This window comes from Bradysia coprophila, unplaced genomic scaffold (genome assembly GCF_014529535.1).
Source record: "Bradysia coprophila strain Holo2 unplaced genomic scaffold, BU_Bcop_v1 contig_297, whole genome shotgun sequence".
NCBI classification, from domain to species: domain Eukaryota; kingdom Metazoa; phylum Arthropoda; class Insecta; order Diptera; family Sciaridae; genus Bradysia; species Bradysia coprophila.
The window spans coordinates 3,800,573-3,872,661 of record NW_023503555.1 but is presented as its reverse complement, the minus strand read 5'-3'; the positions used below and the strand labels follow the sequence as shown (position 1 = coordinate 3,872,661).

At 33.9% G+C, this 72,089-nt stretch overlaps 1 protein-coding gene and 2 long non-coding RNA genes across 5 annotated transcripts; 2 read left to right on the top strand and 1 right to left on the bottom strand.

Annotated features, from left to right (window-relative positions):
• The first annotated feature begins 18,014 nt into the window (after positions 1 to 18,014).
• Positions 18,015 to 20,008, top strand: LOC119078523 (E3 ubiquitin-protein ligase RNF31-like). 3 transcript variants are annotated; one of them, XM_037186087.1, is made up of 8 exons: positions 18,015 to 18,053; positions 18,105 to 18,334; positions 18,394 to 18,504; positions 18,563 to 18,766; positions 18,879 to 19,121; positions 19,192 to 19,359; positions 19,477 to 19,616; positions 19,697 to 20,008. In XM_037186087.1, the coding sequence occupies exons 1-8, from the start codon at positions 18,044 to 18,046 to the stop codon at positions 19,908 to 19,910; spliced, it is 1,320 nt and encodes a 439-aa protein (XP_037041982.1). In that variant the 5' UTR covers positions 18,015 to 18,043; the 3' UTR covers positions 19,911 to 20,008. The 3 variants fall into 3 exon arrangements, with proteins under 3 accessions (XP_037041982.1, XP_037041981.1, XP_037041983.1); XM_037186086.1 differs by having other exon boundaries at positions 18,105 to 18,337; XM_037186088.1 differs by having other exon boundaries at positions 18,036 to 18,053; positions 18,111 to 18,337.
• Positions 20,009 to 30,946: 10,938 nt separating this feature from the next.
• Positions 30,947 to 48,070, top strand: LOC119078553. Its single transcript, XR_005088024.1, has 3 exons — positions 30,947 to 31,058; positions 31,233 to 31,239; positions 48,060 to 48,070. It is a non-coding gene; the product is annotated as an uncharacterized LOC119078553 (long non-coding RNA).
• Positions 48,071 to 57,188: 9,118 nt separating this feature from the next.
• LOC119078554 lies at positions 57,189 to 57,836 on the bottom strand. Its single transcript, XR_005088025.1, has 3 exons — positions 57,700 to 57,836; positions 57,503 to 57,592; positions 57,189 to 57,449 (listed from the first exon to the last, which is right to left on the bottom strand). It is a non-coding gene; the product is annotated as an uncharacterized LOC119078554 (long non-coding RNA).
• Between the last annotated feature and the right edge of the window lie 14,253 nt (positions 57,837 to 72,089).

Here is a 72,089-nt window from a genome sequence, read left to right as displayed (position 1 = left end):
AGCTAAGTAGCTCTTTTCACGGTTCGTTAGCGGAAGCTTTTGCTTACAGCTGCCTCTAGCAGACAAAAAAAAGAAAATTGTTGACTTATTTGTGGGCTCCTGAAGAAAACAACAATTTTACATAGATCGACGAATAATCAAAAAACAACTTTCAATACTCGAATCTAGTACTTCTAGTACTTTTGTTATACAAAACATTTTGAATACGAAATCTTTCAATTTATTAGTTCTAACATACTTTTGGTTATAAAGGGCTGAATTAACCAGAGAGAACCTGATTATATTCGTCATTGCTATCGATGACAGATGATACAGGGTAGGTAGCCCGAGTACGGAATTCATCTTGATGACTTCACATATTGTTAAAACATTATTGTCGAAAGATAAATGATAAATTATGGAAAGACGTACTTAAATTTTACCTCATCTGTCTTGTCCAATTTAAGAACAATTATGTTGACCAGACATGCAAATAATAGATAATAAGCGAGATAATAAGCCACGCTAAATGAAATAAGAAGAGACGCAAGAGTTTCAGGGCCGGATTTACATTTACAGCGTCCTGCAGAATAAGTTTACGGCGACTCAACATAAAATTTTACGAGATTTTTATAGATTACCCTTACTCCAAACGCAGATTATGAAGGGAGCGTTCTCAAATGACGCAGAGTCAATCGCTTAATTTGAAATGCAAAGATACGATAAAGATAAAAAAACCTTGACCCAAAGGGAAAACAAAAACGAAAATTTGCTTTCGAAAAAAGTCCTGGTAGGTACAACATTATGAGTCACTTGTATGTTGTCACTTGGAAGAATTATTTCGTACGCTAAAATCTGTAACAAAATCTACCTAAAATCGAACAGACAAGAACCGAAACTGGTTCTATTAGCCTCGCAATCAATATTCAACACATTGCAAATTGAATCAAAAATTATTATGTTATCAATTACCAATTCAATATACATAGATCTACCCAGCCACAGGCCCTGGTCATATCTATGTGTGTGTACACGACATAAATAGTAAGTGTTGAATCGAAATTATTGCACAACCATCCACCAAATGAACCTAATATCAAAGCAATAAAATCGATTCTAATTGCTTCGTACAAGATTAAACTTTCTTGGAAACATAGTCTGGCATATAAAGTCCAGTCAAAAAAGCACCAAAACCATTACAACATGCAAAAACATGAAATTCACCCAATCCATTTGCAAATCATTTATCTGGTTTATATAATCGCCCAAGCAATCGAAACGACGACCGACCGTTTCAATAACGAACAGAAATCAAATAAATTTTAACATGGAAAATAATAGAAAAAAGTTTTGATTTTTAGAAGAAAAAAAGAAAATTGAACAGCTAGACCAAAAAAAAAACTGTTGCGGGAAAAGAAGTAGATCTTGGAAATCAATGGGACATAATAAATTAATTTACTTTACAGCTGTGTGTTGTACCGGTTGCCAAATGGATAGAAAACCCCTCGATCAATTTTGATTCGACTCATAATGTCTGTATATATACGTTTATGTTGAGTCCATTGAGACCGATAGAAAAATATTGTTTTGAAAATTTATATTTGTGCGGATATTTAAGAGCACTTAACATTCAACGTAAGAAATACACACCGTAATGTGAGATTTTGATTTATATAGTGTTTAGCTTGAAATAACAAACTATTTCACGTTTAACATGACTCTTAAAGTGGAACTATTTTTCTTTCCGATTTTTTTTTCTTTCTTTTACTTTTTTGTTTATACAATTTTTTCCTTCGTCTCTGATTGGAAATGGTAATAAAATCGCCAAATGAAGTAAGAGTACGTTTAACGATAGGTTATACAGAAATGTCGACAAACATGTTTCAAGTTAATCTGTTTTTGTTTACTAATCGCAGGGAGTTGCGGGAAGAAGAACAACTACATGAGTAGTAAGACTTAAATTATTTGCCGCAGCATTTACGTGTACCGATTGTTCAATATTCAATTATAACCAAATCCATACAATAGTATACCGAATTGGCAATATACTCACCGAAATTCGTCATTTTACTATATTTCAGCCAAAATAAGAAACCTTTTTTCACGATCCTGAATACAGCGCGTAACTCGATTTTAAACACATTTTGCTTAAAACGTAAGCACTATGAGTGCCATTCAAGAATGTTAAGAACTTCCTGAATTCATTGTTTTCCCAGCAATTTGTTACTGATCGATCGATCGATCCGAAAGAAGACAAATTTTGTTGGGATAAAACATGGAAAACGTGGAAATAATGATTATAAAAAACACACTCCACTACAATGAATGTCGGATAATTTCTTTTAAAAACGCCTTTTTTTTATTAAGTATGACCCGACCTGACAGTATCAATTCAAATTTGTTGAATCAGAAATTTGCATCTGAGAATGTAAAATATTACAGAACAGAAAAACAAAATCAAATTCATCGTATGCGAAATCCGAAAAAAAATATAAAATATAAAACATGAAAACTAGTAATTGATGTATCGTAACATCACAACAATAATTCATCACATTGGAATTTATAACATTGAGCACCACCCGATAATTATTTTCAAAAGAAAACAAAAATTCTTTAACATTAATTTCGCACAGTCAATAATCAAATATTCGAATCCAGCCCGCCGCGCCGTACTGACAAAAATACGCAAATTTAGTACACAATGACATCAAAGTTGCCAACGTAAACCGTCAAATGCGTGTATAAATCATGTCGAAGTTGTTTTTATTTATCAAGTTGAAAACAAATTATTTGTTTCAAAGATTTGCTTTGAAAATTTTAAAAACGCAAATTTGCGAACTTATCAGTGTTTTTCTTTATAAAAGTGTTCAAATCTGTGAAGTGTGTGTGGAAAATTGCCGAGATTTGCAAAGAAAGTGATCAAGTTAATTCAGAAATTACGCAAATTTGCCGATCAAATATTGCAAATTTGTACTGAAAAAGACAAATTTGCCAACCTTTGCTCGGCAAATTTGCGGACTTCCCACAATGATTTGCTTAATCTGATGGTGGATTTGTATTCTCGCATCCTTGAAATATGGAGATTTGCCCAGAAAATATTGAATCATTTCCTATTTTCCTTAAATTTGCCACTTAACCATTCGGTGGCAAAGCCATTTGTTCTACGACATTATAAGTAAATAAAAGCAAATTTGTTTCAAATCTTTTCGCTCAAATGTCTCGTTTTTTCGGCATTTTTCCTTAAGTTCAGTTAAGTGTAAATCAAAAACTTGTGGTAATTGATGGTATTGAATGAGCATGAGCGAATGGTTTTTGTGCGAAATTAAAATCAAAGAATTTTCTTTTCTTCTGAAAGTAATTATCGGGTGGTGCTCAATGTTTTCCTAAGTCCTAATTCCTAAGTGATGAATTTTATTGTTGTAATGTTCGGATAACACCAGTTACTAGTTTTCATATTTTATTTCGGATTTTGCATACGATGAATTTGATTTTGTTTTGCTGTTCTGTAAATTTGTACATGCTTTTGTCAGATGCAAATTTCTGATTCAACAAATTTGAATTGATACTGTCAGGTCGGGTCATACTTAATAAAAAAAAGGCGTTTTTAAAAGAAATTATCCGACATTCATTGTAATGGAGTGTGTTTTTTATAATCATTATTTCCGCGTTTTCCATGTTTTATCCCAACAAAATTTGTCTTCTTTCGGATCGATCGATCGATCAGTAACAAATTGCTGGGAAAACAATGAATTCAGGAAGTTCTTAACATTCTTGAATGGCACTCATAGTGCTTACGTTTTAAGCAAAATGTGTTTAAAATCGAGTTACGCGTTGTATTCAGGATCGTGAAAAAAAGGTTTCTTATTTTGGCTGAAATATAGTAAAATGACGAATTTCGGTGAGTATATTGCCAATTCGGTACTATTGTATGGATTTGGTTATAATTGAATATTGAACAATCGGTACACGTAAATGCTGCGGCAAATAATTTAAGTCTTACTATTCGTGCAGTTGTTCTTCTTCCCGCAACTCCCAGGAATATATATGTTTGTGATTTGAAAAAAAAGAGTCGTTACATGTCTCTATATTATGTGCTATCTATTTCGTATACAAATAAAATGAAAAGTGTAGCAGGGGCAATCAGTAATAAATTTCATTGATGCCACTTTACTGAGGTTTTTTATTTTAATATAACCATAGCACTGCTCCTAGCATTACCATAGAAAGTACTTGGAAGCTCATGGTATCAGAATAGGTTTTTCATTTCTTTGGTTAAGAGTTAAAACAAGAGTCACACTTTGCTGGTATGAGTTAAAAAACACAACATATGCAAGTGTAGATACCTACTTTTATTAAAATTTGGAGGTTTTTGACGTTTATTATACGAGTGTTGATGCTAGGAGCAACCCTAAGGTGTTGTCCAATGGTTATTGGTTTACCAAACGGACCAAATAGGAAAATTCAACAGAATCGAAAGTTTTTATCCATGCGTGAGTTGTTTTTATCCATGAAACGACACATCAGTTTGTGCCAGTTGCACTCTTGTTCCAGCCCCATCGCAAGAGAAAAACTAGAGTTGAGAAAATAAAAAAGTTTGTCCCTGAACTGTCATCAAATGGAGCGTCAACAAAACGCAATCACCGCATTTGAGTTGAGGTTATTCATGCCGCACGGATGAAAAAACTCTTGCGGTATTAAAGGTAACATCAGTACATGTAAACTTACTTTTATTTTCAGACAACGGAAGGCAGTGAAAACTTTTAGTGTGCTACTACTAGTCACTATTACTACCCGAAAGTTCATGCGAGGTGAACACTACTAGTTTAGTTTTTGAGTTCATACGACTTGAAAAACAACAAACTATAAACAACACTAAGGCTTACCTACAGAGCGAGGCTATTAGACTAACAAGAGAGTGCAATCATTCAACAAACAAAGCAATTGCTTTTACCTTTCACGTTTGGTGTGATGGCGGATGGAGATTTTGTTGGATGTAATTCCATCTGCTGTCGACAGCAACCACAATAATAAGCGATGAGCTTAAAATAATTAGCTTTTATATAGCAAAATTGATTTTTTAGACTAATAGAAGTAACAGATTCGATACTGTCTATTACCACCTGATAACGCAGCTTATTTAAAAGTAAAAGTCGTTTCAGTCAGTGTCGTAGTAGTCAGAGCACTAGACCGACAATAAAATACTGGGAATTCTTCATGTACAGAAGGCAATGAACATTTCGTTTTGAGTTTCGAATTATTTTACCTAGGCGGTTATAGCAGCTCTTAAGCACCGGTATAACACAAAAACTATGTCAAATACGTAAGAGAAGTTCTATTGTTTTTCGGGCCCGAAGTGCTATTTCATATGAATGATGGGCTATATGAAAAGTTTCTAATTACACCAGCTACGAAAATTGTAATTTTCATGCTTCGGGCCGAAAATGAGTGCAATTTTTGCATAACTATCCAAAATTACAAAATTGTTCCTGGATATATTGTTCAATCCAGGGATGGTGGACTCTAACATACTTATGGCAATTCTTCAGTAATTCTTAACAGAGCTGGTGCTCTTCCCTTTCCCACCTTTCTTATTGTAGAGATCATTTTGATAGTTAAACTATCGAGCAAAGAGGGAGCTGTTTCGGCCTCGGAAATTTCTTTGTACTGGCGGCCCAGGTTGGAAAGCCCTAACGCTCATCAGTTGTTCCAATACTTTTCCTTTAGAAGAAAGCAGTTGTGCTAGTGCTAGCTCGATTTGAACTAGTGACGAGCAACACGTTAAAATAAATCTATTGGTCATGCGATGCTCGAGCTTTCGGCCCTTCGCATGAAAATGCACATGTGTACCTGCTTTGGACGATTGATTTTAGGCACTTTCGCTACTCGCGAAATTCGAAAATTGTGGAAGTTAAAATCGAGATTGCCTGGGATGTAACAAGGATCTTATCATTCAACTCTTCTTAGCCCAACAATATAAATCATTTACAAAATTAACATCTGCTGATGGCACAGAACATTAAATTTTCAATGACTTTCGTTGACCTATTAATTAGCGATGAGCTTTACCGATGGCATCGAAGCTTATTGTTTAAATTCAAATTTGGGATTACAATCTAAAAAGACTCTCATTCAAGTCCACATATCTGTATGAACTTTACAACCGTTTTATTGTCATTCAATGATTTTGTAACGTGAAAGTAATCCAAGACGTCAATGCAATGGATCGATACAATAAATTTAAAAATCAAATTGAAACTTTAATTATTTGATTATATCAATCAATTTTCAAAGGCTAACATACAATGTTGCGGTAGGTCTTCCGCCTATACACAAATGTGTGTTATTATTTCGATGGAAACGAATTATAAAAATTGGATTTGGAAAAGAAAAAGAAATATTTTTAAGTCAAAACAATTATCGCTTTAATGTGAGTCGAATTGATCGAGTTGAAGCGAAAATCAGATTGGAATAAATTGATTTGATAATTAATTGAAAATGGATTACCATTTTAGGAGTAGCTTCTGTTTTTATTGAGCTTGTTAAATGGATCTTATTACGTTCGATCAATATAATCACGGCACAGAGATTTTCATATACATTTTGTGAGAGCGTCGTAATATTAAGGCATATTGGATCTGATTATTGGTTAACTGGATGAACGTAACTTAATAACAATTTCGTTTTAATTAACTATACACGAAAAAAAAACGTATGCGTCATTTTGACTGGCTGGTATTACAGTGTAGTGTGTTACGTTGAAGCCAATAATTTTTGTAATTTAGAACAATGAGTACACTTTGAATTAATTAATTGATTCTCCACAGTTTATCTTTTAATCGATCAACGTGCGATTGCTCAATACAATTATTCGTTGAGTTGAGACTGTATAATGAGATAATACAAATGAAATATCAAACGTTCCATAGTCGCTGAGATTATTCTCATCTCCGTACGATTAATTTCAAAACAAGAAGTCTAAACATCAAATCATCTAGACAATATTTGATAGGAAACCTCCCTCAGCTTGTAGTGACGCCACATTTTATTCAGTATTTCATTCTTTGTTCTCTATTTACTGGTGAAATAATTTCACTCTGGTAAATATCGATGATATGTCTTTACAGTGAAGTTGGTTCGACGACATTGGTAATTTTATGACGTAATGTACTAGATTTTTCTTCGCTGATTTGGTTCGCTGAAGAAGAATTCACTAGAAATTTATGTTCCAATGTTCTGCGGCCTTGAAATTTAGAATGTAGCCAGGCTCAGATAATTGGGTCGGTTTTAAAGACGCACATGCTTGGAGGCATCCATTGATTCTGCGTCGATAGTTTGTCTTTGACATTTTGTTTCATACTTTTCGTATATCTGCAAATTCCACGTCCAATTGCTCGGAACAGCCACTCGCTGACCACATACCTATCATTTGTCAACGGCCCAAAAACTAAAACCTTCGATTCAAAAATCCGAATGGCTCTTCGGGTATCGCTGGGCCGGACATTATGATCTACTATGGAGCAAAAGTTTTGGTTTCAACAGAGTGAAGAATTTGTTCCGTTCGTGGTTCTGAAAGAACAGGACAAGACAATAACGAAGGCGTGCATATTTCCCTTAAAAAATGTTTGGTACAGTTCCCTATAAAGATTAACGGTGGAGCCACTAGAAAATTTTGATGCCACTTCTTTCGTCAGTAGATGGAAGGAAGAAGATACCCCTAGTGGTAGGTATCGACTCATTTGTATAATGATGTATTAATACCTAAAAAAACATCTAAGAAGTTATGAAAGTTATCAATGCAAAACACCGTTCCAACTGTTATAAACAGTTTGAAAAAAACTGAAAGACGACATTTTTATAACAGTTGAGACGGTGTTGTTCCTTGATAACTTTTTAACTTCCAAGGTTTACCACTTTTTACTTCAGAAAATGTATTTTTAGGCATAAATACATCATTGTAGAAATAAGTTGGTACACTGAGAAAAAAGATTACGTCTGACACGTATAAAGTGTGGTAAGGAAGTTATACTACAGACACGTATGCGTGCTAACGTACGACACGTATTGTTATACATACGTCTCGTATAAAATATTGGAGTGGCATGTTTCTTACCTTAGTCATCGTATATTATACAGTGACTATGTATGGAAATACTTGTCGTGTGTAAGTACGCATACGTGACTGGTGTATAACTACTTCACCACACTTTATACGTGTCAGACGTAATCTTTTTTCTCAGTGTACCCAGAGGTCAATATAGTCTAGCTATGACCCTTGCTTTTGTGATTGACTCAGATTCGGGATCTCTTTTATATACGCTATCAGTCAGAGTTCCGAAGGATAATTCCGGATGGGATTAGTGAGTAGAATGAAGGAAAATTTTAAGAAAAACTTTTAATTTATTTAAGGTACAAACAAAGTGATGGGACCAAATAGTTGTAGCTAAATAGAGAAAAATTGGTCAGACAAAGTTTTAGTTTTGTCAAGGAATCACAGATTGTCTTTATAAGTATTTCTTATGGAAAGAAATTCAATGGACATTTTTCAATTTGTAACATGTTAACGCGGTTCACTAAGGTCAAAACATATAAACAAAAAATATTGTCAATATTAGAACACTGTTAGTTCGATGACAATGGTTTGGATATTAGTCAATGCATATCACGTCATTATAAAACTAAAATATAATTTGCTTAACATCCCATCATCACGAACTTTTGGTATAAATAAATTTCTAGCAGCAGCAGCAGCAGCAAAAAAAAAGTTTGTTAAACTGCTCTAAATAAAATCATTCATATCATTGCTTATGCCATCGTTTAAACGAATAAATACGAGAGAAAAAAAAACCTAAGTATATAATTTGCATAAAATTTGAACTTATTCTTCTCACGATTCATTCCACACTGGCTCAAAAACCGTTATTCATATTGCACGAAGTATTCATCAACGAAGAAAATCCATGAATATTCTTGCACACCTGCTTTGCGCTTTATCTGCGCTTTTTTTGTATTACATATACAATGAGTTTAAATACGCTTCGTAGTAAAAATGTCTTGTGTATAGGTCTTGGCGTTGTGTTCCGCCTTTTTCGCTGATTCATTTTAATAGAAATTAGGTAGGGGATTCATTACTCGTCTATGTATTTGATTGGTTTTGATATGTGCCTTAATATAGCACGTGTTTTTTTTTTAAACATTACCTTACATTCAGATATCTTTTGTTATAGCGATCTGTGTGTGTGAGTACTGTACGTACAATATTTTTGAACTTGTTTCTATTTCATTTTATTAAATTAAATTTTAATTTATTCTAACAAAATCTTTAATTTATGCTATGTGCTTCGGCAAGAAGACGTCGTAGCAGGGCCCATTTTGAGTATTTCGTTTTCAAGAATTTTGCAATTTTTCAAGCACTTCGGGAATTTTAAAGAATTTTCAAGAATTTCAAGAACTTTCAAGATTTTTGAATATTTTCAGAACTTTCAAGAATGTCGAGAACTTTTAAGAATTTAGACAATTTTCAAGAGTTTAAATTCTTCAAAATTCTCGAATTCGAGAATTTTCATGAATTTCTAGATCTAGATCTTTCAAGAATTTCATGATATGCAAGAATTTCGAAAATTTTCAAGAATCATTTTAACGAAAAAAAAATATGCCCTGAGTCGTAGCATAGCTTTTATATTGGTACTGGATGGTGTATATGGTTGTTCGGTCTCATTAACGACAAAACGAAAAAGAAAAACGAGATGTAAAAAGAAAATTTTCTTGATGAAACCTGAATCACCTCGATTATCGTTTAGATATCAAAATGTTGCATTCGGTTGTTGGCAATATTTTATTAATTAATGCGCAAGATGTGCGCATTTTATACAATATATACTTTCTTCATGATGACCTTTTACATCACAATCTTATCGTAAATCAAAAATCTTATGGAAATTGAAACGATATATTTTTTCGTTTAGAGGTGGCGGTGTGTAAATTTTGTATTTATATGTGGGCTACACATTTTAATTAACTCTCTGTTCAACGTTCAACCATCATTATTATAAACATTGAGTATACGTCCAAGTTAATGCAGGCTTATGATTCTTAACTAACAATAAAACGGCTGGGATTGAGTATGAGAGCGGTATATTTAACACTCTGGTTGAAATGGTAAACGATTTTATTTATTCCTTCACCGTTGTTTATTACGTTGGATGTAATAGCAGCGTCTCAGGGTATGCCTTAGGGGTCAATTTAACGCCAACACAACACGGTTGAAGTAACAGTTAATATGTCTGAAGATGAAATGTGGTGAAAGGACTATTTTAACTAGAAATGGTACATTGTTGGTATGTGCTCTGCGGCATTTTAAATAGAATTAGTTCAGAATTGGAGCGTTCCTCTTTTGATTTGGCCTACCACAGCACTGACAATAATGTTTAAGGTATAGGAAAGATTTGGACGCAGACAAGGCGGTATATGAAAGATAAGGACGTGGAAGAAGGGACCAATAACTACCGAAAACTGTTAAAGGTTTAAGATGATTCAAATGGGAATTGAAACAAAGGATCAACATATCTGTGTTTCGTGATCTTTATTGATCGGCCTAACCTGACTGGGACTGGGACAAATTCTAAAAGTGAAAAAATGTCTCAACTGACAGCATGGAAACAATTCAGTTGCATGTCAGTTGTGAGTTAGAGCATAGTTTAAGTGTATATTTGCTGCAAATCATTCATTATGAACAAGATATTACAACTATACGTCTCCTACATTCTACGAGGTAACCACTAGCAAAAAATCGGCTCAACAATTCCAATTCCACTATTCAATTTCAAAAATTCCGTGGTTACAGAACTGATAATATCAACAAAAAAAAGCAAAAATACATTGAAGGTTAGCCAAATACTAGTCAAAGCAACAATCATAAATATTCAGCTGATTTTCCACCGGAAATTTACATATTTCCACAAAATCCACTATTCCATTTTCCACAATATTCCGCCTGCTCGAAAAATGCTATTTCTTATTCCTATAATTGAGTTCCAAACAACGATTTTGTTTCGATTTAGACAACGCACTTCAAGCAAAAGTGGTACTCTAAATAGGGTACTGAAACTTGACAGTGCTCCATACAAAATTTTACACTGTAAAAAGAGTGGGGATAAAATTTCATACAAAATAGTAATCTATTTGGCAGCTGTCATTAATAGCACTTTTGCTTGAAGTGCGTTGATTTAGAGCATTATTATGAGCAAAAAATCATTCTAGAGTATAACAAAAATGTTTTTAATTTTTTTTTTATAAAGTTGATTTTGTGTTCATAGTATGTACAACCCGATGGAGAAGGGTCATTTGCCAAATGAAGAAGGACATTTTGTTTACATCTTTGCTAAATATCCCGATTCTTTCACATGTAAATTTTCGCAATTTCGACTGAATAAAAAGATGGCGCGCTATGCACGCATGTTGAAGAAGGTTTCTGACTTCGCTTATTTTCTTAATTTTTCAGGATACTTTACTGAATTAAAAATTAATTCTGAAAAATTTCGACGCATGATATAATGCAGAAATACTTCAAATAACGGTCGGAATCGAAATAAAATATAAAAATGTTTTGTTTGGAACTTAATTTAATCGGCCTGTCCCAAAAATTCCACAGTGGTTACCTCGTCGTCCATATTATTAACAATCCACCAAAATTTTCCAACCATGACCAATTTTAATCAACAACACTTCAAATAATTTCGAATTCAATTGTAATAAAACGATTCACACTCTGAGAAACCGTAATCAAGAACACTTAGCTGCCATCAAACCGCTGGCGCTGAGTTGAATATTCAGAAATATTCTCCTGTCGTCTCTTCGTTTCATATTTTCCTAATAGTTCACAGAAACAATTTTTTTTATCATTTCTGTACTGAAAGCAATTAAAGTCATTTTATGTTCCGCCAATATGCTGTAAGTTAATCTGACCGTTTATGCATACGTATATGGAAGCACGGTCTTTCGCTATATATAAAGTGCCGGAAGCTGTTTGTTACAATATGAAATTGTTATAAAAGCAAAAACCCATGCACTTTAAGATCAACGTTCAAAACAATCAACCGTAAAAACATTTCCAAACTTTATATCCAACCATCACGTGACTGACCACATGCATTAATTGCCCGGCGCATGCGCGAACGCATTAACTATATTATGTACACAATTTTTATGGTATTTAACACTTTTCAGCTATAAATTATTCGAATGGCATATAACAAACATGAAGATATTACAACTAGATAAACAATAATATAAATAGCCCCGACAATTAATTTATTGATTAAAAATGAATAAATAAAATGTTAAATAGTAGTGCGACTAGTTTTTCGGAATCAAACAACATTTTCATTTAAAATTTATTGACAGAATTATATTGCGGTTAAATTTTGCGATATGCAATCGAACACGAAATTAATTTCTATATTTATGATAATTACATGTGTAATTCAATATTTTATTTTAATGAAGATTTTTTTATGTTTAGCGCTAACATATCCATTCGATCTATCTCGTGGCATATATACTTATACCACCACAGGGCCTATTTTTGTGAATTACTTGAAAATGTTTGAAATTAGAAATTTCGGGAATTTATAAAAAGTTCAAAAATTTTCTTAAAAATATAATGAAGTTCTTAAATAAAGAATGGTCTGATGATCAAAAGTTGTTAGTTCAAGAATTTTTTCACGAATTTCTCGAATTTTAAGAATAATAAAGCACTTTCAAGAAATTTCTAAAAGTTATATTTCTTGGAAATTCTATAAGATTCATGGAATTGTTAAAATAACGTATTTGTAAGAATTATCTTCAAAATTTCTGATTTCAAGAGAATTTCAAGAATTTCTATAATTATAAAGAAATGTAATTCTACAATATACTTGAAAACTTGACTTTTTAGAAACGGCTGACGTATCGCGACAGAATCATTAAATCTGCTACTTCTTTTGTTAATGTTCGATACAAAAATCTTTTAATTCATTTGTTTTAACATTTATTTTGCTATATAAACCCACATTTTGTGGAGGTTACCGCTCATTTTTATCACTGCCGTCGACAACAGATGTGCCGTTCCTAAAAGGTTAAATTGAGTTTTTCGCCTATTCAAGAATTTCTCGAGTTTGTCTTGAAAAGTCCACAAAATTCTTGAAATTCTGAAGAAATAAAGAGTAATTCTTGACATCAGGAATTTTGAAATTTTTAAGAATTTCAAGAACTTTGAGTTTTTAGGAATTTTCAAGAAATTTCAGTTGTTAAAATTCTCGAAACCTTTTGAAAGTTTTGAGGGTTCTTATATTGCGAATATTTTCGAGAATTTTAATAATCTTGAAGATTATTGAAATTGTTGAAATCCGAAATTTTAAGACCTTGAAGAATTTCGAATAATTTTAAGAGTTTTAAGAGTGAAAATAGGCACTGTCCACCAACCGCCTATCATCACAGCCATATTACAGATTGTTTTTTTCCTCTCTCCCAAAGGACATTATTAAACATGATCATTATAATGAACGAATGGGAAGATAAAAACTATGAACCCTTGTCGATGGTCTATTTAATGTTTGAATAGAGCACAGAATAATGTGTATGCGACTGACATAATACAAACAATTTGGTTAAAAAGTTACCCACGATAAGTGCAAACAATACGGGTGCAGTTCGATTTTTGGTGTATAACCGTTTTCAGGTCTTTGTGTTCCGAGTCCATCAAGTTCATCCCATGGGATTTTTTCTCACGGGTACGTTTTTAAACCTATTATACTGAAACTTATACCCAATTGTATGCATTACATTTTGTTATAATGAATTCATCTCAGTGAGAGCACTTTGTGATGGGGTATGCGCAATGCTTTATGTATATGGATTCGGGTTTATTGTATTTGCTGGGTGCATAACGCACACGCGTTTTTTCCCCGTAAATGGTGTTATGGTGCTTGCATAGAGGGATGAGAATATTGTTACTAACGGAAACATATTGAATGTAAAACTAATGTAAGTTTAGGGATGGGCTAATGAACTTTTCGTCATCGTATACCATTCGGCGGTGTGTGCAGTGCATGTATATATTCGATTCTCCAAACATATAAGTTTGGTAGTAAAATAACATTTCCTTTGTTTACATCCCGTGTGGCAATTTATTCATGCTTTTTGTGACATTGTGATGAATGACTAAGTCTGAGGGATATTTATGAAAAGTTGTTGGGATGAGAAAATGTTATCATAGCCCGCTGAAGTACCTACGTTTTTAGTCTTTTAGTGCAAAGATTCTTACTTTAATAGTACTTACTTACTTACTTTCTAGTTAAAGGCTAGGAGGATAAGCTTAAAACTGAACAAATCACAAATTATAGAAGGTCACCACTCTCAAAATAGTAAAAATTATCTGAATATTAATAGAAGAAAGACGATAACCGATTGCGTTACTTCTGAAGCTACGCCATCTATCGTCATTTCTCTGATTAAAAATGATTCTTAGGGAATGTAATAAACTGTTACATATTCTGGACATAAGTAACAATAATTGTAATGTGAATAAATTCATTCCTCTTCTATCTCTTATATCTATTAGTTTCAGTTCTTAGCTTGATAACAATTGTTCACCAACAATTCCCAGTGCATTTTATGTAGTAATGATATTAAATTTAAAAAAGAGCTCAAAGAATGAAAAAAATCTGTCTTTATATGCCAGCAGAGGTCACTTACAGATCTATTACTTCAGTTATTGAAACAATTTTCTGGTGTTCAATAAGAAATCTTTTACTTCTTTTGTAAGAGTTCATCGCTTATGTTTGTTGTTGTCAATGACAGATGGCTGGATGGTTGGATAATGGATGATTGTTTGTAGTGGATGATTGATGATAATCAACACATTAATACAAGACTTCGTATAATGAAGGTAAATCATTACTGAGGATATCAAGTTAAATACTGTGCAAATCTACCAGACCTCAGCACTGCTTCTAGCATAAACATAGGAAATATTAGGAGGCTGATGAAATGACAGTAGGCACCGTGTTTCCTTGTAAAGATAGATCGCTTGTTTTCGTTGTATGAGTTAAAACGTACAATACAAACAATAACTCTAAGCGATAGCTCGTAAAGCCTCCAAATTTGACATTTAACAATTCAATGTTCATGTTAGGAGCAATGTTGTGGCCAGACCAATCACACAAATCCGTTACCCTACTTTCGGGTGGATGGAGTATGATGCTTCGTGTAGCGTTTACGATTTCAAGAGAATTTATGAAACTCGAATATCGGAAAATCAGTTTTAAAAAATTGGTCAAATTGGTAATCAAAAGTGCTACACTGTCGCTGCACTCAAATTCACCCGGAAGTAGCGTTCCGCATATCTTCACTGATTTGCCTTGCCTTCTTTTTCGCTTATATATTTTTGTGTACAATTTCTCTCGCCATTTTTTGCGGTAAATTCAAGTTAATAAGCAGATTTTTCAAAAATCAGGCGTTTTTTTCGATTGCAGATTTTCAATGTGTAAAGTGAACCGTAAAAAGAATTACAAATTTTTACTAACCGCAACTAAACGTTGAGTGTATTCAAACACATTCTTTCTATGGTTTTTTTTTCTGTTGTGTTAAAGCCTCCCATCAAATTTGACGCGCATCATTACTCTGGCACTGTAATAAAAACATTTCCAAAATAAGTAAATTAATCAACATCAATTTGTTTCCTTGTTAACTATTTCGAAAAACCACTCTGAATAAGCAGCGCTTCAACAAATCGTTACAAGAGAGACGAACTAACAAAAAATCATTATGAAAATAAATAAAACCGAAAAATTCATAAATGAAAAAAAACCCCGACCTGTGTGTATAATATTAATATTCTGACCACATTACTATTCATTTTGATTATTCTTTCCTTATTTCATCATCTTTATACAATGTAATAATATTGATGTGGTTCGAAACCTATATAATTTCCGAAAATATTTCAAATACAAAATTTGTTTCGTCCAAACAATATGCGTGAATAAAAAATGTTCTTTTTCTGGGCTTAATGGGCTGTAATAGATAGCCGCATGCGTAGATCTATAATGAGTTGTGATTAATAATCAGAAGGTGTTAGTGATATGATAGATATTTTCATAAAACACAAATCATTTTCTAATAATTTCTTGATATATTTGTGGAAAAAATATGGAAAGAAAGAAGAAAAAAATGTGGTTAAATCACCTGCCTTTCGAGATGATTGTGCTATATTTGAATATTTTTTTTTTGATTACTTTAATTTAGACCATATCAAGGTTCAATTTGATATCGATCTTTGTTGTGTGTTTTCTTCCTTGTCCTTCACTAATGTGTTTTGACCCGAACACAATGCTAGGAGAATTTATGGTGTTTGAGGCGTCGTATGAGCTATACATAATAAGCGATGAGACTATCAATATTTAGGACAAAAGTGTTACATTGGGGAAGTAACAGACGACAAGCATATCATTAGTTTAAATATTGAGTCTGAGCTTTCTCTTGATTTTAAAATTTTCTTTTTAATCGATTGATAAAAATAGTGCCCTACCTACCTCGGCTACGCCTCGATCGGTAAATTTCACACAAGAAGTCTCATTTCCAAATAAGGTATTTTACTCAAAAAATTGAGGTAAAGTTCCACCGCCGTGAAGTAAAGTGTTGGTTATTTACAGCCTGGGACAGTCAAAAAAGTGCATTTTTATTCTATACGTGTTTCATCGATTTCAGCTGTTTTGCCATTGTAATTTGTATTGTTAAAACAGCTGAAATCGATAAACACGAAAATCATAAAAATACACTTTTTTACTGTCCTTGGCTGTACATGCTTCCGGGTGTAAAATCACGAAAAAGTAAATTAAGCCGGTAGAAGTTTAATTCAAAAATTACACTTCAGGTCTATGTTGTTGTCTCATTTTCGCTTATGTGATAAAATAGAGTACACACTTGTCACTATCAGTAATATATATTACACACTTGTCACGAATAGGTCGAGGCTTGCCAACTACATAGACCTGAAGTGTAATTTTTGAATTAAACTTCTAGTTAAGTAATTTTGACATCCGAACACCGCGCGTATGTGATAATATATATTATGAACCTGTGTCCAAATATGGACATAGGTGCGGTGCATATCATTTTTTATGTGCCGATGCAAAGATAAACCCAAACTCCCTCTCCAAGCTATTGAATAATGTTAGTCTTACCACACAGAGACATAAAAATCGTTTACGCATTCGTTTTATGCATTTACACAAAATCAAAGGATGACCTATGTATTTAGGTACCATTTAGGTCAAATCGACTGAGACAGCCAGGTTAACTTTGCCGCCGTTGTTTTACATGTCCGAAGGTTTTTGTGTGCTTATTGTACTTAATGTACTTTTAACTTTTTATTCCTTGTTATTTAAACCGATGCTATTGTTTTCCCTAGTACTGTAATAAACCACTTTCGACCCTAGGAAAGCATGCATGCAAAAGTGCCTCAAATCAGCTGTCTCAATAAAGCAGACTCATACACAAAAAGAACCACAAGATGGTAATTTATATAATTATAATGTCATCTGCTATCAATAGCGACGACAAAAAATATGTGATTAGCTCTGGGCTAGTGTTCTCTTATATAATAAAAAATTTCGTAGTTAAACAAATGAAGTAAAAGATCGTATATCAATCTACTAAAAATCGTTGAATCAAAAGAGATAACAGACCTATAAATTTCACTACTGCCATGAATGACATGGCAGGTTGAGTGGCCAATCGAATAGTTATTTTCGTACCTCGTTTGGCTTAGATTGATTTTGGCAAAGCACTCTCAAGCACCGAATTTTCGGTCCCGTTGCATGAACATTCTGTTGATAAATGAATTGTAATAAACTTTCGATTGGACTTTCCTAAATTATGTGTTGGAGCAATCTTTTCACCTCTGGCTAAGATGTGAACGGTGAATTTTTAAAATAAAAGGAAACGAAGTGAACTAATTTTATTGAAAGCCTCGATTTTTGTCAAAAAAGCAGGCCGTTGTTTTTCTGTCTGAACGATTGAGAAGATGAGTCAAGGTAAGAACTATTTTCAATGCACAGAATGAAACAAAAAAATGATTAAAATAGTTCCAGTTATCGACACTTGTCAATTCTGTACATTTACAAATGAACGCGGTGCGAAAATATGCATAGCGTGTGGACGAACTTTGGGGCTACCGGTAGTGAACCTCAGCTCAAGCGACGGAGTCAAGTGTTCGCAATGCACCTATCAAAATCTATTTGGTTGCAAGCAATGTGTGATTTGCGAAATGCCAATTGTGACAGTGGAGCAAGTCAACATGTCTTCAACTTTGAATGTTGTATGTAAGTCCCCAAGGATGTGTCGCAGTTTTCAACTTTATTTGTCCTTGTTCAGAATGGACAGTTGTGTCAAATCTGTTTTTCCACCACCACCAAAGAGTTTAAGATGCCAGGTTGCACGCACTCCTTCTGTGTGTCATGCTCTAAGCAATACTTCACAGTCAAGGTTCGTAATTTCAACATTGTTACGTCAGAGGATTTCGATTAATTCATCAACTCTTCAGATCATGGAATGTGGCATTAACAACTTCCGTTGCCCAATCGACGGATGTTTCAGCTTCGATGAACTGCCAAATAAATTAGATTTCTTCAAGGATTTGAAATTGGTTCTTGATGGCATCTTGGATGTAAGAACACAGAAAATGTTTGATAACAAAACTGGGATCCTCGATATCATGCACGATCCTGGATTCGTGAGATGTTCGCTGGTAATTCTTATTCTTTCAATCGTTTGCCTGCATCCCACCATCTCTAAACGCTTTATTATCAGCAGTAGTCTTTGGTAGAGGTGTAGTACATCTCTTTTCTAAAACTTTACAGTGCGGTCATGGATTCATCAATCAATGTAAATCCAAACAAACTAACTGCTCTGCGTGCCTACAGTCATTTTGCAACAGATGTGGCAGACAATGGACGCGAAACCACTCACAGACAGACTGTAAACCAAACGATAAGGGAATGGAAGACGGTGTACTCCAAATGTACACCAATGCAACCTGTCCGCAATGTAAATACAAATACATTTTGGAACGAGGTGGATGCATGCATATTACCTGCACTCAGGTAGATATGCACACACGCTTTTAAGCCTGGCCTGGGACGAAGAAAAATTCATTTTTGCATCGTTTTTCAGTGTTCATACGAATACTGCGAATTCTGTTTCAAAAAGATGACGGGAAAAGGAAAGGCGTGCAATTTTCCGAATTGTTCGATGGAAAAGTCACTGCATGGACATCATCCACGTAACTGTATGTATTACATTCGAGAAATGAATCATACCAATTTGGAGGAACTGCTAAAGGTTTGTGTTCTTAAAAATTTGTCTAATTACCTTTGAGAGTTTCGGCTACGGCTTGCCACTACCCTGTGCTCTGGAATAGCATTTCGTTAAAACATCTCCAGTTCGTTTTCGTTAAAGGCAAATGGAGTCCGTTATAATTTGGTCCAGAAAGAAAAGACTTCGACTTGTACTGTTCAAGTTAATAAGGACATAAGTGGCACTTGGGTCGCATCCGAATGCAATCACCCATCAGCCGAACGATACAATAATATGTGCCTGTAAGTACATAATATAACTCTGTAGTACTTCATGGGTATGTGTTCAGTATTATGCCATCGTAATTTGGTTTAAATTACAGCGAACACTACAAGTGGTACTTGGGCGAGCTGATGAAAATACACAGCATAGATCCGGTTGGTGTGATGAATAACTTGGAATGCATGTGCGAACTGAAACGAAACAACGTACCGCTGCAATACATTGAAAGTTACGGGCAACCGATTGAGGATACGCATACAGCCGGTTTGAGAACGTTGATTCGGGAGAACATTCCGTACGAGAAACTATTGTAGTAGCTGATGCATAGTCCATGAACAGTAATTGGTTTTTGACTTGTCATTTTCGGATATTTCTTTTTTTGGTAATAATTACAAAGATCTATTTTTGATATCAACTGTCAATAGCCTCTACTACTATCACTAGAAGCCACAAGTCTTTCTTTGGCCAACTTATTTGATTGTGAGCACCTTCACTCAAGATTGTGACTTCGATAATTGAAGCTGATCATGTTTGTGTGTTTGTGAAGTCTTTCTAGGGGGCTATTCTAACGAGAGCTCTTTCTTCTTTTTTTTGGCAGTCTTCGTTCTTCGTCACGAGCTTTCAGAATCAATAGAGAACTCAAAAATATGTAACAAAGCACTTTTCGTTTTTAATCCGTTCGGTGAAAACGCTTCATTGCTACGTTGTCAATGAAACTGTGAATATTAGCGCCTAATATATCGCTACTATGTTTCACATTTCACCACTTTTGTTTGTTTGAGTGCACCAGCTGAAAAACAGCTGACGCAAATGCATGTCTAAATTTCAATGGCGTCCACTGTACCCGTTCATATTTGATCCAGTTGTCCAATATCCAACTCTAGCTACACATAGAGGTGTGAAAGAGACCGAATTCAAATTTTCTTTTGTTCTTCTGTCAAGTGTGACAAGTATAACAGTGGGAAAATTTGAATTAGGTCTCATTCGCGCTGCTATGTTTAGAATGCAGTAATTCTTATTCTTCAATAGAACTGTTTTGCACACGATTTGATCTCTCTTATTTGCCATTTTGAATAGCAAATTGGAAAAATCAGAGGAACATCAGTGACAGCTTAAATATGAAAGTGGAATTTTTTACATAGGAACAGCAGTACAAATTTCAAATATTTAAATGATTCAAAGGAAGTAGTAACCCGTTTCACTCCGTGGGAAGTATTTTACAGATAGCATACTGGTACTGACATGCAGATAGGATATGAATCATGGGATAAGATGGACAGGAAAGCTGATGCTTTCCAAGCACCTAAGCCGCCAATGGGCCTATGGTACATTACCCATATTTTAGAGAGATTTTATAATTGTGAATTGCAAATCGCATGATTCATATATTAGAGCATAGGTGGCGCTAGTAGTTGGTTGACATTTTATCGTTCATCATTTTTTTGGTTTTTTCTTGACCTATTACTGTCAATAGACCTGACTAGTGTTAACTAACAGGAGAGACTAATCATTTACGATTAGGGCAAACCCTATGAACTATGTCTGGCCCGGGAGTCGAACCCGTGACATATAGGGCGTGAGTCCATCGCTCTACCGATTGAGCTGCCTGACAAGTAGATGGTGTTGTAACGTTTTTCTCATATGTTAATGCTAGTATGAATAATGAGAATCGTTTGAAAATTGTCGGTTAGTATTATTCCCTAACAGTTGAAAGAAAATTCAATTTAAGGATTTGCTCTCATAGCATTCGTAAACCTGTGTGTAGCGGCCATACTTTAAGCCTTTTTTGGTTCAGATAACTGAAATGCTACATTGTTTGGACGGACCATTTTCCATACAGTTCATGTTCATGTCCAAATTGATTTGAATTGACATTATTTGTAACGGTGCAAAACATTCTACCGACGAACTTGTGTGTATATGAGCAAATAGTTTTTTTTTCTTCTCGATATTCCCAGTGATTTATCCATGAAATTAAAATCAACTTACGTACAGATATGAACAACACACACCGACAGTATGAGTGCATCTCGGTACAATTTGAATATATGTATATGTATAATACGCCAAAAGAAAATTCATAAAATATAAATCATTTGAATCATAAAAATCAAAACAACATTACCTAAACTAAGCGTATGTATAACAGATAAAACAGAGCATAATTCAAGCATAATTCAAAATGACAATGTACATTTATTACTATGAATTGCCACCCAGATAGAGGTTCTTGTGTATATTAAACCATTTCATAAGAGGCCACGGCGCGGACGGTTGAGTGTTATTTTTTTATATTATCTTCAATTACACATACAGCGTACATATATATATCGTTGCAGAGTGTTTATAGATGCATATATAACGTTTAGGTGTTCTCCTTTTCGAAAAAAAATCGTTTAAATGTTGTGCTATATTGCGTCAGGTCAATTATAGATTAATAAAAATTAATAACTTAACTTATTGTGCAATATACCAAACATCAAATAATAGCACGATTTTCGAATGACCATATTGGCATGATGGACCATTTATATTGAATTTAAATTTCAATCCGACCAGAGAGTGAGTGAAAAAAACGCCACACACAACCAATTCGGTTAATAATTAATTTTCGAATAAGTACAAACAAAGGTAATGTTTAATTGAAATTAGAGTGTTTATGGTCCATTAATCTCTTACTGTTTTTGCCACCATCGCCATCCATTATATTATTGGTAGACCAGGTATAACAATCAAAAGTTCAATTTCATTAAATCTTTGTCAATTTTTATATTTATGTTATTGGTTTGCATTTAATAATTGGGCCATAGTTAAGGTCAATCAATTACGAATTTGGTTACGGCCTTTTTTTTGGTTTCTGTGGTTTTTGTACATAACAACACCTTAAGTGCTCTCCAAAAGAACTTTCCATTTTTGGATAGTAACCCCCGTCTTCACTTAGAAATACAAAACAATTTTGCTCCGTCAAGAATACATTTTCCCCAAAAACAGTACGTTTCGTACCTCGGACTAAAAGTCTTTTTTTTTAGCGTGTGAGAGGTTTCAAGAACGAGCCGAAGGAGTCGAAAGTAGACTTTTCGTTCAAAGAGATATTCACTGAAAGAGTAATATAACAAAATCTGAAGCATGTGCACATTCCCAGAAGGGCGTGAAAGGAAATCAGATCACTGCTCCTTAGATCTTGACAAACGTGCATTGATTTCTCAAATCATGCATAATAACAATCACAGTCGCTTGACAAAATGATCGGACTATCTACTTATCACATTCAAAATAATTGCGGCTTGTCAACTTACGGCACCCTGGACTTTATTTAAATAGTCGTAGAATGCCTCCAAATAAATTTCTAAAAATCTAGAATTTAGTTTTTGATTTTTAGAAATTTATTTGGAGACATTCCTCGACTATTTAAGTAAAGTCCAGGTTGCTGAAAGTTGACAAGCCGCAATTAATTTTAATCTGTTATGCGTTCTTTATCATCATTAATATAATGTAAGTTACACGGTGCCACCATTGTTTTACCTGTACTCTCATTTGTATCTTTCCCTCTGTACCTTACCTAATTTCTGAATACTATTCGTGTGTTCATTCAATGTTCATTCTGTTTGTTCGGTAAAAAATTCATCGTAATATCTCAGCGAAGCCAGTCATTCACTTTTGGACAAGTTTGTGTTAGTCAAACGTTCTTCTATTGAGCACATTCAGTTCATTTTGATTGTGAATCAAATTTGGGACTACGACGTCGCAGGTCCAGTTGGTAATATGTTCCAAACTGTCGGCAATGAGGGTGAATATCAAGTGGGTATGTTACTCGTAATTGTTAAACATGCTATCGAATCGCTGGTTTGTTAACAATATTTGAAAAGTTTTATTAACATTTTCAATTATTTTCAAGGGCAAGTAATTTTTTGTGACCATTCGCCTCCTACATTCTTTCAGAGGAAACTCCTCAAAAATAGTTTCATGCGTCAGTTTCCACGCGTCAAAAATAAATTTCCGCCATAAACTAATCAAAATAGGTTTACTCGTTACAAAAATGTTTTTCTGTCCACGACGCCAACGGATGAAGAAGACGACACGCGTTAAATAACGCATGAAAATGAAAAACATTTTCGTACGCTCTTCTTAACTTTCCCTCTGCAGTTGGTATGGCAAGTTTCAAGTCTCTAAGATATTTCATCTGGGCTTCTATAGAGAATAGAACTTTATATTATAGACCACACTACCTTGTGATCCTAAAAATAAAATCAATTTTTTTTTCCCATTTTCCCATTAACCAATGTATACATAACATCCGTACCAGGCGAACCACCAACAACCGCGCACCACTCAACTATCATAAATAAACATTTATGACCAATAAATTTTGAATGGCAACATCGAAAATATGTTTGATGCCAGAAAAACATATTTCCCATGATTTTTCAACCCTCATTCTCTATCCCGTTAAATTAAAAGTGCACCAACATCCATTTCAATTGAATTCGATTAACAAGTTCACGCGACTTGAATAGCTCTTTGCGTACACATCGTATAATTGATTACTACCAGAATTTTTTTTTTGATGGTATACAACGAGGAGGGTGCCGTTTTCATCTGTGTGTACGCAATGAAGATTTCGGAATTGAAAATTGCATGAAAAGCGTGGGAATGGAAATGGTTGATGGCGCAGAATTTGGCTCGGGGGAGATGATAAAAGATGATGTGTTTGTATTTATATGTTTTATTCATTTATTTGTCATGGGTGGAATTATGTTTTTAGTTAAAATAAATGATGCGGTTGTCACGAATCCGGAGGCATGTGGAAATATCATTTTTATTACAAGCGTATCATCAAAAAAATGATACTTAAGGTAAATTGGAAGAACTTAAAAACCTTTTAGTCGAATGAAAACCTCATGCCCATATGCTTTTGTGCTGTAAGAATTAATACACAGCAACAAACAACACCCCAGTGTATTCGGTTTCAACGGGGAAGTTGATCATCGTTACAATGATAAAATTTAATCAAAATAACTGTTTTTTAAGGGGTATAGTGAAACCACATGACGTAAATGGTTGCATCCCAGTATTTATGTAATTTAAATTCACGTGACATAATAATACTGTTGCGATTATAGGAGAGACGTCCAGCAATGTGTTCTATAATGCGAGTTAATCTCCGAGATCTCCGGCGAATTAAATTCTAATTATTTATCGGCGCTGATCTCTTTTTAATGAATTTGTTTTTTCTAGATTCGCATTTCGGCTTAAGAGTCACAGTTATGTGAATGTTGTTCTGTATGGTTTGTCTGGCTGTAGTCTCGATAATCTTTATTCCAATTAAGTATCACAAAATCTATGAATCAGTGTTTGCTACACTTGGCTATCCTTTGTTTATGATTAGCAATGATAAGATATTAATTTTGTTACTGTTGCGGGCTCATAATAAGTCAGAATTTGCTCTGAAGTCTGAGTTAGCGTAAAATGTCGACGGATCGTGGCTCCTAGATGTACTTTCCATTACACCTCCATCTCCCTTGATGCCCCACACTTCCTACCTGTATTTTCCTGTACTCACAAGACCCAATATATATGTAAAATTAGAGGCTACGAAGCCAAATTGAATTTTTGAAACCCATCAACCCATGATTCAGGTTAGGGATATTTAAGGCATTATATGACGAATTTCTTCTAGAATCTGAACAGTTTTCCCTCTTAATATTGGTGATTAAAGTTTTATTGAAAACCAGTCGCGACGTGACAAAAGTGAATTGAAAACACGACCCGAACCTGACAAAAATGGATCGGGTTGGGTCGGGTCTTTCCGAGTTCAAGTCATTTTGAGAAAAAATTTCTGAATCACAAATTGTGAGTAAAGTTGTTGGGGCGAATGAGTCTTCAAATCGAGACTAACGAAAAATATTTTTGAGACATCTGATATCGAGAACCGGCCAAAATCAACAATGAAAGTGTAAAACAGGTATGGTCTATTGTCCGCCCGAAGGACATAAAAATTTATTTTTCGTACTTAAATGCACTCATTTTCATATTATTTTGACATAAATGTGAGTGCGTTTAAGACGAACTCGCCGATCGACCATACCTGTTCTAGACTTTCATTGAAAATCAGGCGTTTAGTTCTATCTGTTGTCTTCTTTTATATAGCGAATAGTGCGTTAGAGCTAATGAAGTAGAAGATTTTTAATTAAACTTGAAGCGGATCTTTAAACAAAAGAAGTAATAGATTCAATTACTATTGACGATAACATAGTCCTTTTTGAATGAATGAGCCCAATAAGGCAGACAGAGAAATATATCTTAGACAACAGTGGTAACAGATTTAAAGATTTACACCGTGAAATGTTTGCCTTTTATGAAAGGTTTACATTTGTCTTTTAAATCGAAAAGGTCATCAACCAATGGCTGCAACACGTCGCAGATAATCCAAAACATCTTGCAGGATAATCGAAAAAAAAAACTCATAAATTTACTTGAAAATCCCATTAAAACACATTCAGTTCTATAGCGGATTTTGAGGATTAATTTAGTTTCATTCAAAAGTATATTCCTTCCGTTCTATTAATCTCATTTGCTATCATAGGAAGAGACATCGACCGAAAAAAAATCACCGCATTTACAATTTATCTGTGTATATAATATGGCCAAAGACATGAAATTGAATGTTTCCTTCGAATATATTCATTCAATACCTTTGAATTGCATTGCACAATATTTTTGTTGATTTTTTTTTTTGTAAATTTCGTATTTTTTCAACTAAAAAAAAATTGTTTCCTGTATTTGCCAGTCAGTCAGTGCAATGAAAAATATCCGCACCTGTTTCAGAAACAGGAAATTTTATTTTTTTTAAAATTGTGATTCCATACACAAACGCATAATGTAGAGAGTGAGGAACTTCCGTCTCGGTTTATTCGAGACATTTAATTTGTATACAAACATTTATTACTGTTGTATGGGCATGCTATTTATTAAGTCCTTTTTATCAATGAAAATAAAAATTACCGTCGAGGGATTTGACGTGCGGTGTTTTTTTTTCTGTTGGATATTTTTTGTGTGTTGAAAATGTTTTAAAATAAAATTGCATTGAATTACATAGAGAGACAATTTTAGACATGTCGTAAGTGAAAAAAAATACATGAATCCACAGCAGCTCTGTGTAAATCCCATAGAAAACATGAATTGTACCGACCATAATTAGACACAAACAACAAATTAGCTGTTGCCTAAAATGGTAATGCATATGAAAGAGTAACGCATTTTTTATTATTCAAAACGGCTACGGTTAGGTTAAAAGTGAGTAAAATACGAAACAATAACACTGCAAGAGCAGCGTTGCACCTACATAATCTTGTATGTTGCTTAGTTTTGTTCCTCTTCCAAACGAAAGCCGTGTATAAATATCATTTCATAGCTTCGGGTCAGACATGTCAGCCGGTGAAAAATATGGACGGTGGAGTCCGCAAATTAAAACTCACTTGGCGGGAATCATATTTTGAATCTTTTCGGGATTGAAAATTAAAATTCCTGGAAGATTATTAGTGGAAGCAATATTATGAAATCTGTTACTTCTTTTGATTAAAGTTTCGCTTCCTAGTGAATGTTAAAATCTGGTATGTCATTTGTTTTACCATTCACACTACGATATAAGACTACATACACCGTAGGCCAACGCTTATTTTTGTCGTTCCTTTCGTTAACAGATGACTGTTCGCATCTCCATATACTTACGTTAGTTGGATTGACGTGAATAGATCTGAGCCCTACTTCACAGGACCGTTAATAATTGACGCTGTCGGAAAGTCGGTCTTCCGTCACTTCGCACGAACAATAGTTTCATGGGGAATGTGATCGAAAATTAAAATTTGCTACCAAATGATTTAAATTTTTAAATTTTGTATCTCATAAGACTGGCAGTGCCATCGCTTATTTTTGCGGTAGTGACGAGAGCAATTTCTACAATCTATAATATACCGTTTCATACCTAGGACCCGAAAAGTTTTTCACCGTCCAATATGGAAAATACTATTTGTACCACGGACTAAATGTCTGTTTTAGCGTATTCGATTCCAGACCTCACCTTCGGCTCTGTCTGTCCTAGGTACGAAATGTACTATTTCATGTGTCGGGGTCCGAAAATGAAGGAGTTTTGCGATTTTTCTCTGGTTTTCGACCCCTTACATGATTTTTTTTTTGAGTATCTGTTTTGGACGATTGATTTTAGACAATTTCGCGAGTTGTAGCCCGAACGAAGTGACACAAATACACAAATAAATATTCTTCGTCCACAATTTTCTATGAGATCATTGATAAATTACGTAACGCTGTCATCAAATTTGATCACTTGTTCCGTCTTGTTGAAAGTATATTGTAAAAATTTCTTTTGGAGCTCAAAAGACCGACTCGCAGGCTGCGCCATTGCTAACTGAATTTTGGTATCGTCTCAAATATTGAAGCAGGACCAGTTTTTGCGTTTCTGCTTGTTACATTGCTTCGTTTAACGAGACAGGAAATTATGTAATGATGTTACATGACCTAACTTAATTAATTGCAATGATCACTCGGAATCGTGAGGCACGTTTACTTTTTGATGACAAAAGACAATACTAGCCGATTACTCACTCTTTATTTCCTAATTGTTGTTTTCCAATAACGTAAAAATTGGTTGCAATGAGAGCAGATTCTGAGAATCTCAAGATTCTCAGGCCATATATCCTCAGAGGAAGTAATTTTAGTTTAATCTTTTCACAATAGATTAAGGAATTTGTTTGTGTAATGTCCATTGACAAGTGGATTGCCACCGGTTTCTGGTGGGTTTGATTTTTGTTTTTTACACAAATTAATGACCTTGGTCATATGTTTCACATTTCAATGTGGGCAACATAGAGAAACTTAATTTCAAAATCCAACGAAACCCTGTGCTACCACCTACATTTAAAACATTCACCGATCGAGCCAATCTTAATCTATTACATTTGGACCTATAGACTGGACAATTAGTATTTTTAGGAAAACATTTTCCTAAATTTTCTCAAATTTTCTTACGTTTTTCCACAATTTTTCCAAAAATAAAAATTTGGGAATAATTGGAAAATTTACCACCTAAGAGAATATGGGAAAACCATTTGCCAGAAATATTACCTGATTGTTACGAAGCCATCTACAATTGTCAAAAGTTTCCTATGTGCAGAATAAGCACCAAGCTGATCTACTAACGCACACTTACCGTATGATAAACAATCAAAACACATTCTGAACAATTTGTTTACTTCAATCATACGTGTTATATGTGCGCGCATAGATGACGTTAACGTAGATATGCACTGCGTGTAGGTTGTCTTCGAATTGTTTACAATACAAGGTGTTTATGTTTGTACACCAGCTGGTGATATTCAGCTGGTGATCTGGTGCTTATTCTGCACGCACATAGGTAACTTTTAACAATTGTATGACTTAAAAGTCGCGCCAACGGCAGCGAAAACGACGGCTTACATGCTTGGGCTTGGGTACAATTTTTTTTCTTGTTCATATTATTGAAAATCTACATTCTACATCACCGTGTGTGTCGACTAAAATGTATATTAAAAACATAATTAACTAATTAAAATGATATTAATCTGGTACGGTTTAATCTTGAAGCGAATTGAAACCTGTTTCGATACACATAGAATACTGCATACAAGATGAATTAAACTAAATTTTTTTCTGCTTTTTTTGTTCCTTAAACATTTCCAAACCGTTTATTAGATCGATTAAGATTGAGGCGTACAAGTGGAACTGTGTGTGTATGAATCACACATAATCTAATATCTTAGTTTAGATTGGAAATTGATTGCTATCTGATAGAAATTTGACGTATTAATAGTCATTGAATTATTAAGTCTAACCAATTGGTGTTTAATTTACCATTTATTGAATTAATTTATTTGCATTTTCCAAACTACTTACAAAAAAAAGTGTTTTTTACGGTAGGTTTTTTTACTTGTCTTCTTTAATAGTTAGTTGTTCAATTAAATGAGCAATTAATTTTTTGAAATTATTATTCGGCATTGATTACTTTTGGAAATCGAATTCACTTTTTTTTACGATATTCAGATTAAATATTTTAATTGCCTCTCTTTTAATAAGTTTGGAAATTCGGGATTTTTTTTATATTATTTTCTTTCCGTTAATTTTATATGAACACCAGTCACGGTATGGCTGATCAGAAAAAAAGAAAGAAATTATCTCCTCTTCGACTAATCAATATTGAACATTCATTTTAATCGATAAAGACGCCAGCTTTATCGATACGGTGTACTTAACCCCTGGCACCTCAATCACATAAAAAATGAAACGTAAAATAATCCATTCACATTGATGTTCGAGAGAGTTTGCAGCAAGTGTGGATACATGATGGTATCTAATTTCGCGGTCATAAAATCGTTTACAGGTTTTGTTAATTACAAGTGATTTTTATGAATGAAAACGTCATCTAAATGACACAATTATTTAGTTTAAAAAAAAGGTTTCGTCCAGTCATCAACCCGACATTGTCGATTAGATTTAGCTCTGCTCCAGTTAAAAATTGGAACCAATAATCTAGCTACACATAGCAACTCAAAGGCGACATTCAAATTTTTCTTTTGATCTACTGTCAAGTTTTACTGACAGGAAGCATGTAAACAGTTTTACTGTTCAAACTGTTACTTTATTTGGTCGAACATTTTTATAGATTGATTTCAGAAATCTTTTACTTCATTTGTTTTGTACATGCTTTTTGCTATATTAAACTTCATTAGTCAGTGCTTGTTGTTTATTATTGCGGTCGTGGCCAATAACAGGTGACTTGTAGAGTCAGGCACGTTGCTATGTGTAGATAAAGTAAGCTTTTCTTCGCTTGTTCATTTTGATTTAATAACCTTGAACGTAGTGTTCATATAAAACTCAATGTTGCCGATACGATACTAGGGTGAAACTCATTTTTTATCCTTTCTAGGGCCTACACACTCTTTGCTTTCTGCCCTAAAGATTAGCTGATCGTTTCGGTAACTAATCATAGAGATCAGTTTGCTCGCCTGGAGTGATTCATGTAGAGCGTACGCAATTGGGTGAGAAGGAGATGAGGTCCTAAAGTAGGTTTCAAGATTTTAATGATGACAGCGTAGCACAAAGGATCCCATGATCTTTGTGCATTGATCAGAAATGATCACTCTAACTGATGAAATCTTCTATAATCGAGGCCATCATTTAATGAGTTTTCACACCCTGTATTCAAACTTTTGTTACACCTAGCCATCCGAGAGAGAAACACGCAGAAGTTTGTCAACTTTTTTTGGAAATTATAATTAATTTTAATAATTTTAAGAATACAATTTTTACCTTGTTCTTTTTTGAGTGATGAGTTTCACTCAATGAGCTGTCGATTTTTTATGTTTTCTGTTACTTTTCTTGAAGAAAAGACGATGTAGCTCAGTATTTTATCTGTCTTTATTTTATGCCAAAGATTTCGCGCATCACATTGGATGGCATCTTCAGTGGCTGTAAAACATACATAATTCTTATCACTATTCACAGAATCAGATCCTATTTAATACAATACATACAATTTTTAGTAATTTAAGGATTAAAACTCCGAATAAATAGCCCCGCTTATGCAGTTTATGTGTAAAACTGATCATCTGCTGCTTACTCTAAAAACTGAAAACAGCGAAAGTTAATTTTTTTTCTATTGAAGAGAATCTTTTGAATCACAGAAAAGACTTAACATGAAATTATCTCACAATATGGCAAGTTCTATCCATCGAATATAAATCATGACTCCGCTGCTGAATAATAATAAATAAAATGGTTGTTACAGTTCCCTTTTTGCCAATTTATGCAATTAGAAAGACTAATAACTTTCGTTCGTATAATGTTCATTACTGACAAGTTATAGAGATGATTTTCAGAAGTGTAGTTACGTGATATGCAATTGGTACTCCGTAAAGGAAATATGACGGAAACTGATACGTTTTCAAATCGAAAGAAGCGACATGAAACTCATTTACATCTGTTTCTCAATTAAATCACTGGCTGTCGATGTATTAGCAGTTTTCTGAGTACGTTTTATTACTGCATCAGACATTTTGTACTATATAGAAGGAGGATGAGATGAAAGAATATTAAATGGTTAAAATTTAATAGACGTTTACACATCATCAGTACCGAGTCTGGTACTTCGTTTTGTATATATTTAATTTTGAACATAATCTTTTACTTCAATAGATTTAATCTGTATTTTGCTATTTAAAACCACATTTTCGAGAGCTCATAGTTTATCTGTGCCGTTAATGATAATTAAGAACAGATGACAATGTAGTATTCAAAAGGCATTGAACAACGAAATTTTTTTATTCACTTAGTATCAAGTTTTAGACTACCAAAATATATTGCATTTTCACTTTTATTATAATTCGCTAATGTGAGACATGTTTTTCTGCATTTAACTATTCAGATAGAGTACTGAAATTGAACAGTGTGTCAACGAAACATTTTTTTTTGTAAAATCTGCTTAAGTGCGTTGATAAAATAATACTCTATTAGGCAGCTGTTACTTTGATCGCCCATGCTTGTTGGATAAATGCAAAAAATTGTTAATAATATGTTGCTCTACTCGAGCTATAACCAGCTGAAATGCCTAAAATCAAACGTCTTGACATAAGTGTATAAGTTAGGGAACACAAACTCAACAAGGAAATGGAAATTCTTCATTTTCGTCTTTGTAGCGAGTAGATTTTTTTGCCCAAATGAAATCATGACTTAAATTTCGACACGCAATAACAAATTGGTGGCCTTTACACTTTCCAGAAGGGCATGAACTTAGAAGTGTTGCACAACCGTATTATTTTTACCTCCTTTTCCAAGTTCTAATGGTAGGTCTAACGTAATCTTGTGACGCCATCAGAGTAACATTGCTGAAGGAACATCGATAAAAACGTCCACAAGACAGTCTTGCCAAACATATGCATCTTTGGAAGTTTAATCTATACTCTACCCCCTATTTATGGGGGAGTTGGTCATACATTTGACGCATCGGAAATTCATTTTCAGAAAGATATCAATGATTTATGACCTGTATGACAACACTGAATTGCAGAAGTCCCGTGTGATTCCTCTTGATTTGATTCACCCAATCATTGCCGGTGCAAAATTCCTGAGTAGTATCGTTAAAACGAGAGAAGAAAAGCAATCAAAAATTTGTTGTTTTTTTCTCTCTCTCGAAAATGGATTTCATTTTCGATGCACAATTTAAGAGACAATAAAATTTATATTTTAATCATTGGTGCAGTATACTGGGTACACATCACCGTACAATATAACCAAACCATATCCTTGTACAGATCAATAAATTAAGATCAATATAAAAACTATTACAAATAACATGTTATTGGTGGTAAAGTATGCATAACCACCTCGATAATAATAGCAATAATGCTAACAACAACGTACCGTATATTGATTGACCAGGCAAAGAATCTTAAAAAGAAATCATAAAAATCATTTTAATATCAAAGAGAATGACTCATAAAAATTGATTTTATTGACAATTTTCGATATTATATTCTAAAAGCGAAAAATAATTTATTTTATCGAAAATAATATTTTATTGTGAAACTAGTTTCATTAAAAGTATGGCAAAATATTAAATTAAAATTTAAATAAATTTTATTTTTATGGTTATTATTATAAATAATATATTATGGATTATATGGGTGCATATAGTGTTAAAGCCACAATAATATAACGAGTCTAATAATGTTGATTTGACTGTGGCATTACACATATATTCGGATAATAATTTAGATTATATGTTATGAGAATTCATAACTTTTTTATCCATTGGGGAATGACAACAAGAACAACAACAAAAAAATATCGATCCATAATTATGCTACCGACTGAAATCAATTAATTCAATTAAAGAAATTTTGAAATATTTTTCCAAGTCACCAATATTTTTGTTCCAGTTCTTTTTAATGACTATATTTTACGTCGACTTCTTGTTCGCTTCCACATTTTTTTTATTTATTTCACTTTATGGAATCTGCGTCACTAAAAAAAACATTCGTTTTATTTAGCAGCACCAGAAATATTCTCACAGAAATTAAAACATTAAAAAAAGTGGAATTAAAAATTTCACTCGAACTCGAAAGTAGTGTGTGGAGTGGATGTATTAAAAAAAAACTTAAATAAAAAAAATGTCACAACCTGTTTCCTTTATGGTTTTAAAGAGTAAACAGGTGCAATTGAAATTGAATTGTAAATAAATAACCACAACGTGGGAAAATCAAAGCAAGTTTTTTTTTCCACCATGCTTTGTTTCGGTTAAATATATTTTTTATTGAGTTCCTATATATGTGTGATATGTACCAGATGTGTTATGCATATAATATGTTATAACTCATGTATGATTACATTGTAGCCCTAACGGTTTCAATAGCATATCCACTAGGGTGTGTCGATTTTCTAAGGACTATTGCATTTTCCCATATTTTCCACAATTTTCCTACATTTTTCCAAACTATCATTAAGATATTTTTCGTGAAAATTTAGGAAAATGTCAGAAAATCCAAGAAAATATATAGGAAAATGTTTTATTTTTTTTCTGACTACGGCAGTCTCTGCCGGGCAGTTTGAATGATTTTCTGCTGTACTGTGAACTTTGAGGTGTGCTGCTGCTGCTGTTCCATCAAATCATATCAAGACCATTAGTACTTTCCGACAGAGAAATGACAAGTCGAATTTATCATATCTCTGACTTTTGTAGTGGAAATATGAGGCATGATGTAGAACTGTCGAATATTCTAAAACAGGTGCTCTCTTTTGTAGCCAGTGTTTGTCATATTCAGATTCAGCGTACCTAACTTACTCGATAACTCGTCAACTTTCTTCAAAATACCTAAAGTATTATCAGGGCCGGTTAGCATTTTCAGCGCACTGGTCAATGAAACTTACAGTGCCCGCAGAAATTGTGTCCTAGATAATGAATCTACAGTCGTATTTCAAAATTTAATCAATGTCCCTGAGCGAGGCCCTGAGAATTATTTAACTTAATTTTTGTCACTCGAAGTACGGCCTTAGACGATGTAGAAGAACTATGCCAAAAATTGATTTTACTTATTTTGAAGAGAGATGAATAGGCCTTTTGACATTGTCCATGGAAATATTGTTCGGTGAAGTGACAGAAGTGACCTACTTGCCGACAGCGTCAACCATTGAGAGTCCTGTGAAATAGTGCTCAAATCCACAATCTATTGATTCGACTAACTTGTGTACGTTGAGTCTATGTTAACATTATGTAAACCGGCTGTCAGAGTATCTGCTTTAGTATCTTCGACCGATGTTCTACAGAATGTTTCATATTTCGAGTAGAGACAAAAGTTCACTTGTGTCGTCCCTAAATCTGCTTGTGGGGTATCATTGAAGACTGGAGAACTTACATAAAGTACATCAAGTACAGACAGTATTAATTGTTTTTAGATGATTTGTACTCTTTAAAGTTCACGGTACATCAAAAATCTCTTTGATACCGCCATGTGATATTCAAATGTATTTGGAAATAAAAAAAAACTTTAAATGCAGAAAAGTTCAACCTGACAAGCTGCAATGTCTGGTGGTGGACTTTCAAGTTTCGAAAATCGTTCCACTCTAATATCCACACTGCAAAGGGTTGATAGAAAAAATAATTAAATTTCAACCATAGCCATTACCAGTCTCTACATTGTCGTACAGGCTCAAATTCAATTCATTCATTTGCTTCATTTTATGTAAAAACAAATAATGAAAAAACAAACATTTATTTTGTCCGGAAGTAAAGTCACTTACAGATAGTTTCATTGTTGATAGTTAATTGCCTTTAACCAAATGAAATAAATTGCTCGAAATGAATATAAATATATAAACAACCAGCAAAGGCACAACTGTATATCGAAATGCTCTTAAAAATATCGGTAGAAAATTGTATTATGTACGGTATGTATAAGTGCGCAAACTAATAAACAATATACTCCATATACGAATAATATAACGCCCGTTCTCAACACACAAAAACCCTATAATTTCTTTAAACAATAGCCTGAAGTCGAAGAAAATGATGGTAATCTTAAGACTGAAATTAGTAATAACGCGTATTACCAGTAGGCAATACCATATCGTACACACCGTTTCTCCAAAACCAGCAAAAACAGATCAAAAATATTATATAGGCTCTCTATTATGGTCACCTGTGCTGTGCACGATTCACGCTTTTTTATTTCCTCCGACCGCAAATTATGTGAAGAAGTCTTACACACACCGTTCCTATTCGCAGCGAACACAATTTTTTTTTTTATGTTATAAGTGGTGATAGCATAAAACGATATATATATAGGTATTGTTGCGCATGTGTAAACGCATTATTAAGGGAAATCGGATGGTCTATTAGAGGATTACATATTATTGCAATGTGCGATTCCACCCAATATTGTTACGTAATAAGGCATTTTGTTTGGTAAATTGAAAATAATTGGCAACAAAATATGTTGGTTGGTGAATTCCAAAACAGATTTTCATTTTGAGATAATGCGTGGCATTTTATAGTGGTTCTGGATGTGTAATAGATATCATAAGAACGAAAATATTGGATTTTTTTTTCGTAGAACCACACACGCAGTGAATAACTTCACTGATTAGAGAACGGAAAACTTATTCGTAACGACATCAGCTAAATATGAACTATTAAGGCTGGTCGCTTTAGACCGTGACGATAGTTTTGTGAAATGGTGAGAAGAGGATTTCGTTTATCAGACCAATCAGAAATGGAAATGTTTAGAGGAAAAAGAGCATGGGAATGGTGATTTTTGTGAGAATGATTTCGGAACGGATACAGTAACTTCGCCCCAGTTAATAGGTCTAAATTTTCAAACACTATAAAAACCAACCAAGCAACGACGACCAGTAAAACACAGAAAGAATAGCCGCATGTAAATTGATAAATTGATATTAAAGAGAACTCGAATCATATTATCATCTGCTATCTAAAGCGACAGAAAAAATATGCAATGAGTTCTGACTAATGCATTTTTATAGTGAAATGTATGCTAACTAATCAAGTGCAATTTTAAACAGAAACAACGGATGTAACAGATTCAGCGGCTGTACCGGGGCTTGTAATTTGTTAAATTGGTTTGGGATGCAATGGAGGAACGTAACCTGTTTAAAATTCATTTTTTTAAGAGAATAAACGAGAACCGCCCACCATCGTCAAAGTCTTCCTAGAATTCAGAAAAAAGTCAGAGACGACAAGAGAAGAATCTCAGTGATAAATCTACAGATTTTCATGATAATTTCTTTTTTTTTGTTAGGAATATATGGAACTGTCGTATATCAACAAAAAATATACTCTTCCACGTTACGGTTCCGGTACCAAAGTCATTTTTTTTTTAAATACGAAGAACCTATTTGTGAGCAGCTAAGTTATTTTATCGTACTTAGTATCAAGAAAAATAGAATCAAAGCAAAAGCAAGATTGGACATGGACACGTTTGAAAGATTATGCGACAGCTTTTCCATTGATACTAAATACAATAAAATTCCTGGTCAAAAATGGTGTTCTGGTGTTCTTCGCTCAAAAAATTGACTTTGGATAAGTGCCGGAACCGTGGCCATGGCGTATCCGATAGTCCTATCTATTCCTTGAACGCAACAAATACAACCAAGTAAATCGGTTGATTTGTTCATGAGATCCTTCTCACGCCGTTTTATGGTGTTTTTTTAAACACTGTGGTCGATGAGAGACTGAAATGTAGATGATCATCATATATTTTACACCCAGTTTTATCTTTGATATTTTTCAATTTGTTTCTGAACGCTGGGAGGCTAAGTGCATGTCGATTTTGTTTTTAATTTTTTCTCTCCAATTCACCAATGCGGGAACTATAATTAACAAAATTCACTGTTACAATATACAAGAGTGAAACATGTTTTCTATTGACAAGGTTCGATGCATTCTTTTCGTTCCGAACATAAGTAACATAAATAAACGCAGACTGACTACATTTTCATTATCATATTGTCCATCGTTCCTCCAGTGACCCATACAATAAGGAAATTATCCTTATATTGTACGAAGAGTCGGGTCGCTAGTATAACTAATATTATCACATGAATGATTATGCATAATTTCATCACCCGTATTCTAGTTAGGCTTTTTTTTCTTCAATGAAACAATTGCTTGTTTATGGTATAACAAACATTCCATAGCTGCAGAGTGTATAATACACATAAGTATAGTTTTGTTGTTCTTGTATTGCTAAGAATAATAAAAACCGAAATAATGAGTCGCGTGCATAACGCGTGTCGTCCACTAATAGAATAAATTATAGGAAATGGAGCCCTTATATTTTCACAATAGCCGTACAATGTACACCAGGTGTCATTGTTTTTTTCGAAACAAGTTGATCAGTTTTCTTGTAGAATTACAAAATGCGCCGTATTTGGACACATTCGAACATCCACTTGAAACAAACAGTAAAATGTTGAACTGACAGACAGTTTATTAATTGAACAAAACAGTGACATGTTATAATGTATTTCGATTGGTGTATTGAGTTGTGAGAAAATTGAAGCCAATGTAAACAGCAAAAGGAAAGTATGAGACACAATTTGTCGAACCACGACAGAGTAAAGTAAACCAGGCAGTAGCGCTGATTTGACTAGGGACCTGTATAATCTAGTAGCCCTATATTTTTTTCGAATAAAATTTTTCAATTTATGTCAGTGTTCACTTGAGTTCATTCTCACACAGTGTATTAGGTCCCCTTATTTGACGTTTCGAAAATGCACCGCTACAGCCTGGTTTATTTTACTCTGCCGTGGTCGAACTGATTTACAACAAAAATCTTACTTTTCACGAAAAAAGTGTGTTAGACCTAAAAATCTCTTTTCGACGCTAGTGCTATAATGAACTATAAAATGCTTTAGTGGTGTAATGAAATGTTACAGTCTAGCCCTCGCTTCCTATAACCAAAGCAACCGTCCAATTTCGTTTTACTCGTTTTAATAGTCATTTACATAATAATTCATAAAAAATTAAGAAGTCAAGTTAAATTTTGTTGATCAGAGGCGAAGCCGAGCTACACAATGGATTTACAACTTGGCATAAATAACTATAATGCGTAAAGTTGCAGAATAATTTTGTTTTTGGCACTTAAGTCAGGTGATATGTCAGGTTGTGCCTTCGAAAATCAGGCCTGAACAGAGCTTGGTAAAATTAACTAGAGGTCAGCTTGCTGCTGCAACAGTAAGAAAAATTGTTTTTATTTAACGCTGTTGTTTACTTGACACACTCCCGACCCAAGACCAACAAAAAATTGAGATCTTAGTGCCAAAATCAGAAATTTAAACAGCTTCGAACTCTAGTCTACACTCGTAACCTTATCGTATATAAACATTAAATTTTGTTCTTGAATATTGTGGAACATTACTATTCACAATCACAAACGCATAGTACCAGCCAAAATTACGAATCTACTACCACATTGGTTAGAAGAATTTTCAACACATTGTTTGTAATAGTATATTACTTCCGAGGTTCCAAGTTGTGTATTTGATAAGTGGGGTGTTACAGCCCGACCCGAAGGGGAGGGCTGTATTCCCCACTTGTCAAATACACAACTTGGAACCTCGTAAGTACAATGCTTTACGTGATTAGGCAATGTAAATGAAAATGAAACATGCCGTAACACGTAAAATCTATTAATGCAATGGTTTTAACATAGATTTTATTATATAAAGCGGCTTTAGCCAGAGTTTTTGACTTATTTTTATCGTTGTCCAATGGACAATGTCCATTGTCAACAATAGATGGGACGTAACCCCCGAAATTTTCCACTGCTTCCTTTCGTTTAGTGTAAGGTTAGGTATAGTTCTTGACTATGAGGTTTTCATGGCGTTTGCTTGCTCCTAATGAAAAAAAGTTGTAAATCGTCAGATAAATCCCATTGTTTTTGAATGTTGAACAGTTGAACATTCAAAAACAATGGGATTGTTGGCGAACATGTAAGATGTTGTCGTTGTTATTTTGACTGAAATTGCTGGAGTTATTTTATCCGTGCACCCGCTTGCCTATAACTCGTTGTCTAACGATAATAAATGAACATATCCACCTGTTTTCCCCCTTCGTCTGTTCTTGTTACGTTGAAATGGTAGACTGTACATGTACACTCCCATCTTGGTGCAGTTTTTTAAATTAATATTTCTCACTTTTATTTTTGACGATTTTGTTTTTTCATAAATGCAACCAAAAGGATGAAATATAAATTTACTTTCTGTACAAGTACACTAATTTACAAGCGTCGTTTAAGGAACGACACCTTATTGTTATGAATTTATGTGTCCCATAAATGTTTTGGTTGAAACTTTTTTCTGCAATCGAGTCTCATAACTGAACCGAAGAACGTCTATACTCCTACATTGTCAACAAAAAAAAAATCCTCCATTCAATTGCACACAATTCACGTCCAAAGACACACAATAAAAATAAATTTACATTACAGGTTTACAATGTGGTGCACTGGAAAAGATGTAAATATGGAAAGAGAGTAAAGCGAAAAATGAATAATAAAAAAAACGAATTCAAAATTAATCCACAAGTCAATTTAAATTATTTTATTCATTTTAATGGAATTCGAGAATAATAAAAGAAAAGAAAATCCAACAAAATTTATTTTATTAAAATCATACTGATTACCATTCAGCATAAATATGAATTTTATCTTGCAATATATTATTATTACCATCGGGGACATTAACACAATGTTTATTTTACTATAAAATGCAGTGTGTGCGTTGTGTATGCCCGAGAAGGTGTTGCGAACATATATCAGTAATTGGATATAATATAAGCCGGACTGTCATTATATTTTTCAATGTTTTCTGTATGGATGGTACATTGAATCAAGATGACATGCTAGTACCGCTAAAGGATAATTTTTGTTTTCTTCATATTTCTATTTTGCCATTTTTTTTCTTGTATTCATTCCGTCATTTCCTATTCAAGTTGGCACGCTTCTTGCAGTTTATAAAATTTAATGTAACATTATAAATCTAGCATGGAATTAATAATTGACGATAATTTAACGTAATTAATGAGATTAAACGGCGAAGACGTATATGTATATTCGATGCACATGCATTCTTTTTGATGAATCACTTTGTCAAAGGAATTAATTCTTCGCTACAAACCTGTTGCGATTACTGATAAGCGTATGCATACCAAGTGTACTTTGACTGGTTTCTTTGGCTTCGTTTAGGCTTAGTTTAGATACATATCTTACAGTACAATGCATTCTGATTAATGTGTTGTTGTATTGAATGCAAAGACTATTTTTGTGAACAATTCTTCTTGTCTGGAATTTTTGGACATTTTCTTTTTTTTTCAAATTTTCCTAAATTTTCTACATTTTCCTAGTTTTGGCATATTTTCCTCGATTTTTCAACATTTTTCTAGATTTTACACACTTTTCAAAGATTTTCCACACTTTTACTAGATTTTCCAGAATTTCCTTATTTTCATAAATTTTCTTAATTTTCCCGAATTTACTCAATTTTTCAAAATTTCCAAAATTTTGAGGAAATATTCTGAATTTTAGGAAAATATGGGAAACTGCTTTCATGAAAATTTGTCATCTACCTACCTATGTAACCCTGCCTCCACACAAATTATACGGGCAACATGCCTTGACACCTGGTGATGATCTCTACTCCCATTGAATTCATAGGTCAGATATCTGGCAAGTGTTCTCCGAGCAAATTGGCATAAAACTTTTCACTTTCTGTGATATTACACCAAATTTAGTTCCAAAAAATTAAAAGGATTCTCACCAAATCCAAAATGTTGGGCTAGGCTGCTACGCAAGATTTCTGACTCATGATTTTATTATCAACCTCGTAGAGATACCCACCCAGAAATGAGTTGCGAAATAATATTCTGCGAGTAAGTAGATGAAATTTTCAGTACTCACCGAAGCTGACCTAAAGTTGATTGTTCAAATTGCTGGCTAAATTTTTTCACTTTTTACTTCAGCAAACATTCACATCCTCCGTCTTACTTCTGTGACGTATACCTCTTTCTAAAGTCCATCGGCATCATCTGAACAGTAATTAAAGTGCACTGAATGAACTCTACTCACAATCATTTGTATTGCGTACCGTGTCTCTCAAATTAAGACCCTTGAGGCAACGAACAGTCCGAAGAGTAAACGAGAATTTTAATAATTTCATATATTGAAGCCCATAAACGTTTTGTATTTATTCGTCATATATATAAAGTGCTTTTGATTATGTTCTATAAATGGAATCGACATGCTGGAAATATTATTGCACTTGCTATATGGCAGGAATTCGAATTGAATTCAAGGTTAAATCTCTGTAATATCGGATGGCGTCATTTTTTCTTACATTTTGTGTGCGGTGTGTGTACAAATATACCAGTCGGCCGGATCGTCTCACTTAAAGAAAGCTATGAAGATTTCATGTAATAAAACGAAAACGTATTTGATGTGAGCTGAATACCTGAATCTCTCGTTCAGGTATATGGAAATGAAATCTATTTAATCTTTAATTGGCTGGTTCGTTTGATATAACATTCTAGTCGTATAACCTAAACGAGTGCGATATTTATTTTCAATTTTTATGTGCAATAATTTTAGGCTTAAAATGATATTTTTGTAACAATAAACTCGATGAAAGAGGTAAATGACTGTAGAAACTAAACACCTTGGAAAAGGTATTCGAATTCGATGGACCTGTTGTACCATTTAGGATGTCACGACAAAACTACAGATGGTATTCCTCGATCAGCAATCATTTTTAAGCGAAAAAAAAAACACTTTTCAGCTTTCGATTATTTCGTTCAGCATAAAAGGCCCTCTACATTAAGTGAATGCAACTTCTCGATAAGGTTCTTTCTGCTCAAACATAAATGGTGGCGCCACCATGTATTGAAAGTTTATGTAATTTTTTGTAACATCAAATACGATCCGGTTCTATCCATAGACTTAAGTCTACTGTTTTACACTACGCTAAAACAATAACATGAAATGGACATCAAATTTGAGCTTTTCGACTTTTCACACTTAGTTATAATACGAAGGTTCGTAAAATTAAAAAAACTTTTCACTGCCAAGATGTAGAGGTGCGAAAATAATTAATTTCGTACCAGAGGTATGAAGTATTCATTTCTGCAACGGCGCTGCGAAAAGGGGACTTTTTCATGCGTCTTTCGGGTGACGTTCGAGTTCAAGGGGTCTTTCTTTTCTTAGTTTTTCTGCTTGTTGCATAAAATACTGTTTGGCATAATAAGGTATAAAAAGATGAAATGTCAAGTTCTCGTGCGAATTTTGTTGGTCCGAGGCGAGGCCGAGGTAAATAAACACACTGTACCGTTACTTTTCATTTTTATTCCGTGTTATGTAATGAATTTTACATGCTAAGGACGGTTTGAGACGCATCTAGAACTAAAAATTTATTTTTTATTATTTTTCGACACTTTTGATCGAATTTCTATGAAAGTTTGCATCATCATAAAATCCCTTTTGTTGCCATCCTGTATTGTATAACCGATTCTATCGATCCGGTATTCGCCTGTCTGCATAATATCCGGTAGCTTACTAAAATCACTATTAAAGTCGATTTCATATCTTCTTCCCTGAGTACGATTCAAAATGAACTTCGCTTTCTTATTCACAAAAAAAAAAAACTTCACAACGTTACCGAAAGTGGGCAGGGGTCGTAAAAGTTTCCATGTTTGCGATGACTGTTTAAATCAATAACTCTTTGCAACAGTGCCGATTCTCTTGAGACAACACCATTCATAAATGAGCACATGTCGTTATCCATTTTGATGAGAAATGGACGGAACGTTTTGCCAAATCTTCGAAACAATTGCATATTGATCTGATCAGAAACGGAAATTATTTCCAATTATTTTTCGTTGGTTTCTGGTGATTTACGTGGTAGTCAGTAAGTTTAATGGAAGGTTGAAAATGAAGATCTTTTGTTCTCAGTACTGTTGTTCGATTTACGGCCTTTGAAACGCAAGTAAAATTATGTACTATTTCCGAATCAAGAACGGTGCATTTTAATTGCATAGGTATAAGATCATAGAATTTCTGAAAGAAACAATTTTCTGTTCAATTAAGCTTTTTCCAGTAGATTATCTTTCAGATATATTACTATTCCATGACTAACCTTAGCATATGAGGATCGAACACAAATATATATGCCAATGCTAACGAGAAGAACCACAACGGAACTTTTGACTTTCATTGTGATGGATAGCTAGTGATTGACTAAAATCTACACTGTATGCTTCGTCGCCTTTAAAATATATCGAATAAAATTGAGTTTCAGCGGAAATCGTAGCAATTTTCTATATAAAATAATCATTTCAGTGATGTTGTTTAAAAAAATCATTTTCGAAATTAATAGAATATTAAAAAGCAATTCGTCAACAGGTTCAACCGGAGAATAAAGGTCACACCATATCGCGATGTTGCTAGCTATTGAATCTGTGATTTCGTTGGTTTTACTTAGTTTTTTAAACAAAATCTTGTACTTCATTATTTTTAACAGATATTTGTCACTTTCACGTATTTTTTTTTTTTTTTTTTTTTAAGTTTCTTTATTTGTTTTAAAGAACAAACACAGGAAAATCTTAAAACAAAAATAGCGGATACAAATCCTACTGCTTTTCATTGACAAATTCATTACAAAGCATCGCGCGTGAAAGAAAAACAAACAACTGGCATCAAGGGACTCCCGAAACAAAAATTAAATCAAAAAGACAGGCTTTAACGGCAATAAGCAAACTTGAAGAACTAGAACATTAGAAAATTTCAAGTTTAGCCAGAGAAACGCAGATCCCAAAACTAGCTCGAGAAATGACCAAATTCACTGGTTCAAACTATACACTTGACGAGGTATACCGCGTTGGCTTTTATTGAAAATCGTAATCGGATGGTTGTTGTCTCCGATAGATTCATCGGTTTCCCATTTGGACCAGAAGGCAACCGGCAGGTATTTAGGGTCCACCCCATGATGAAACGTAGCTATGTTTTTGATAATCGGGTCGTCACTATCAGCACACCGTTTGATGAAATGTAATGCTTGATCCGTGATAAATTTGTCCACTCTAGCCGTTCTCGCTTTGCGATACAAGGTGGAATTATTCGCATACAAAAAACTGCCTTGTTCGCGTTTGGTATTTGTGGTGGATCGAAGGATTTTTCTCTCTGACAACCGAATTCGTTCCATTTGTGCTGACGACGTGATCGAAGGATTGGCCCAAATTGGTGCAGCGTAGCATACGATAGGCCTAATTATCGACTTGTAAAACATTGTTTTGACGTTGCATGAAATCTTGTTGCTTCGCAGCAGGTGCCGTATTTTACTCGATATAATGTTAGACTTGTTGATCACCTTATCAATGTGACACTTTACTGAAGCATTCTTTGAGAACCATTGTCCCAAGTATCGCATAGAATCAACGTTTTCGATTTTCTTGTTGTTAATACTGATGTTCATCTTCTTAGCGTTGGATCTAAGTTGACGAGAGGTGTCCGTACAGCGACCGATGACATTTAGCATTTGGCTTTTCTTCTCACAGATAACCAACTTCCAGCATTTGAAATATTCGGATATACGACGAAGAAATGAATTGAAAGTTTTCGATGCGAGCTCACAATCCTTATGTGTTCGATAGAACAGCGAGTCGTCTGCAAATTGTGATTTGTTGATACCTGGATGAGTTGGCATGTCATTAATGAAAGCGAGAAACAACACATCTGAAACACAGCTACCCTGAGGAACGCCAGCTGGAATTCTTTGTCGACGTGACAACACACCATTCGTTCTGACCGACATTGAACGATTTTCCAGAAAGCTTTGCACAATTTTGCATAGCCGCATAGACAGCCCAAGATTCATTAATTTGTGTATCAGTCCATTATGCCATACTGTATCGAAAGCAGCTCGGATGTCAAGCAGAACAGCTGTTGTAATTTTCCCATTGTTTAGTCCTGCCATAACGTTATCGTTGAACTGGGCTAACGCGTGTAGAGCGGATCGCTTGGGACGGAATCCAAATTGATCGTTAGTCCAGATACCATTGCTAACAAAATGTCTTCGAATTCTTCTCTTGAGGATGATTTCATATATCTTAGAAATCGTGTTCAGCAGTGAAATTGGTCGCCAGTTTTTAATATACGAAGTGTCTTTGCCTGGTTTTGGAATGGGACATCCAATAGCGTGTTTCCAGGCAGATGGAAAGAAAGACGTTGCCAAAAGTTGGTTGAAGATAACAGTGATTCTCAGTAGATTTTCGAAAGATAATTTCTTTAACACGGTGATTGGCATCATATCGTCGCCAGCTGATGTCTTATTTTGACGACCCATGATTATTTCAGTAACTTCGCTAACAGAAGTCAAAATACCGCGGTCAACATTGGGCAATAATTGTTCAATCTCGCATAACTGCCGATCGTTCTCAATGTTTGCTCGTATCATGTCGCTAAATTTGATGTCGCAGTTTACATTTTCCAACTTGTTGATGGATTCTTGAACGATTTGGTTAGCAGAGCTCTCGTTGTCGACGGTAAGCTTGTGATTTTCCAAGAAATGGGCAGCGAATTCGTTTGCAATTTCGTCAGAATTTGAAACCGAAACAAGCTTGTCTTCGTCTAGAAAAATGTTGTCGATAAAACCAGGTTTTCTCTTGTATTGCGAGAATTGTCTTACTACGTTGAAAGCGTCCTTGCTTGATCGAACTTGTTTAAGTCTCCGATGATAGAATTGACTGAAGTCGTCTCGTAATGAGTTTTTGATCATTACTCCAATTTGACTGATTGAGCTATGTATACGAGCTAATTCTTGTTCTTGAGCTCTTTGATTGTTGACTCGCCTATTTAGTAATCTGCATAAACGTCGTTTCTCTTTGAGGAGACACATTGACCGGCTTGAAATTCGAATGCTGGCCTGTGAAGAGGTCGATGGAACATGCTTGGCTATAACGGATTGAAAAATTTCGTGTACACAGTTGATCATGGCATCGATTTCGCCTCGTTGAATATTTGACGTGGTGGGAATACAAACCTCGTCGAGTTTCCTGCCAATTTCCTCATTAATTGCATCGAAATCTGCTTGATCAAATAACTTTCGAACGTACTTCGACTGGGATTGACTTTCTTCGAAGCTGATGGTGGTTTCTATTGCAATGCCGGTGTGATCGGATAATTTGACGATGTTTTCGGCTGTGCGACTAACAACATCGGCGAGGTCTGAACTGACAATAAAGTGATCAATCAGTGAGCCGGAAGACGCTCTGTGGCAAGTTGGATATTTGGCATGTATAATTCGAACTTTCACGTATTGTGTAGCCGAAGCGTTGTTTTGTCAAAACAGATCTCGTTTATAGAATTATGCATTCAGTATATATAAGGTCAGTTAAAGAGTCATTTAGGTCGAAAACACACGAGCTTGATGGTCTTGATGGGATCGACAATTATTTTCCATTGTCGGCTGTGGTGAAAATTAGACTACAAAGAAAAACAACGCATAATTGTCGATCACATTGAACCGAGAAAATTTATTTTACCTCCTGCAATGTCATAATATTTATAATTTGAGTGTCAATTTTAGAATCAAAATGGGCTAGATTTAAACACGCCATTCCGAGGACGTACGATTATTAACTGAAAATTTCGATAATTGGACATTTGCGCACGGCTAACTTCGATAATTTCTCATTTATTCATATATTTTGATAATTACATTTGGTGTCTGAAAATTGACAAATCACACGAATATGGCACGCGAATCAAAAATATGACATTTTTAAAGTCCATTTCTCATAATCTCGCACACGCAAATTTAATGCTTTAAATATTTGTTAGCTCTGTCATCAACTTTTACGAAATTTTAGTGAAGTAAAACTGCGTGCGAGTTCACCTTTTACGCAGATGAAAATTGCGGTATTTTTGAACCGTGTGCCAAATTACTTCACGCCGTCACTACGCCGCGCAATGTAAATTCCAACCATCATAAAAGTAGTTTGTTTGCTAGAGAGAGTATTGGACGGTGTCACTCAAATAAGGTACAACATATGTCGTATTGAGACACTCGATTGCAGACATAAATGTATTAGTCTGAATTCACAGTCATCCGTTTTGCCTCCGTGTACGTGTAAGTTGATCTTTCAAACAATAGGGCACATGATGAATCTATTGTTTGAAATGTCAACTGTCATGTATAGGGAGTTCAAATCGACCTTTAGAGGTGCGAAAATTTTGCACCAGAAGCACGAAATAGCCATTAGCATAATAAGTTAAAAAAGTTTAAAAGTCATCAGAAATCTTGCGTAGCAGCCTAGCAATGCTAGGAGAACCTTTTGGATTTTGAAATTTTAGGAGAACACTTTCTTGGTTTCGGCACTAAATTTGAGGTAATATAAAAATTGGGGACCAATTTTATGTCAATTTGTAAGTGAGAACACTAAATTTGTTCGGGGAACAATTGCAAATTTCTGACCCATGCCGGTTTTCGAGAGGTATGCAAAACGAAAAATTTATTTATTATTTTTTTTAGACACTTTTGATCGAATTTCTATTAAGCTTTGCATCATCATAAAATCCCTTTTGATACCATCCTGCATTGTGTAACCGATTCTATCCATCCGGTATTCGCCTGTCTGCATAATTTCGGGTAACTTACTAAAATCACTACTAAAGTCGATCTCGTATCTTCTTCCCTGAGTACGATTCAAAATGAACTTCGATTTCTTATTCGCAAAAAAAAAACTTCACAACGTTACCGAAAGCGGACAGGGGTCGTAAAAGTTTCCATATTTGCGATGACTGTTAATATCAATTAATCTTTGCAACAGTGCCGATTCTCTTGAGACAACACCATTCATAAATGAGCACATGTCGTTGTCCATATTGATGAGAAATGGACGGAACGTTTTGCCAAATTTTCGAAACAATTGCATATTGATCTGATCAGAAACGGAAATTATTTCCAATTATTTTTCGTTGGTTTTTGGTGATTTACGTGGTAGTCAGTAAGTTTGACGGAAGGTTGAAAATGAAGATCTCTTGTTCTCAGAACTGTTGTTCGATTTACGGCCTTTAAATTGCAAGTAAAATTATGTACTATTTCCGAATCGAGAACGGTGCATTTTAATTGCATAGGTATAACATCATAGAATTTCTGAAAGAAACGATTTTCTGTTCAATTAATTTTCTCCAGCAGAGTACCTTTCAGATATTCCATGACTAACCTTAGCATATGTGAATCGAACACAAATATGTATGCCAATGCTAACGAGAAGAAGTACAACGGAATTTTTGGCTTTCATTATGATGGCTAGCTAGTGATTGACTAAAATCTACTACACTTCATGGTTCGTATCATTAGCCTTTGAAATATTTCGAATAAAATTGAGTTTCAACGGAAATCGTAGCAATTTTCTATATAAAATAATCGTTTCAGTGATGTTGTTTAAAAAAATCATTTTTGAAATTAATAGAACATTAAAAAGCAATTCGTCAACAAGTTCAACCGGTGAATAATGTTGACATTAATGAATTCGAGGAAGATATATAACTAATTGTAGACATTTTTGTAGAGAAACGCTACATTCCGCGACGAATTCTTTTTAATTTTCACCTTTAGAAATACTAGAATCGAATTGGTTTTGAAATAAAAATTTTGATGTGCACGGGTGAGACACGAACTCACAACCTTCAACTTGCCGGGCTGATGCTCTGATTGTAGACATGCATTAACCTTTTGCAAGTTCATACATCGCGATGTTACTAGACATTAAATTTATTTGGTTTTGCTTAGTGTTTGGTACAAAATCTCTTACTTCATTATTTTTAACAAACATTTTTGACTATCACTGATAGTGTTTATCCTTTGTCTTGTCAATAACAGATCGTTTCTAGAATTTTTATGAGAGTCCCTTCGGCATTTATCTTCAAAATTTGGGAAGATCACTCCAGAAATGTATGAAAATTCGTCATTATCTTCAAAAACGACCAAATGTGTTGCCGATAATAGTGAAGATAATACTATACCAGTTAAGAAATTTGATATCTTGTATCGAGATGAGTAAAAGAATCCGAGGACTTCAGCGCGGCTTACTTTACGAATGAGGGACAGACTTTTCCCAAGTGCGGAAAAGGCACATTCCCTCCCAAAAGTAAAATATTTTATTCAAAAACGAAAGGTAAAGTTAACTTAGCAGCACTGATCCAAAACTTTACCTCAAGTTTTTGAATAAAATACCTTACTTGGCAATGAAGAAAATGATGTAAATATTACTTCTTGTGTGTTTATCGACCTCGGCTACGCCTCGATCGGTAAAATTCACACAAGAAATACCATTTCCATCATCTGTCACATTGTTAAATAATGTAATATTTCTACAGAAATCACTCCATAAAAATCACTGTGATGAAAATTTTATGAAGCAATTTACTCATATTCTAACGTTGACTTTACACATTCGAGTAATCGGACCAAATAGTTAATGTGTTTCGAATTATAACTAATTTTCATGTTAATTGACCAAAACACTGCGGAAATGAAAAAGCTTGCATTTCCACACTCGGTTGCAGAAATAAATGTATTAGTCTGACAGTTGACAGTCATCCGTTTTGCGTCCATGTACATTACAGTTGTCATTTCAAACAATGGAGCACATCATGAACCTATTGCATGAAATGTCAACTGAGTGAAAACCGATGACTGTGGAAAATTTCGCATCAGAAGCCCGAAATAGTCATAATAACATAAAAAGTTATCCAAAGGTGAAAAATCGAGGCAAAGCCGAGGTAAGTAAATATAAACACAATATACTGTTACTTTTAAGTGCGTGTATTCTGAAAAGTACAGTTTTCGACGCACGTAGAACGAAAAATTTACTTTTTATTATTTTTCGACACTTTTGATCGAATTTCTATTAAGCTTTGCATCATCATAAAATCCCTTTTGATACCATCCTGCATTGTGTAACCGATTCTATCGATCCGGTATTCTCCTGGCTGCATAACATCCGGTAACTTACTAAAATCATTATTGACGTCGATCTCGTATCTTCTTCCCTGAGTACGATTCAAAATGAACTTCGCTTTCTTATTTGCAAAAAAAAAAAACTTCACAACGTTACCGAAATCGGACAGGGGTCGTAAAAGTTTCCATGTTTGCGATGACTGCTGATATCAAGTACTTTTTGCAACAGTGCCGATTCTCTTGAGACAGCACCACCCAAAAATGAGCACATGTCGTGATCCATTTTGATGAAAAATGGACGAAAAACTTTTCCAAATTTTCGAAACAATTGCATATTGATCTGATCAAAAAAGGAAATTATTTTCGAATTCGTTTCACTTGTTTTTGATGATTTATACGTGATAGTTAGTAAGTTTTACGGAGGGTTGAAAATGAACGTCTCTTGATCTCAGAACGCTCGTTCGATTTACGACCTTTGAAATGCAAGTAATATTGTGTACAATTTCGTAATCAAGAACGGCGCATTTTAATTGCAGAGGTATAACATCGTAGAATTCCTGAAAGAAACGATTTTCTGTTCAATTAAGTTTTCTCCAGCAGAGTTCCTTTCAGATATATTACTATTCCATGACTAACCTTAGCATATGTGGATCGAACACAAATATATATGCCAACGAGAAGAATTACAACGGAATTTTTGGCTTTCATTATGATGGCTAGTGATTGACTAAAATCTGCACGGTGTGCTTCGTCATTAGCCTTTGAAATATTTCGAATAAAATTGAGTTTCAGCGGAAATCGTAGCAATTTTCTATATAAAATAATCATTTCAGTGATGTTGTATAAAAAAATCATTTTCGAAATTAATAGAATATTAAAAAGCAATTCGTCATCAGGTTCAACTGGAGAATAAAGGTCACACCATATCGCGATGTTGCTATTGAATCTGTGATTTGGTTGGTTTTGCTTAATGTTTGATTCAAAATCTTTTACTTCATTATTTTTCACAGACATTTTAACTATCATTAATAGAGTCTTGTATTTTGTCTTGTCAATAACACATCGTTTCTAGAATTACGCAATCAACCTTAGGCTCCGAACAGGTCAGGTCGACCTGAAACTTGAAGCTAAGATTATCTGAATCTGATAGGAACTGAACCTGAACTGAAAATATTTACCTGGCGTGAATTTACCTGAAATCAGAAAATCAGTAAAATTTTAGATAAATCAGGACAGATTTCAGGCTTTATTGCTTAATACAATGTGATGCTTTGACCTTCAAAATTCCTCAAGAAGAAATAAGGTTATCAGCTATCCCTGAGACATAAAACTGTCATCTGAAATTTGCTCAATCCCTTAAGCTTCATTAAACAAAACTTGTTGAATCTGAGATTTATTATGACCAAGTCTTTCGTGTGAAAAGGTGAGTATGTTTCCTACACAATCGTCTATTCGACTTTCTTAATTATCACTAGCCGTTAAGCCGTTATTGTTTGACCGAGTCACGGCGCTTAACAATTTTCTTATTTCCAGTGAAAATCAATCTGCATACGGTATATACACTAAAAGCCATGAGTGATACGATCAGAATGATAAACATAAAACTGCATTGCTGTCACCTATACCGAGCTTAACTTAATACTCAATCAGGAAATAATTGAAAGAAACCCACAACACACTGTCATGTTCGCAAAACATCTAGAACTTCACCAGTGCACAATAGGTATTATATTCACCACACAAAATAAGTATAAAAAAAAAACAGGCAGAGAGTCAATGATGATTGTGTGTATATGCCAACTTAAAGTTCTCTTCCATTAGATCGACTTATGAACGGTCAAACGATTAAATTGATGCGAACTAACCTAATGGGATCGCAACAGATCACGTTTCTGTATGACCTTATTTACAGCTATTTTCCATATTATTTTAAAAAGCAAAGTTGGAACGAAGAAGGAATTATTCAATTCATTGTTTTCGATACGTTTGTTCGTTTTGTGTTTTATTTCTCGAAAATAAAATGGAAAAGCAAAGCAAAAAAAAATTACACTGATTGTTGGCTCAAAGACACTGAAAACTATTTCTTGAACAACAAAACGGCAAAAAAAAACTTTTTTTTTGCATTTTTTTTTTCGTTAGTTAGATGGTGTGCCTTTAGGTCATCAGGAATATGCTGTCACGCGAGCTTCAAGTACAAATCATTTTCACGATCATTTATCTATCATAGGGTCAATGTGTACCATCCACTTCAGTCTAATATGTTTGCATGAATTTCAATATTCCGATTCAAAATGGATGAGATTCCAAACGATTGTTGTACACTCCAAGTACATCAAATCGGTTAGGTTTTTTTTTACATCGGTTGTTTCCTTGTTTTGCATTCGATAGTTTCATTTTTTCCGTCTTCTGTGTGTTAAATTTATTATGGTATGCCAGTAATGCAATTTTTTTTTGCAGTTCTTGTAGTTAAATATTCTTTGCCGTTTTTCAAATATAAAATAATTTTTTTTATTTTAAAAGGAATTGCGCATATCATATTATTTTGATGTATGGAACGGTTTGAGTTATATGATGGCGACGACGTTTGCATGAAAATTTATGAATTGCATTATTGCAAGTGCACTCTTTGGCTGCACAATACAATTGTTCTTATACAATAATTTATAATAAATAATCCTACCCAGCAATATATCAATTTACAGTATGGCGAAGTAGACTTTTTTTTGTCTTTTGCTCAATTCTTTTATTATATTTTTGAGAGAAGTAAAAAAAAAACATTTAAAATAAACCTACCTGTATAAATGGTGGAACGATTATATTTATTGTTTGTTATATTGAATAACAGAAGACAAGAGAAGTATAGAAAAAAACAACAACGACAACAACAAAACGACCAACTAAATTTCCAACTAAATGGTGAGAAATTGTGAAATTTTTCCTGAATGGTAATGTGATCTTATATGAGATTTTCATATTGAATCGTACAGATAAAAAGGTGTTTTTGCCACATCCAAAGTGGTGATTGCACAAAATATAAAATATTATTTCAAAAGTTGCCAGTGGTTTTTTTACCTAATCTCGATTGCTATAAGTGTATCTATACAAAGTGCAATATTTTTGTCATTAGACTCGCACGATACGGATTAACAATAAGAGTCTCTGGAGTTTATGCCGGTATATGCACAGAATATAATTCACTTATCATAATGTAAATCCACAAAAACCCACTGAACATAGCAATTTTCAGTTGAATTCAAGTGCATCGTAGGCTCACTTCATCGTAGCAGTGACGATTTCAATAGAATTTTTGCTGTGTTGAAATATTTTTCCAACGTTTATGCTGTCATATTCATCACACACCATCAATTCGAAAGAAATGATTAGCGCTACACCAAGCGAAATATAGCGCTGCACTTAAATTCGCGAGAAACTTGCTTTCCGTTTTTTTGCGATCCGCTGAAGATTGAAATATCTTTTGAGAGTGATATTATTGGATATTATTGAGTTATAGCTCATTTGATTCGTAGAACTATTGCGAGTAAAACGTAGTACTACGTTTGGTCAACTTTATTTTGTTGTCGACGATCGAGGTCATAAAGTAAGGGCCTGCCAAAAGAACCCCACAATTATTTTCGTGCGATTAGTCGAGTGAAAGAATTTTGTGAATAACCTTTATGCGTTAGCCTTGTAGGCCTTGAACATTCGCACATTTTGAATATACACACCAACAGGTCCATGTTGACCTGTTCGTGATATCAATGATTTTAGGTGAAAAATTGGTGTTATATTCAAGTCCCTGATCGACAGCAGTAACACAAGTTCGTGACATGGTATGCATGATAAGATAGCCTAGCCTCTGTAGTTGACTGCAAGGGGTTGGAGTGACTTTAGTGGAAGTCTACCCCAAATCGTTCTTTTCCGCTTTTTTGAGGTTTTTTGTGCGGTTATTCATTATTTATTGCTGATAAGAGTGAGATCAACTAAAATATGGAGTTCCTCGATATATCCACGTTGGTTACGTACACAACGATTTAAAATTTCAAACGTTTTACACGTACATTTCGACTATTTTTCAGTATAATCAATAACTATTTTGAGTGTAATATGTAATACAAGAAGTGACTTATTCCTGAGACAAATGTTTCTGAGGGTCTCACATTTACGGCGTGAATTTAATTTCCTACACAAAGATTTCGTGCGAGCCCCTATTTTGCAAACACTGCCACATCTAACTTGTTTTCATTTTAAACGGGCAGAACACTTGTATGAGAACGTTTCGTAATGATCCGCTGATAGATAACGATATTTTTGTGCTTGTTATGATTGAAATCGGATTAGAATTTCTTCATGAGGGAACTACTTTTGATACCCTGTTTTGCATAACACTGCAATCACTTTATTTTCATCGTCCAATAACAGCGAAATAAGGACTCAGTGAGGACATTTTTCAGAAAATGAGGACATACGTGTTACCTACGCTTTCAGAAAAAAAATTATTTGAAAACTCAATTTACACCTTACCAACGAAAATTTATTAATTTAACCGAAAGAGGCTAGTAACAGTTATGGACAAACTGCAAAAATAACGCAGATATGGTTACGACGCTAATAGAGCTGTATACGATCTTGCTGTCATTCTTGTCTAGATTACTCTTGGGAGGGCTATTACAACCATCCTGATTGCAGAAGCATATACTTCCTTCAGGCATTCCAATACATTTATCATCCGTTTTTGGAAAGCAACCGTAGCTAACGGTAATATTTTGACCATTTGAAATTATTGTACCCAAGGTTGCACTAGCGTCGCTAGTCATTAGCGACGCTACTAGCGTCGCTACTAGCGCTGCTAATAGCGACGCTTATTTTCAAAAAATGTCGCTAATAGCGTTAGCGCTCGCTAGAATATCATTAGCGAAATTTTTTTCGCTGACCGCTAATCACTTCGCTAATGAAAAATAGAACATTCTAGGTATTGAACAATTTAATATTGAATTATTAGAATTGTTATTTGCCTAACTAGAAGTGAAGCGTTGAAAAATCGAGTTATGAAATGTACTTCACATTCAAAGTCCGTTGAAAGTTTATGAAATTTCATGTATTAGACCAACTCCAACTCGCAATCGTGTAAAATACTTTTCATGCTTTGGATTAACAAAATTCACATGAAATCTTGACTTTCTAATTGTTCATTACTAGTATGCAATAGCTACTTGCTACTATACTCAATCTTTTGCAACTCCCGTAAAAGGGTAAACTTCAACATAAATCTTCAACATAATCATAAATTCTAATAAATTTTCCTCAAAAAACGATTGAACAAAATGCAATCAAAGTTCATCAAAAACAATATTTAAAAAATTATTGAGATTTCATCATGTTCATCATGATCAAAAATGTTAAAAAAAAATTAAATTAAGAAATCGTCTTATTCATGAGATTTTTTAGCGAAACATTAGCGATCGCTATTAGCGGCCGCTACTAGCGCGCTAACTTTTTTTCTGTTAGCGAATAAGTTTAGCGACGCTAACATTTTTCGAAATTAGCGTTAGCGTTAGCGTCGCTAATAAAAATCGTTAGCGATCGCAACCTTGATTGTACCAATTAAACAGGTTGGTGTTTCTGTAACACAAATTTACTGAATTGCACTGTCCCAGCTTATAGAGTAGCTTCTGATTATTCACTACGAAAATAACACCAGCTTAATGATAATTAGGTGTGTTGGATAGGCAGAAAACACATCAATTTTGCGTTGATGGTCTTGACAATTGTACTGCGTTTACCATTGTAATCAGACATTCACTACATGTTAAACAATTAAACACATCACAATTGTCCATTCCACCAATACAAAATAGCTAGTGCGTTTTCGGTCTTAGGCTTGGTCTTAGGCTTGGTCTTAGGCACCTTAGGCCTTAGAAAAATTGTCAAACTACCCGATGTTTTACGGTAATGTGTGAACTTACGACTGGGACATTCGGCTAGTTTAACCTTCTCAATATCTTTACAAGTACCGACGGCCGGGTTTATTTCTTTGCACTGATAACATTTAGTTGCTGAAGGGAAAGAAAATCAAAAATTAGTCAAATTTCTGACGACGAAAAGTGTGTAGCGACCAGGACTCTAAACTCTAGTTCAGGTCCGGTCGAAATTTGAAGAAAAATTTCCAATTTGAATCAGTTAACGACAAAGATATTTACCTTCTAGAGCTGGAAGGGCACAGGCGATCACTAAAAAAATTACTGGTCTCATTGTCTGCGATTTATCGTGCCTATTGGTATGAATATCCTGTGAAAACTGTCTTCATTTAATAAAAAGCCTGCTTAGCAGAGTTTTTCCGTTTTTTCATTTCATGTTAAAGCTGATGTGATATATACTTAGGGGACAACAACATAAAAGGTACAGCAAGTCAATATTCCCCGTGGCTTACAGCACAAGGAGTTTCACAGACCATATTTTGCTGCTCAATACTTTAAAGACCTTTCCAGCATCCCAATCGAGAAATAAAATCGTTTCGATGGAAGTAGAACTATAATTCGAAAATTTATAAATTCAGCCAACAAAATTGATGACAATCACAAGACATAACACAGATAGGTTCTTGCTACCATTGATGCTGCCTATTTTGTTGTAAAGAGGACTATTGCAACCGTCCTTATTGCAGTAACACACCATCCCACCATTTATGTTAGTGCATGCATCATCCCAGTGTGGATAACAATCATATGCGGTGGTGATATTTTGACCATTTACGAATTTTGAAACCGTTCCACAGGTTGATAAACCTATAATACCAAGACAGCAAGAACCTTGGAAACAACTAAACTTACAAACTTACCATAAGGGCATGCGACTATATTAAGATTTTCGTCTGCTGTGACATTTTTGCAACTACCATCCGTTTTGCGGCAGACATAACACCTTATTGCTAACAGAAGGGAAAATTACAAAGTTAGATGCTTCTTAGGAAAGAAAATATCTCACGAAAACTTAAAAGTACGAGCAGTCCACAAACACAAAAGAGCATGACACTACCTTTCAGAGCTGGAACAGCACATACAATTAAGAAAAGGATTGCAAGTTTCATTGTCAGCGTTGAATAATTTTGTTTGATTGTACTCTCAAAACTTTCTTCGTTTGTTAGACAGCCTCCTTAACAGCCTGTTTTGTTTATATGAGACATTCCTTTAAAATTTAGGTTGATATTCAAAGTAGAGCAGTGGAACGACATTTTCGAAGAGGTTAAAGAAAGTCATCGAATTAAGGGAAATTTTGTTTGGTGGTAATTGATCGTAAAACTTTTGAAATTCGGTTCTTTGCAATTCTCGACTTTTTTAAAGAATTTATCGAATTTACTTCGTTTTTTTAATTGCTCGGAATATATTTCGAGGAAATCGGGAAACTCAAGAAACTTTTTAAAGAAATTCGATAAATTTCAAGAAATTGATTTCTCTAAAATAGGCCTTGCCTACTGGCACAAAAATTTAATTTTCAAAAATAATGAAATGAAATTAGAGCCGGCAAAACTTTCCATTCGTTGGCAAGCATATGACCAATATTATTATCGGGTCTATTACTACCATCTATCAAAGTATTTTTAATAGGCTGATTTCAAATCTTGTACTTCAATTTATTTAACATACATTTTGCAGTATAAAGTACACATATGACGCAGAGCTTGTCATTGTTGTTGTCGTAGTTATCGATAACAGATGAATAGAATAGCCGAGGTTTTATCTTGTCGAAATATGGATCTAAGACTGATCTTGAGGTGTTTTTGAAACATCCAATTCTGAGTCGTTATGATATCATAAAAAATCGTGTACTCTTATTTGGAAATCATTTTCCTAAATTTACCCATTTTACCAGAATTTTCCTACATATTCCTAGTTCGGGAATTTCCGATAATTTTTTTTGGAAAATCAAGGAAAATGTGTGAAAATTCAAGAAAATGTTGGAAAATACGCGGGAGTCCCGAAGAATTTTCTCTGTAAATTTGTATCCCATAGAGGCAAAGTCGAAGTTTTTTCTGTTGTTTTTTTAATTACATTGCATACGACTATCACTATACATTTTGTGATATCGTTTATAGAATGAATACCCGTGGAAATGTCGGTGTTTTATGGATACATTTAGAAAAATTTACACCACCTTGTGATTATGCTGTAATGTGTGCGACACTAATATTAGTTAAGGAACTAAATTTGTCGTCTCATTACAATAATCTTCCTACAGTTCGCATGTTACAATAATTTTCTTTGAAAAAAAGCGATAAACGAAAAACAGGACAAAACAGAACTTTCGTTTTGATCATTTTACTGTACATAATGTTTTGTCTTTTTTGGGTTGGTTATGTTATTTCCGAAATCGGGACCATCGTGACACATTGTCACGAAATTTTCTTACTGAATTATACCGTATATGCGACGAGCAAAATTGTTTTTAAGTGATCATTTCGACAACAGAAAAAATAATATTAATCTCTTTTATTGAACCAAGAACGCGCGCGCGTTTATCATAAAAATACTTAAAATTAAAAAAATAAAAACATTTTTTTTGGGTTAATGTACCATTATTCGATGATACGTTAATGATGTCGAGGATTATTTTTTTCTCTCGCGATATTGGGGCACCATTTTCGGGCATATTATTTTTGATAAATATTAATAACAATTTTATACATTTCTGTAAACAGTTATTTCGAAGTCGTAAAAATTAATTTGATTTCTCTCTGTGTGTAATATCCGAAAGAGAAACATTTTACCCATTATTCTGTGAACCGAACAAAAAGAATAAAAAAAAAAACAATTTTTATGAATAACCCAAAAGTCAAAGGAATATCCTTTTGAATCGAGACGTTCATGCATTTTTCATTCTTTTCGGCTCTCACATATAAGTCTCCGAACCGAACATATAACGCACTTTTTAACAGTTTAAGTCATTACAACATTTTTTTTAAACTTTCGTCTTGCATACATTATTATTACAATAAACTTTAAACACACTGTGTGTGTGCCTGACCGTTTAAATTTTAAATTGGCTTGAAATGGTTCAAAACAAAAATCAACAAAATCATAATCAAGAATGAATTTCAATAATTTCGTCGAGGTCAGAGTTGAGCTTATATAAGCTCATCAGCATTTCATACAGACGTTTAAACACGGTATTAATTACAAATAAATATTTTTCTTTTTAAACTAAAAAATAAAACCCCAAAAAAAAAATGCCATAAGAGTTAACCAATAACCTCTTTATATTTCGTACAAAAACATACAGACCATATTTGATTGTCGATCAAGAGAGTCGGTTATAAAGAATGTTACATTATACAATAACAGAAATCAAACACAAATTCCTCGGCCGAGTTTTTTTTTCTGCTGTTGTTCCTTCGTTCGTCTTTCTTTCATCTCAACTTAATACCTACATTATAATGACGTCCGATGGGAATAAATATGCTGTCTTAAATTAATATTTGATCTATTTGAGCATCGTAATTAAATCTGTAACATTATCTAACTATATGATTTTTCAGTGTTGTATTTATCCACTCACAGAGATTCGGTTCTCAGTCTTTTTTTTTCGTTTCCTCTCGTTTCATTTCATTTCAATGTGAAATGAAATTAAAAATCGAACAAACATGAATCAAAAAATTCACACAAACCAATGCTTTGTATTGCTGCGCTATGGTTCAATTATAATAAATTTATTTTATTGGACAAATCTTTGATTTAAATCGTGCAGGCTAAATTGAAACTTTTTTTTATTTCTATTTCACTATTTTCGCATCATCTTGCTGTGAATTGAGAAGATTATAAGCAGGTACTTAATAGGTTGGCCAGGCTGAGTAACTTAATATTTGAGATCCAATTCTTTTTCCGATATATTTCTATGAAAAGTTTCTTCAAGCCTCTGTCCACACATATAGGTTTTTCGTTTTGTGATTCTACAATCATCAATTAATTTACCTGGTTTATCAACATCAATGGCCAAAATAAGCAATAACATCCAATTAAAATGGTCTTATATAGTAAAATGTATGTTAAAGCGAAAGAAGTAATAGATTTTCTAACAAAAGCTGTAATAATCCATTGCCAGCTGTTTCTAAAAAGTGAAATTTTGTAAGAATATTAATTTTTTTTGGTAATTTTCCTAATTTTACAGTGAACGTAGATATGAATTTGTTGCAGCTGTTGTTCAGATGGTTCACTCATACAAACAAAAGTGTGTGTACTTGTTTGATTCACACCTTAAGTGAAAATTCAAAATTTTAAGTGCCAAACACAAATCAAACCCAGCGTCTAATATGAATGATTCAAGACATTTTCTTATCAGAATGCGTTGAAACTTATATTTCAATTCATTTGTTCATCTACTGATACACTCAAAATTCAAATTCTGAAGCGCACTTACACGGCTAGAATAGTCGCATGCGCGTGGTGAAAGCTGTATAAGGACCATATAACCATAAATAAAGTGTTTTAAATTCGGCTCGCCCCTGTATAACCATTGTTGTTTGTATAAGTTAATCAGCTGAAAAGCATGTCGTGTCACCATTAATAAATAATATGAATATCGAATCTAGTACATCTTTTGATCTAAGTATTTCAAAAGTTTGATTCGAAATCTGTTACTTCCAATAATGACACATATATTGCTATACAAGGGAACATTCTTCGTCTTCTTCTTCTTCTTCAGCCTGCAGTTTGTACCTGCAATATTCTTAATTCCGTTTGTCAATCTCTCTGGTGGTCTACCTATAGCTTGTCTTTTATATTGCCACATATAAAGGGAACATCAGACAAGATTTATCGCTTCTCTCTGCCATCGCCGTCTATAATCATAACAGATGTAATCCATGATGAATGATTTTTGATGGAGTAGTGGGACAAAGAAAATAGTGTTTATGACGTCACCATATTTTTTATTTCCTTTCTTTTTGGCTAATGTAATTTGATCTTTAGTGTGTCTTCCCCTAATGAAATTCCCATATATCCCAGTTTAGGTTAAGGTTGCCAACAGTAGCCAACAGAGAACACTGATTATTTAAATGGACATTCGATATTTATAACGTTGCAAATTGGCAACGGACTATTATAATATTTACGAATAAGTGTATCAACAGTGTATCAAAGCCAACAGTACCTATAAGTTGCCTAACAAACCCATTAAGATTCAGATTAAATAAAGAAATAATTTTGGTAGCTAATACCTGGCTATTTGACATTCATCTGACCTGATCAATTCCCTATTCTGAACGCCCCTTCGCTGTCGGATTCATCTAAGGATCATTCTTGCGCCGCAAGAAGTTCCTTTCGGCTGGAAGAATTTTAAGACTAACGCCTAAGTTAAAGTGGCCAAGAGCTTAACTTTACAGTCTGTAGTATTTAAACGGGCGGGACCGGGACACTGTTTAGTCGAAAATCTAGTCGTTTTTTTAATTAAATATAAAATCCTTTCGGGTTCTAACTCACCCATTTTCATATTATTTTGACAAAAATAATGAGTGCGCTCGAGATAAATCTACAGATTTTGAAGAATCGGCCGTACCTGGTATGTAGATTTATTGAAAATACCGCCTCTACCGTATACTTGGTGGAAGTCATAGGTTTGAAATTGAATAGCTATTGTTAGGTTGGTATGCTGCCAGACCCCGATTATCGCGAACCACTTAAGTTACGGTACGTTGAGTAACGGTAAATGTAACCTTAAGTGGCTTAAGCACATGACTTCCTCTCCAATGGTACAGCTACAATTGGTATCATTTTTGATATTTTTGATATCTGATTTGAAACGTGACCTAAGCGCTTTCAAATCGAATCCAAAATAACATGGCAGCCCTAAGAGCACTTTTCTTCAACTTGAAAGACCGTTTGTTTACGAGAAAAAAAAATTAAATCAAATTTGCGTCTTAATCAATCTAAACGAAACAGAGCCAAAAGATTATTCAGTACAAATCGTTAAGCTTTGAAAGTGTGGAACTTTCATCGGAAAACCGTTCTTAAATACTTATAAACATCAAATGTATAAATGTAATTGATTTCGTGTATTATTTTTTCTGTTTCAAAATAATGTCCCATCGTATGATGTATTGTGAGAAATTTGGTTTAAAAAATTGCGTGACTTTGATATTATAATTTTTTTTTTCGATATATTTTGGCTCAATAGATCCGATACACACCGAAAATACATCTGATGATGTTGAACATATTTCGAAATGACAATGGAGTTTTTTCATTAACTAATTATGTGTTCGCGACTTTCGGTTTAACTTTTTCAAGTTACACACAGGTAGAGTAGAATCAATTTATGGTATGTTGAAAGGTAATACCACACTGATTGATAACGGTATTGATGCCGAAAATGTCGGAGGATCACGTTTAGTGGTTTAGCTACGTCGTGTTTCTTAAATGCATTTTTACCACACAGAGATCCGAACACTATTTCTGGCACATATAAGTTACTAAGATATATTAATACACAACGACCCATTAGAGGCTTAGGTGCAGAAGATCATTTTCATCCACTTTAACCTAGGTACATAATATAGCTGCTGCTGCAGGACATGTAAGGTTGCAACTGTACCCTGGGTCCGACGAAAAAATTGAGTTTATTCTGCGAATATATTGATAAAGTCACAGAGAAAGCATTTTATATAAGACTCTTCATCATCCTTTCCTGTAAGCGTTTACTTAAGCCCGATAGTCTCATCGTTTTTGTACAACAAATCAAATGTTTGAAGTCAGGTAGATTAATTTCTTGTGAAAATGGTCATACAACGCAAAATTTAAGTTACCACTTTTGAAGTACTAGATTTTGTTGAAAATACTTGTATCAAAAAAAGTAAATGATTTGATACTCGCAATATGGTTGTGTAAACAGTGTCAAAGTGCCCTAGGGTACGGCGGAATACGGAAGAAATATCTTTTCTAAGAAAGTTACTGTCTTTCTCGTAAAGCTCTCGATGGTTATCCCCATCGATTGTGCCGTATGTCCAATGCAGATTTGCTGGAAAACTTCAGCTTCCACGAAGAAGTGATCCTGGACATTAGTCTTTAAATTAACGAAATGGAAGCAGCATATGGCCATCGGCATTCATCAACCTCTAATTCAATAGATGCATAGCCTGTATGGTCAGAAGGAGAATCGATCTATTGACTATCCACTTTCGTGCTCCATTATAGACGGAATTACGAATTACACTTCTACAAGCACCTTTCGGATTGTATGAGTCAGTGAAGTTCGAATTGATTTATCGAACAATCATTCTGGTTAGGGAGTAGAAAGCTTCGTGAGTTTATTGTTTCTAATTATCTAACCAAGAAGTTGTGTGTCTTTTCAACAAAATATTAATTGACGACGCGATTACCTAACTACTACGTGTGGTACTTTCCTCAAGTTAAATTCAATCTTTCGAGAGAGAAAAAACCGTTTGAATTTCTTCTAATTTATGATTATGGTCTGGTAGCATTATTACATGTGTGCATGTTTTCAATGTTGTACCAGTTGTTGCGTCTGGCAAGAAAATGCATATCGCTCATACGTTCGAGCAACAAAACAAGACATAAAGCGTGGTAAATATGTTTTAATTATCGTTAATGCAGAAAATTTAAAATATTGTGTACGTTAAGGTGCGCCTTTATGATCATAACGCACTATAATGGTGAGTCATTCATGTGTAGATGATATTGCCGTGTACGTCGTATATACCAGTCGTATTAAGGTGTTTTTCACCATTTTTCTTTCTGGTTATGTAATCGGCATGGCATAAACGGTGCACCAAAGTTATGAATTCATAAATTTTAGAATATATGAACAATAATGCGGTGCCACAGGGGGAAATTTATTATTAGATGTAACGAGTTCACACAGGACCGACCGAATTCGGTTGTAGTTTTTAAGTAGAAAACCCGTGGTGTTTCTATACAACTGTACACATCGCATATTCTAATGGTTGCATATATTGAAACTTGTATACTCGTTCCGTCGAAATTAGTTTCAACGATTAACCTTAGCATTTAGTCGGACAGCTGGAAAAGTGTTAACTAGTTTTCGATTTGTGTACAATTGTATAACCATCTCATAATTGGCTGCTAGCTTAACAGAAAAACGAATGTTACACAATCCATTAGCTGTAAAATAAAAATTCATCTGCAACCAAATCCGAAAGCCTCTACGCGATCGCTTAATATGTTTATAAATTATATTATAAATAATTGATCAAAAAACCACTTTAAAATTTATCGCAAATCATTCAAACCATTTCCAATAATTCATTTCCATTTAAAGACATTTCGAATAACATTATTTAGACCATTATTTTGTGTGCCATATTAATGAATGATTAATTCGATGAATTTTTTTCACTCTCTTTGTCTGTCTGTCTCTCTCTCTTTTTTAAAGAATGTTTTAACTTACTGTAACCTGCTGCATAAAAGTATAACTAAAGTAGGTAGGCCATATGTAATAAATGATTTATAAATAATAAATAAAATTAAAATGATATGAGCACACCACACACACACCGTGCAACAAAAGCTTCAACTGAAGTTAAATGAAAAAAAAAACTTCAGAAGAAAAATTATTATCTTGCACAAGAAAATATTCGTGTGCCATAATTGCTTAATTTTGAAGAAAAAAAAAATCAACAAAAGGCTCTGTGTGTACCAACATACCCAAACGATTTATATATCCCAATGTAACAGTGATTTTTATTCCATACTGTCTCTTGATTCAGCAACGAGAAATATAATAAAAAAAAGTTTACTCTAAAAGCATCAAGTCGGATTTTTTCCACATTTTTATGAAGTCGTGATCGCCAAGATGGAATTGCACTCTCGTTATTATTTCAGATCATGATTGGGGAATGTTTATTCATATTGGCGTTTTGTGGAGGTAAGGTGTTTTATGGGATTTGTGCAGTTGTTTGGACATTTGTAACATTTTCGTGTTGCATTTACCGAAATGATCCTTATGTTCGTAGTAAGGATGTCAATATGTTAGGTTTCCGATAATTTTTTGATTGCCATAATTGTTGCTTAATGATCTAAGTAATATTTTGTTCTTCAAATTTCTTTTATTAAATTCAGTGTAAAGATGACCTGATTAGTCGGTGTAGAATAAATAGATGAAATGCCTTTTACAGACGGCAATGTCATTTGTTATCAACAGTAACGACAAAATAAGAACCATGGCCAAAATGTGGTGTCAGTAATATAGTAGAGTATATAATTAAACAATTGAAGTAAAAGATTTTGTATCAATAGTGTATCAATAGTGTATCAAATTAAGTAACAGATTCGATAATTATGCTGGACGCTTGCTGACCGTAACAACATTTTAGGAAGCACGCTCCTTTCGAATTATGATTCACAAAAGAATTTCTATTAATTTTCCGTTCGAAAGCGGATGGTTCACAACCAGTGTATTAGTCTCTTTCTAAACTATGAAGATCGACATCAATACTAAATTATACAAATACCTTCTCTCCCTAAACAGGAACAATATTATTAAATATTTAAGAACATTAAAAAACGTCCTAACAGGTCACTGCTCCCCACCTAAAATCAATATGCCTTAAAGACTTGTCAGATTTCGATAGATGTGGAGACATTGAAAGACCAGAACCGCGTAATGTTCTTAAGAAACTTTAACGTCGAATACAGCTCCATTCGCAACATACGACCAAAATATATTATTAGTTAAATGAACAGTAACAAACAGATACTAAAAAAAACCATAGGATGCCCAACGCCCAACAGGTCCACTAGAAGCCAAGATAGGCCAAGATGCTTATACCCTGTGCCTCACCCACTTTATCCCAATCTTAAACTATCTATGAAGATCCACAAGTTTGTAGATCCTTGAATGTTCACTGGTTGCTCTGACTGTCAGCCTTCCTTTTAAGGAACAAAATACTTAAGCTCAGCTCATAGCCTGATGGTTATTCCAACAAATAATCCCACATTACAATTGCCACTTTGATTTTTTGCTTCACAAAATCGGTCCAAATCTAACGGTTCTGTGATAGTACTCCAGGCCAACAAGATTTTTCCCATCTAGCAACATAATCTCTGTTCGTTTTGCAATTTTGGGTACAATTACTGAGATGTTTTGACTGAAAGATCACTTTTTCGAGCTTTTGATTTGGTAAATTATTGTTGCGCACGCTTACCCGCTTCGATATAATTATTTATTGAATTTATAAAGTCATACACATAGATTGTGTGGTGTATGCATGGTAAATGGCTGATAGAGAGAATAATAAAAAAAAACGTTTCATTTGTGTCTTAATATGAACGGATTTTTTTCGTTTCTTTTTGAATGGATTTTATTGAAATTGAGTTAAAAAAACAACACAAAACTGATCTGAACTTATAGTTATGCTACATATCGTTATTGGATTGTTACACCGAGATTAGATACACAAGATGATCGTTAATTGTTGATCAATATAACGTGCCTCGAGGCGTGGTGCGCTGAACTTAAACTCTATTCGTGATTTACTGTTTTACATGGCAGATTTATTAAAATTTTATTGCTAATAGTACGAATTGGTATATTATGGTAAACATTCAAATTTATCATTTTACTTGCTGGTAGATTTCGTGTAATCGAACAGGTATGTTTCCATAGTTTTGCAATGAAATGTTTCTTATAAAATTTTTAATGGTTAAATTGGGTTCATGTCATTCGGATTGACTACGGGGAATTCATTGCAATGAATGTTGTTGACGGTTCAGTATAGAAGACGAAAGAAAATTTTCCTCCTACATAAAAAAATACCGAAAATGAAAATTTTAGCGGTATAACGTAATATCCATCCAACCCATAACGTATGTGCAAGTCAGAAATCACGATTTTTTATTTACTTTACTATGGACATAAACAATTTCATTTTTATTTTTCGTTAAATAATAAATTATTATTCTTTGAAAAGGCGTTCTTATGCAAATAAATGAAGAAAAAATAAAAATTAAAGAAAACCTTGCACACAACAAGGCAACATCCATAAAATTGTTTTTACAAATAAACTTTCACAAATAATTTGTGAATTCTTAATAATTTTTTGGGCATAAATATGAGTGTGAGCATTTTTCTTCGGTAAATAAATTTAACACATTTTCATAACGTAAAAAACAAATTTATAAGGAATGCAACAAAGTAGATTTATGTTAATATCGCGGCAACGAGAATATCAAATTAAACGATTGATGGATTGCGTTGTGACAAGCGATCGAATGAATAAATGAAAAATTTATATTGAAGAAAAATCTTCTCTCATACAGCTTAACTTGGAAGAGGGGAATGTGTATTTTGAGTGTAAAAGGATTTTTTTAAGAATTTTCTTTAGTTTTCAAGGATTTTTTTTGTCAATTTCAAAGGACTTCCGTGGATTTGGCACGATTTTTAAGGGTTCTACAGGTTGTTCTTTGATTTTTAAGGATTTTTTCGAAGTTTAAAGGAATTTGAGAATGTTTATTTTCATCTGCTACTTGCCGGGAAGAGATGCATAATCTTAAGGAAATGTGCCGGTATTATCGGTCTGATAATAATTCGGTAACTTACTACTGCTGGGTGTTTCAAAAATGAATTAGCGCCATTTAATCTACAAATGGCCCATCTAAATTCGCTAGTAATGTGTACCTTTACCCAATAATTTTCATGTTAGAATATGATATAAGGATTCGTAGAATTGGCATATTTTAGAGAAGACATTCTTCATATCTATTTTCACCATGGACATTTGTATAAAAATTAGCCATCATGGCAAAAAATAGATTAGATTAGTTTAGATTTTTCGGTATACTTCTTCCATTGATTAGCAGGGACCGAAATCAAAGATTCTTTGTTTCCTGCTTTCTGACCTCTATACTTCTATCAGGGAAATTCCCATGTTTTCAAAAAGAAGTCGTTCTCATCTAATAATGGTAGATCCTCATCTTATGTGGAGGTGATCGTTAAGCTTGCAGGGGTTCGTGAGAAAAAAAGATTTGTCACTAAGTTTTATGGATCTTTAAAATGAACTCACTGATGTTCTCATAGTAGATCCAGTTTTCTTGTCCAATCAATTCTCAATTCTGACGATCGACTCCACCAAAATCATATTCATTGTTTCAAAAGCCCTTCAAGTCCAAGATCAAATTTAAATCAATCTCTACCGAAGCAGAAAATTTTTCATCAATCCTGGATGTATTTTCATGAATTTTATCGAGTTTCATTAGCCTGACGAAACTGAGAATAATTGGTAAAATTCATTGAGCGAATAGATCAAGTATTATAAAGTGACAATTCGCTTGGGCAGCACAACCTTATTACTTACCATCTTAAGTATTTGCTCCTTTGATCGTTGCAACAATTGGACAACTTATTTCCAATAGATGCTAATCCAAAATTTTTGAACAAAACAATTCCTAGAATTTCGTAGATGATATTCCTAAAATCAATTGTTTCTTTTTTAAATGACTTACTTGTGGGTTTGGGTTTTTTCCATTGAACAAATAAATTTAAAAGGGTAAGCAGAGATTTTAAATGTTTTCGACAACAAGTGGAAAACGAAATTTTAATGAAGTACAAGATTTTACACCAAAACACAGAGCTGTACTTAAAAGAAGTACTAGACGTATGACCATTATCTCTATAGCGATACGCTTGTCGTTTATAAAAGATCTGTTCAATGTTCATGAATACATGGACACATCTGTGCTAAGTGCTAACTGAAAAATTCCGACATCCCAGAAATTTGGCAAGAAAAATTGCCTTCCTTGGAATCGAAAATAATCGATAAATCAAATTGCAAAAAAATAAACGAAATAAAATTCGGTCGCATGTGTAACTTTAGGAATTTTAAAGAACATAAGAAAAAGACCTTTGCACCTCCACTTTCTCAGACTTTCTCATACACAATGAGTCGCTGCACTGTAACGCATCGATTGTTTTGCAATGAGTCAGATTTTTTTTTTTGCGTTACAAGCAGAACCTTAGCATAAGTATTTATGGGGTTATTACTTCACGAAATGTATGTTGTTCCGTATAATATGACACCGTGTGTGTCACATGCAAAATTCACAGATATGCAAATTGTCATTACACAAAATTTGTAAGTGATGTCTGTTAATCATTTTGGGAACGAAGTGATAAGTGGATAAGTAATCTCCAGTTGGCATGGCTTCATGATCTACACATTTGAACTGGGAAATAAATTTTGAAGAGAAAGTACAGTTCGATTTCAATATTTTCTCAAAAATTGAAAATATTGAAAATTGGTCAGTAAGTTTGCGTATCACAAAATGCCAAACCTTTCCTTAGACTATCACAATTTGTGAATGTTACATAAAACATAAAGAATTGGAATTTTCGTTGAACGTTTATGTTCAAATCAACTAATTGAACTGATTTAGGGACTTGAGCACGAATTTCTGTGTAATATACCTGAAAGCATCTTAAAGCAAAATTTAAGTTCAAAAGTTAAACCAGCAATGTTTACACAAAATTAATGTAACCTCATTTATACTCTCGAGCACATAAATTCTATCCGAAAATATTTCATAACATTAGTTCATTTTACATAATGCCACATTAAATAGCACATTATTGAGTCTCTACAATCAATCAAAATGGTGATTTATATGCGAGTGCTTTTGCCGTTGGTATAGAAAATTATAGAAAATAAAAACCTGATCTATACAGAGGTTTCATTATATTTATGTCTTTCAAAAGATGCTTCATAAACAATTTGATTTTTTTATTCTTTTTCGTCGAATAATTGGAGTTGCGTTACTTGTCGTTGTCTTTCTAATACGTACATGCGCTGCATAGTTGTGAATATTGTCAAGTGATCGATATTTTGATCAGTTTTTCAATTGCATTGAGGCGGCGACTATTGTGACTGAATATTTTGATTTGATTTATAATTGAATTTTCTCATATTAATTTTGGACTAAAATACATCAAAAATTTTCTTATAATAATTTTGGACCAAAATACACTGCAAATTTTCTCATATTAATTTCAGGTGTTGTTTTGCTTCAGGCTCTCACCGAAAAACAGTTTTTATTGCATATACTCATGCTTAATTTTTTAAGATTAATATTGGACCATACCCCACTAAAAATTTTCTCATAATAATTTCGGAAATAAATAATAAAAATACACTGCAAATTTTCTCATATCAATTTCAGGTTTTCACCACACGGTGCGGTTGAATGAATTTTAACTGAGCATTTCGATGTACTTTTAATATTTTTGGATATTATGACCTATGAGTCAGCTCGGAGCCCTGAACAAGGTTATCACAAAAGTTTTTGATTTTCATCCGTACTGTCGGTGACATTGGTACATAGCCCATCCTGTCTACAGAGAGAATGGTGGAAAACTGGTTGTGGTTTCAATCGATAGTGACTGAAATTCTAATAACAATTTTACAAAAATTTGGAAAATAGGAAATGGTGCTCTACTGCTAGAACTATTTATTATCTTCATTCCTCAAGTATCCACGCCTCTATGACTGTTTGAAAATCACGTTTTTTTTTAACTTTAGCATGTCTCTGCCGGCTTCACTTGCACTTAGGGTACCAAATTTTTGTACAATTGTTATTAGAATTTCAGGCACTATCGATTGAAACCACAACGAGTTTTCCACCACTCTCTCTGTAGACAGGATGCACCAATGTCACCGACGGTACGGATGAAAATCAAAAATTTTTGTGGAACCTTGTTCACAAATACTATCCAAAAACATCATAAGCGCATCGAAATGCTCAGTTAAAATTTATTGGGTGGTAATAAACCCATCGACAGAAACTTCATTTTGATTGACCAAAAATAAAATTTTACCGACTGAAAATTACAATTCACCGACCGAACGGTGATCGACTAAAAATTCAAAATAGTCGACGTTAAATTAAGATTTGATCGACATCGTCGGTACCTTCCATTTAATAAATATTCCCGACTGGGATTTACCGAACGAATATGCCGTTGATCGACTGAGAAATATGAATTACCGCCGAAGATGGTACTTTGTAGTTAAATGATGTGTTCGGTAAATTTGAGTTTTTGGTCGTTATCTATTATTTTTTTCGGTAATTTAAATTTTTTGTCGATACTTCAACATTTTCTTCGATCGTTTTATGTCGATACATCATTTTTTTGATCCATCAATTACAGGAGGTGATTTGAATGTACGTGGCAGTATTTAACCTATTTCTGTCGGTCGTAATGAATTTTCGTTGCTGTAAAAATATTGTAGATGATATTTGTAACCGAGTGCAAGTAGTGATTTTCGTTTATTTATTCTAACCCATGTGCAAATTATTATTCATTTTAACAATTTGTCCCAGTCATGAAGACTATCAAAAAAACTTATCGATGGAACAACTACATAGTCAAATGCACAACTTTAGAAGGCTTACAACAAATTCTATGAT

Bases quoted from the DNA above. Each gene is read 5' to 3' on its own strand.
- LOC119078523 (XM_037186086.1), top strand. The intron at 18,767-18,878 runs GTAATTCTTATT...AAAACTTTACAG, and splicing joins GATTCGTGAGATGTTCGCTG to TGCGGTCATGGATTCATCAA. The intron at 19,122-19,191 runs GTAGATATGCAC...ATCGTTTTTCAG, and splicing joins TGCATATTACCTGCACTCAG to TGTTCATACGAATACTGCGA.